The 62,761-nt window shown below is 38.4% G+C and overlaps 2 protein-coding genes across 2 annotated transcripts; one reads left to right on the plus strand and one right to left on the minus strand.

Annotated features, from left to right (window-relative positions):
- Window positions 1–5,696: 5,696 nt before the first annotated feature.
- On the minus strand, window positions 5,697–45,987 carry LOC117290873. Its single transcript, XM_033772430.1, has 8 exons — window positions 45,913–45,987; window positions 43,713–43,931; window positions 42,722–42,813; window positions 41,367–41,431; window positions 38,869–38,983; window positions 31,045–31,106; window positions 29,383–29,510; window positions 5,697–6,124 (listed from the first exon to the last, which is right to left on the minus strand). Exons 2-8 carry the CDS (start codon window positions 43,926–43,928, stop codon window positions 5,831–5,833), a joined length of 972 nt encoding a protein of 323 aa, XP_033628321.1. The 5' UTR covers window positions 43,929–43,931; window positions 45,913–45,987; the 3' UTR covers window positions 5,697–5,830.
- Window positions 45,988–46,467: 480 nt separating this feature from the next.
- Window positions 46,468–58,478, plus strand: LOC117290872 (probable tRNA (uracil-O(2)-)-methyltransferase). The gene is made up of 9 exons (XM_033772429.1): window positions 46,468–47,398; window positions 48,672–48,831; window positions 49,147–49,378; window positions 49,749–49,925; window positions 50,779–50,957; window positions 51,904–52,087; window positions 55,099–55,585; window positions 57,005–57,121; window positions 58,039–58,478. Exons 1-9 carry the CDS (start codon window positions 46,939–46,941, stop codon window positions 58,266–58,268), a joined length of 2,226 nt encoding a protein of 741 aa, XP_033628320.1. The 5' UTR covers window positions 46,468–46,938; the 3' UTR covers window positions 58,269–58,478.
- The last annotated feature ends 4,283 nt before the right edge of the window (window positions 58,479–62,761 follow it).

The following is a 62,761-nucleotide window of genomic DNA, read 5'->3' on the forward strand; positions in this document are numbered from 1 at the left end:
GTGACAGGTCTTTTTCTTCAGCCGCGCCACGCATCTGGAACTCTCTACCACTTAATCTTCGATCTTGTCTTTGTACTGCAAAATTCAAGTCTCTTCTCAAAACTTATCTTATGTCACAGGTTTTCAATGACTAATTTTGTTGTGTCTGTTTTTTCTTTGTGTTGTGTATTGTTTTTGTTTTGTTTTTTGGTTTTACTGCGCCTTGAACACCCAGCAGGGTGGATATGTGCGCATTACAAGTCTTATTATTATTATTATTATTATTATTATCAACAGCTCTCAATTGCTCGTTACCAAGTAAGTTTTGTTCTAATATTTTGGGTAACTGCCAAACGTGTCCAGCGCCTTTAATAGCCCAAGCACCATCTTTAAAATGTATTGCAATGTATCTTGAGAAATCAATTAGTCATGCCAGGTTTCATAATTGTATACCACATTGCTTATAATAACAATAATAATAGGTTCTGTTATATAACACCCAAGCAAATTCTTTACTTTTGATTGGAGGATTGTCCGTCAAGTGTTAGCAAATAAAAGTACTATTGCACGCTACGTCACTCACCGTGCACTTCTCGTTTCATTCAGCGTGCATTTTTCCTTCCATCTGAAAAGTACTATTGCACCCCCTTGTTTTTTGATAAGTGCACTGGGTTCTTTTTTAGTGCAATACAAAACACAAGGGACCAACAGCTAAAGGTCAAAGCGTTGTGGTGAAGTGTCTTGCTAAAGGACACAGGTGTCACGACTGGGACTCGAACCCACACTTTGCTGATCAGAAACACCAGAGTTTAAAATCAAGTATGTGAACTATATTGTTTTATCTCACCAGCAATGCTGTGCAGACCCATTAACTGTGGCAAACCTCCTTTGCTGAATTTGTTTTTCTTAAGCTGACTTTTTTGTCCTTCAAAGAATCATCATTTTTGGCGAATGGTGCTCACTCTGTATCGATAAAGAAATAAAGAGAAATGTGAACATTTTAAGAAAAGTACTAAGGCCTGTTTATAGTCGGTCGCGTGATGGTTGCGCGATGGTCGGGCGTCGAGATTTCCATCGCGCGGCCGACTGTTAACCGGCCTTTATAACATGAAAAACAAATACGCCTCTCTTAATATTTATGCATGACGTCATAACTCTAACTCAAAATGAGGCTATAGGCGCACGCTCCCCATCACTTGTAGTGGCAGTGGCTGCGCCCATCGCCTCGTTTTGAGTTGGCATTGTGACGTACTTCATGCATAAATATTAAGAGAGGCGTATGTGGCTCTTTTGACAACATAAGACAGTTCTAAATTAGTTTAGCCAAGTACACAACATGCATTCATCCAAAGTAAAGAGAAAACCCTCAAGTTCTTGATTGAAAACTCACAAAATATAATTTATTGGTACTATTTTAGTAAAACACAAAGTGGATGATAGTTTATCATAAAATATAGAGTTGGTGGGAAAAAATGTCAATGCTTCAAAATAGTGTTTAACATTAAACTTAAATATTTCTTTTGATCTGGAAAAAATAAATGCAATGATTATAATAATGTCATCTGTATCCACAATCCACATCGTATATAAAGGGGGAAAAGTGTATAAATTTTAAAAAGGAATACAAAATTAAATGAACAAAACATTGATGTGTCTTAAATGTTAAGAAACTTTCACTTGTATAGGAAATATAATGGAGTTGAAATTCTGTACCAATTCATTGTATCTCTTATAGAAAATAAATTGGCAATGAAAAAAACATACAAGTAGCTAACTTGGCATTAAGTTGTATAAATCATTTGAACATCAATGATATGAATTGTAAACACTTTTAGTGTATTTTCCCCCTTAAAGCACAAACAAAACATTATAAATATGATTATCTTTCTTCACATTTTTTCTAAATTTGTTTACTGAACTTTAAGTTCACAATGACTAAAACGAAAAGTGTCTATATGTGAGCTGAATAGCCAATGGAATTTATACAAAATTATGATACACTGAAAACACCGCCACTCGTATAATGTCGTTCTTTTAACAAAGTACCAATTTTTACCCAGCAGTGGCATAACCAAACAATTTTCTCTTGAGGAGGGGGGGGGGGGGGGTCTGGGGCTAGCAGGGGCTAAGACATTTCAGATTTGGATATCTATTTTCAAGCCAAACGAGAAGAGAGTATACAATGACGAAATTTCAGTTTTAGATGTGGGAGGAAAACCCAAGAGAGTTATTCGCGGGAAATCCAAGCAGTCAAGTAGGGACTGAAAACCCAACCTTATAGTGCCCCCGGTGGGATCCGAACTAGGGTCCCAGAGGTGGAAGGCAAGGCAAGACTCCACTACACCAACCTGGCCACCAACCTGGCCACCAACCTGGCCACCAACCTGGCCACCAACCTGGCCACCAACCTGGCCACCAACCTGGCCACCAACCTGGCCACCAACCTGGCCACCAACCTGGCCACCAACCTGGCCACCAACCTGGCCACCAACCTGGCCACCAACCTGGCCACCAACCTGGCCACCAACCTGGCCACCAACCTGGCCACCAACCTGGCCACCAACCTGGCCACCAACCTGGCCACCAACCTGGCCACCAACCTGGCCATCAACCTGGCCACCAACCTAGCCACTAACTGACATAGTTTGTAGTGTTGTATAGAACTAGTCATATGTTCATATTTTTCCGATATCATTGTGTTGGTCTTATTTTTTATGGGGGGGGGGCAGGTAGGGAGAAAACTTTTGGTTACGCCGCTGTTACCCATGATTGCTATCAGGGCCCAATTTCATAGAGCTGCTTAACGGTAAGCAAATTTGCGTGCTTACTGTAGCAGAAAAACTTGCTTAAGCCTAAGCGTATTTCACAGGTTAGCAGAAAAATTGCGCAGCCATATTACGTGTTTACTGTGGATTTGCATTGCGACATCACCGGAAGGTGAGCATGCCTTTTCGTGTGCTTACGGTTAGCAGCGCTATGAAATAGAAATTGCACAGTAAGAACAAAATCGGCCGCTAAGCAGCATATGAAATTGGGCCCTGATTACTGATACTGATCCCATAATCAAATATAATAAATCAACCATAAGATTAAAAAATAATAATATACCACAATCATAGAGGAAAACAAAATTAGAATCCATATTTTTTTAACAAATGACCTTAAAAAAATCACTTAAAAGTTTTTAATATTTAGATTATTCTTATTTTAATAAATCAAAAGCAAACTTCCCTGAAAAAAACCTCATTCTAAAACTACCATTGAAGTTGTGACAAAGTTTGAGTTGTTGATTCTAACCAGTTACAGAAAACAAAACAAAAATAAAACCTAAAAAATAACAACATAAAATCGTATCACACGATCACCAGAGAAGACATGCCTGGTCAACACTGAAGAAAAACTGCCTGTCAAACTATTTTGACATTTTGAAAAGGGGTATTTTTCATCGGAACTTCCAAATCGTAAAAGTTATTCCTATCGCAACATATCAATCTTTCCAGCTGACATACTTTCTGTTATCAACGAATCAAGAACTCAAACTGCGTAACATTGTTACACTTTGAGTACCAAGTGATGGGAATATGAACTCTTGCAGTTTTATTCAAGACGCAGACCTGAAAATGTCTGCGAAATAAGGCTTCTTTGGGCTTGAACTATCTCTTACAAATAATATTGATTTAAAAGAACGTGAAGAGCATTGGATTTTGTGAAAGGAACACGTTGCTTTGGATCGTTCGAGTTGGTTTTTGAAAAACGTTTGTTATGAAATGCATGGTCACACAAATGCAGAGTAATAGATTTTTCATCAGGAATCCAGAATATCATTTGGTTTTTAAACATTGAGTTTTAGTAGACTTTAAAAAAAATAATAACTGTTTTTTACTCATTTCTCAAAAACTGTTGCATTTCAAGCAAAACTACCGTATTTCAAGGGAAGTTTCTCACTGTGACCATCGTTATCATGTGGGGACTAAGTTTAGAACAAAACTAGGAACATTTAGTTTTTTCACTTTCACCAATGTGCATGTGCACAGTCAGAGGTTTCTGATTGTAAAAATAAAGATTAGAATTACTAGCAGCTTTCGCCAGAAGACGGTTAGAGCATACTGATCAAAACGTCGAGTTGAAACCACGTTTTTTTTTTCAGAACCACCCCAACTCATTAAGAGCTTATCAATACATGGTGTAACCGCAAACCTTTTCATTATTGTATTTCCACCAAGCAAAGTTTCAAATCCTACTTAGAATTAGCGATCAACAGTATGAGTAAACTTGCTGGTACAACTGTGATGTTCGCGCGTGTGTAATCTACACCTGTGCGACAGTTCCACGATTGCTTCTTAAAGCGCATGTGTGGAAGATTATCGCATTTGCGACAGGCTACTACGTTTGCATATTTGCCCTGTGTGTGAACACTGGTGCAAGCTGGTAAACAGCAAAAATAACGTTTTGCAAGTGATGGTAAAAGGACCAATGAGAATACGGCTCTCGATCATGAATATGTATGAGGTATAGTAATAACAAATCTAAATACATGCAGAATCTAAATCATATTTTCTTAGAAACGACAGCCTGTCAGAAGGAAATATACATCAGAATAACTTATTTTCAAAACAACATTTTAAACCAACTTAGCTGTCAGAATATTATTATATTTCTCTTATTAATTACCAAACATTTGCATCTTTAAATCAAATCACCAATAGAGATAAACCACTTGTGGTGAACGTCATTGTGAGGTTAAACAAACTTTGCCAAGTCACAAATCAATTAAATCGCACGCCAGAAACAAACTTTGCCAAGTCACAAATCAATTAAATCGCACGCCAGCAAAAACGGAAAAATAACAGCTGGCGTTAAATGAACATAAAGCGATTTGGTCTCATTTACTTAAGGCAGTGACTGGGCCCAATTTCAGAAAGCCTGTAAGCACAAAAATTTGCTTAGCATGAAAATTATTTTTTTAATAAAAACATGATTACCAACCTGATTTTCAGGATGAGCAAACAACAGCTGAATGCCAGTAACAAGCAATATGCAACAATTGGTAATCTTGTTTTTATGAAGGAAAAAATTTGATGCTAAGCAAATTTATGTGCATTCCAGTGGTGTTTTCCACACACCTTTTCCAAAACGATTCTCAGTTGGACAGTTGTCATTTTTTTTTCACTTTTGTTTAGGAAATAAAACATCTTAACATTTACATTGAAGGTCGGGGGTTCAAGTCCAGCCAAATGTAACTTTTAGCACCTGGACCCAATTTCAAAGAGCCAGTAAGCAAAAAAGAAAAAAATTGCTAAGCACAGAAAAGTATTGCTTAACAGAAACAGGTTAGGTGCCCCACTAAATTTTTGCTTCGCAAATTAATTTTTACTTTCTGCATAACAGCTGTATGAAATTTGCAAAGCACAGTAAAGTATTGCTTAACAGAAACAGGTAACCAGCCAAAACTATATAATTTTACGTTATTGTAACTGGTGCCCCACTCAATTTTTGCTTAGCAAAGAAGTTTTTCAAGCAGTACTTTCTGCAAAACAGCTGTATTTCGGAAGGTAGTGCTTTCCGCTCTACCAGTCAGGTTTCTGACCAGCCAGGCTGATGGACGATGGACGATACCTAAGCCTACATCCATATAAACTGTGAAGGGAGTAACCCTGTTTCAGCCCCAGGAGTAGGTGGCAACCGCCCCTGAAAAAAAGTTGATTGTAACCCACACCTTGAAGTGGCCTTCAGGCCTTACGAGTCTGGCGAGAAAAAAAAATGGGGGATAAAAAATGAAATTGGGCCAAGTGCACGAGTGCCTGCTTGGACAAGCACGACCTTTCCTCAGTCAATGCTAAGAACCACATCATCAGTAATCAAACACAAACTCATCGGGGTGGTAAAGCCTATAGATGTAAGTACCGATCAGGACACACAACTGCACCAGCCTGGACACTCCAACTTTCTGGACTAATCCTTTGGTAGCTACTTCCATGATGGGGCCACTGGCAGTGTAGGACAGGGGCTTTGTAGACACCTCGATGTTGTAGACGACTAGTTGTGTGTAGACGAAGATCAGGGCCAGTTTGACCATGAATGGGGAGTGCCAGGCGGAGGGGAACTGCTCATTATGACCATCGCTAGAGTCACTGTATTCATCTGACTGTAAAACAAATTGAAGAGAATTATTTGTTTAATTTTGTTTCATTTTAATAGATGGAAATTTGCATCGGGATAAAGAATATAAATTTTGGGTAGTATATCCAAGCCCCTAGCTACCAGATGGTAAGACAGTGCTCTAAAATTGCAAAGGTCGTGGGTTCGAATTCCATTATGGTTTTGTGTTTTTTTTTGTATCTTGTCCTTTGCTTTCCCCCCCCAATCATTCAACCATAACTGCCAATATTAGTAGTAATATCAAAGTCTTATACAGCGCACGCATCTACCAACAAGGTACTCAAGACACTTACCGATAGTATATATTTATACAGAAAGATAGGTTATTGAAGTTAGGAATTCTGTGACCCAATTATGTAGCACCTTATAAGGCTTTACAAGATGCTACTTCGCATTCAGCAGCCAGGAACACCGGGGCGAACCCCTTCTCTTCCATTACAAAACACATGGGACCAATGGCTTTACGTCCCAGTCGAAGGACGAAGCAATGGTGTTTGCTTGCTTAAAGGAACACGTTGCCTTGGATCGGCCGAGTTGGTCTTTGAAAAGCGTTTGTAACCGTTTTTTTTAATAAAATGCATTATGGGTAGAAAGATGTTGTAAAAGTAAAATATAATGATCCACACAAACATGCCTCGAAATTGCACGGTTTTCCTTTTACCTCGTCGACTAACACGGTCAGCCATTTATGGGAGTCAAAGTTGTGACTCCCATAAATGGCCGACCGTGTTATTTCGCAGAGTAAAAGGAAAACCACGCAATTTCGAGGCAAACTTGTGTGGATCATTGTATTCTACTTTTAAAACATCTTTCCAACCACATGTATTTTTTATAAAAAAAACGGTCACAAACGCTTTAAAGACCAACTCGTCCGATCCAAGGCAAGGTGTTCCTTTAAAATGAAACAAGTGTCCCAACTGGGGGATTCGAACCCACACTCTGCTGATCAGAAACACCAGAGTTCGTTGCTCTTAACTGCTCAGCCACGACACTTCCACTAGTACTAGATAGCTCAGTTGGTAGAGCACCAGCATGTTACAATATTAAAATATTATTTTGTAATATATAACAAAGTTTCCCATAAACTAATTTTCAATAAAACAGTTGAATAGTACCAGAAGTTTGTAAAAAATATATCCCTCTTGGCTATTACTCTGTTACAGACAAAACACTGACATGATAAGATAAGTCTGATGCTTGCTCTATGGTTATACAAATATATTGACATTCAAGGCCAGGTATCAACTCCCTGGAGGGATTCGCTGATATTTGTACTTCAGCTTTTATAATCTATCCTCTGCCCTGAGGTACTTATTGTTTGTTGTCAAACCGTCTTGATCTCTAAAACATGTGAAAGTACCAGTTATGAAAAGGTTGGCTGAATCTTTTTTGATTTCTGCAGGTATTTCTTTTATTATAAACGGAAGAAGATATCTTCATAAGAGCCGCTGGGTTTTTTCTGGTTTTTTATCCATTCTCTTTCATGTGTTGAGGGTCGATGACTGTTTAAGTAAAAAAAAATATCGTGTTGGAGATATTGACTCTTTGTACAATCAGCCTAAGTTTAACTTGATTGGGTTTTTTCTTTCTAAAAGACAAAATTCTCTGATATATTTAAGGCACTAGACACCTTTAGTAATTGTCGAAGACCAGTATTCTCACTTGGTGTATCCCAAAATATGTATCAAATAACGATCTGTGAAAACTTTTACTTAATTGGTCATCAAAGTTGCAAGAGAATAATGAAAGAAAAAACACCCATGTCGCACAAATTTGTGTGCTTTCAGATGCCTAAAAAAGGCTTTTCCTGGCTTAAACCAACAACTTTTACTTTGTAGTTTAATCAGGAATGAAACTGGCGATATTGGCCAGCTGCTGGGTATTTTGTCTTATTCTTTTTCAAATGTTACATAATACATAATTTTGTTTTAAATAAAAATTGAATTTCATATGACCCACCCACAATTTTGAGAAGAGAAACAAATCAAAATGTTTAAACGTTGACAACGCTGAATGGCCCCTAACATTCAGTGATGAAACTCAAAATTTGAAACTCTGCGAACTGCATTCAGATCATAGAGTTATCTCTAGAACTAGAGGGCGCACTGGTGATGCTACTTGCACAAACGCGACGGGACCCGCAAGGAGACACACGCGTTGAATATGAAGTCCACGTTGGAGTTTGTGTTTTATAACGCTACGCGCTGCTGTTTTGTCAACTTACAAAATGGCCGCACAACGGGTCGCGTAAACACACGCTAATCAATGCTGTTTTGTCAACTGTTTTGTCAACTTACAAAATGGCCGCACAACGGGCCGCGTAAACACATGCTTATCAATGCTGTTTTGTCAACTTACAAAATGGCCGCATGCGTACACGCTGGGTCGCGTATATAGGCCAGTGCGCCTTCTAGTTCTTATATATAAATCTATGATTCAGATCCACACTCTTATTAGTACAGGAGTTGTATCTGATACAAACCTACGTACCATGGGAGTACAAACGACTGCAATATTGTGTCAATCAACTTCACTCCATGAGTTATTATGACTAGAAATCTTTCCCAATCTGACAGAATCCCCCTGCATAAGTCAATCCAGCACCCAAAGCTATAATCGAACGTGCTTGCTCTGCCTTTAAGCCATCCAATTCCAAAACCAGAGCAATCATTTTTTTTCATAGAAGTTTGGGTCCAGTTATAGATAAGGGTTAGCACAAAGGACCCTTTGGCAGATGTCCTAGAGCAAGTCTACCTTTTCCAAACTCGCTTTCGGACTGGGCTAGTCTACCTCATCAAGTTTGCTCATCCCAGGCTTAAAGACTTTTAACCACGTTCACAGAAAAAGGCTATTATCAAGTTGTGACAAAGCAGACATTTTAAATGCTGTCTCTCGCGATTCTTTTGCTCTGCGTCACGTAACAGTGTCCCTGGCATACACGGGTCAACCACCGCGCAACGCTTGTGTTGGAATAATCCATAAAGATGGAATAGTCTTTACAGATTCTATACTCGGCAGAGTGTCTCCTGAGTTCACTGAACTGCACTCACTCTACCCCACTGTCAAAAAGGGTAGCTTAAGAGATATCCAAATCACATTATTTGGCCGGAAACTTAATTTTCACTAAACATGACCATTAAAGTTGTTAGCTATGGCAGTGCATTACTATAAGTCTTTGTGCTTCTTAATGGTTCAAAATTCTCTGAGTTTCCTTACATATTTATCTCGTCGTAAACAACCGACTAATGTGGTCACACAATTTTACAAAGAGAAGGGTCAAACTTCCAAGGGCAGATGAAGATCCATAAATGGAGTCAATGTCGACAAATACAATCGAAGGAATCTTGCTCATTGTGTGCATTTACTGTCGATAAAAACTAAAAGTCTCAAGATTCAATTATAGAAAGACTAAAAGGAAATGTTTTAAACAAATCGAAAAGCTGGGTGTGAATGTCTTTGGAGAAAGATGTTGACTCTTCTCTCCATGGTTTCTTTACAAACAGCTTATCAGCGCTGAATTGCACAAACACTGGCATTATCAGGGAATAAAGCAAATCAAATACACTTTCTTCAGATATTGTAGATGTTCGCAAGGCTTAAACCGAATGGTTTTGGGTTTCATGAAGGAAAACGCATCAATATGAGTTATCGATGCAGTTTTATGCAAGGATACAAAATGATTTTTCCTTTTTTTCTTGATATTCTGCCAAGCAACCGAAGCACAGTATATGCCACTACTGTTTTCTTTTAAGAAACTATTTAGTATTGAAGTATAAAGTATTGAAATAACTAAAACAGAAACTGGAGAAAGTTTATGCTAGAAATAATCAATCCACACATTTTTTATCCCAATGATAATAATAAAGTATAGATCTTGCCTACTATTGACTTGTTCACTTTTTGTTTTTGTTATTACGCATAGAGAAAAACACGAGACTTTTTAAAATTATTTTGTTTATGCAAGTCGCCAGACACCCAAGACCTGAAGACCACTTCAAGGTGTGGGCTATAATTATTTTTGCCACATGGCCGTTGCCACCTACTCCTAGGGCTGAAACAGGGTTACCCCCTTTACAGTCCATATGATGGATGTAGGCTTGTGTATCATCAATCCGAAGCCTGGCTGGTAGAGCAGAAAGCACTACCTCCCCAATTTGACATGGCAAGTGTCACGACCGGGACTCGAACCCACACTCTTTTGATCAAACACCAGAGCTTGAAACCGGTGCTCTTAACCGCTCGGCCATGACACGCCAAATTATTAATTTACTGGCCTGACACTAAAACCACTAGCCTCAGGTCTAGTGGTCCACTGTAAAAGAAATTGAGCCCTGTCCAATATTACATACCTGCCAACATAGAAAAAGTCAGAAACAGGGACAAGAGGTCACATCTGTGTCTAGCCACCCACAGTCTATAGATGGGTTGCAATACGCGTCTTCGACCGTCATCTTTAATGTAAGACAATGGAAAAGGGCACGCGTGACTACTCAAAGCCAATGGTAGCTCTTCAAGCAAGCACAATTCATCAAATATGGCGGCCGATGACGCCTATTGCAATCCATCTATTGTATGTGCACAAAGACACAAATTGGGCATGTAACAAAATAATTCACTGGTTTCAGGCATTTGTAAGATCCAGAAAATTGAAGATCACAGTCATAAGTAATTATTAAGGACAGCGTCATTACCAAATTCATATCTTATTTTTCAGTTGAGTTTAGTTATACAAGATTTTCAGAATTAAGGACTTTCTCTACTTTTTTTGACATATATGGATTCTCCAAAAAATAGGGACGGTCCCTAGAAAAAAGGAAAAGTTGCAGACCTGGAATTTTATGTTTGAACATGTTGAAAGGGCAAGGCCATTTTCATTTTGCAAAAGGCACTTCCATTGGAAAATCTTACAGTCAATGGCAAACTTTTGAGGGGTGTCTCAAAGCGCTTCCGACATTATTACCCCTGGGCCGAATTTCATAGCGTTGCTTAACGGTAAGCAAACTTGCGTTCTTACTGTACCTTAAGCCGTTTGCGTATTTCACAAGTTAGCAGAAGAATTGGGCGACCATATTGCGTGTTTACCGTGGATTTGCATTGTGACGTCATTTATTTTCGTGTGTTAAGGTGACATTTGTGAGGCAGGAGGGTGGGGTGATAATTCCCTCCCTTGGGGCAGGGTGATGGCAACAGTTTCAGCTTCCGATAAGGAAACAATCATAATTTCTCCTTTATCAGGATGGATCGGGTCGCAGGAAGCCGCCGCGTTTAAAACAGTTAGTGACTGCAGTTTGTTTTAAGTGAATGACACACAAGTATCATCCGCTGGACTGGAGGGAATGGTGTCAAATATGGAGGGATGGGATGGATTGCTTGGATGGAATGATTGATGGACAGATCGGGATATGTTTTTTCCATAAGCATAACCTTAGTCTATAGGAATGAGTAATTGGTGAAGGTTCGTTTGGCTAATTAATAGATATGGACATTCAATTAGTATTAAATGAGAGTAATTTATAAGATTGATGGGTTCTGAGATGTACTCTATCACCAAAAGATGCCGTGATTGGAGGCTGCTGACATCCCTTATCCTGGGATATAAGTATTGTCTAATAAATGATTTGAGTCACAAGATTAAAGATACTGGACACTATTGGTAATTGTCAAAGACTAGCCTTCACAGTTGGTGTATCTATGCAAAAAATAAAAAAACACCCTTGTCACAAGAAGTTGTGTGCTTTCAGATGCTTGATTTTGAGACCTCAAATTCTAAATCTGAGATCTCGAATTAAAATCTGCGGAAAATTACTTCTTTCTTTGAAAACTACATTACTTCAGAGGGAGCTGTTTCTCACAAAGTTTTATACTATCAACCTCTCCCCATTACTCGTTGCCAGGAAAGGTTTTATGCTAATAATTATTTTAAGTACTTACCAATAGAGTCTACTGCATTTAACTTTAAAACAACTGCCCTATGCAAAAATAACTATATAGCGGGTCATAGCCTAGCGGGATAAGAGCACCGGACTCAAACTCTGGTGTTTCTGATCAGCAGAGTGCGGGTTCGAATCCCAGTCGTGACACCTAGGCCTTAAGCAAGACACTTAACCATAATCCTTCGGATGGGACGTCAAATAACAAATCTGTGATTCAATTGGTCATCGAAGTTGCAAGAAAATATTTGAAAGAGCAAACACCCTTGTTGCACAAATTTGTTTTAGGCTATCAACAGCTCTCTATTGCTTGTTACTACGAAAGATTTGTCGCTTACAATTGTTTTAAGTAATTACCAACAGTGCCTTTAACACTGAGTAATGGTTTCTCTCTAGAATTGTGATGGTCATCAAGGCTTGAAATGTTTGGGGAAAATCCCTCAAAATGTATTTGGGACCAGATTTTGTTTTTACAAAACAGGAAAACCTTCACAGTTTACCACAACAGTTTTAATTGAGCAAGATTTATCACACACTGTATTATTGGGGTAAGTATTCTTCAGTACTCAACAGAAAAGAAATATTTGTATCAGACCAAAAGCCAACATTTGAACATAATATGGATCTTGCCCAATACAAACTAATCAATAGCTGATTAATCAATCAATCAATAGTTCAGAGTGCAAACCTTTCTATTTTCATTGCAAGATCCAAACAAACATGGGAATATTTAGAGCGACAAGCCTACATAATGTTATTCACAAACAGCTTTTATACATGCAACTTTGTGTTATATTTTAGTCACTTGCACAAGCCAATTTACTTTTGAATGTATAAAAACAATTTGTATTTTTAAATGTTTTTTTTCTGTAATTTTTAACAAATTTGTATACAACTCTGTATTTTAAACTCAATTCAGCCTTTGGCTGCAAAGTTTGGATGTTTTTAGTCAACCAATAATAATAATACTGTTTAATGACCCATTGACAGAGGTTGTGAGAAGAATACAGACAAAAGGTGCTAATCCAAGGGATTAAGGGATTCCTACTTCAGTACAAGCCCCCTTGTGATGGCTCTTAACTATTCATTTCCATCAAACCAGCATTTTAATTGGTATTTGGAGGGCTTATAAAAACAGCCAACGCAAATATTTATTTTACAATTGTATTGATTTATATTTAGAATCAGCAGAGCTGCCCACTCGCCCTAATTCTGTGGAATATTTTCTGAAAGTAAACCAATCTGTCCGTTTTCTGGAGAACAAAAATCTCCCTGAACCCTGGGCCTAATTTCACAGAGGTGCTTAAGCACAGAATTCTGCTTAAAGGCAGTGAACACTATTGGTAATTACTAAAAATAATTATTACCATAAAACCTTGCTTGGTGACGAGTAATGGGGAGAGGTTGATGGTATAAAACATTGTGAGAAACGGCTCCCTCTGAAGTGCCATAGTTTTCGAGAAAGAAGTAATTTTCCACGAATTTGATTTTGAGACCTCAGATTTAGAACTTGAGGTCTCAAAATCAACCATCTAAATTTTTCTTTCATTATTATCTCGCAAGTTCTTACCGATTGAGCTCAAATTTTCACAGGTTTGTTATTTTATGCATATGTTGAGATACACCAACTGTGAAGGCTAGTCTTTGACAATTACCAATAGTATCCACTGCCTTTAAAGGGAAGGTACACTATTGGTGTATCTCAACATATGCATAAAATAACAAACCTGTGAAAATTTGAGCTCAATTGGTCATCGGAGTTGGGAGAAAAAGAGGGAAAAAAAACACCCTTGTTGGACGAATCTGTGTGCTTCCAGATAGGAATAAAAGACTAGAAGTCTTTTATTATTTTAGTGAGAAATTACCTCTTTCTCAAAAACTACGTTACTTCAGAGGGAGTCGTTTCCCACAATGTTTTATACCATCAACAGCTCTCCAATGCTAGTTACCAAGTCAGTTTTTAAGTTAATATTTGTTTTGAGTAATTACCAAACATGTACCTTACCTTTAAGCAAAACTCCACTCAATAGTTATGCTTAGTAAACAACAGCTAAATACCAGTCACAAGCACTGCATATGGCATGAAATTTAGGCCAGTAACATGTATAAAATAAGCGAGCTATTTTCGTGCTTAACCAAATTTTTTGCTTAATCAGCTCTATGAAATTGGCCCCTGGTTACAGCATCATTTTCCCTAAAATGCTCTAAATTTTACACAATGCACCATTGTGTGAAAGGAAATCAATGTTTACACTATCCATAAAGGACAGCAAATTTAAGATTTCACAGGGGACTTTGTACGTAGTCAAAACATTGTCGTTCTTTCACACAAAGTGCACTTTGTAAAGTTTTTACAACCATGTTAAAATTAAGCAAGGGACCCCGTGCAAAAATTGATGTCGTGTGAAAAGGGCTAAATGTCTCATCTAGTAACCTCTGGTGAAAAAGTCAGAGGTCTGAGAGTTTTTGAGGAAAGAAACAGGGAGGGAGTTTTCCTTTGCTGCTGTTGGGCTTGAATGCCTTCAAAGAAATCCTACCTAAGGAAACCCATGAAAAACTGCTACAAAAAGAGGCCGAAATTATTGATGAGATTTATGAATGCAGATGTGGCTCAGATTAAAAAGGTTGAGTCACCAATAACACATGATAAAAAGTCTCTTGTTTAGAGGACTTGCGGACCGTCTGGGGCAATTCTTTCTCATGTGTTTGGTTGCTTGCCAGAACATGCACTCATATTTACATATGTGATTTATGGGTTTGTTTAATCTCTAAGTGCAGACATGCACACATGCCTTTATTGCCAAATATGTGTATCGATTCAACGAGGGGTTAAGAGACAGTTTTCCAAGTCAAGCAACTGTTTGGAAATGAGGTATGGAAATGTATTTTGGGGCATGTGTGATGAAATGGACTGGCTAGAGAAACACAAATTGATTTATGGATTGCATACTCAAGAATCTTCAGGAGAGCAAATCGTACTTTCCGCTCGGATTAAAGGCGGACCCTTTTTGGTATCTGGGATTGTTGGGTTCAGAGTTATTTTAAGTTTGGTATGAATAAATCGTGCCAAGATGACTGTAGAATGTCTATGCAGCATTATAGTCACGCCTCATCAGGTATTTTGCCCAATGAACAATTATAACAGAGTTTGAATGTTCTTCAGAGAGCAAATCGTACAATCTACTCGGATTAAAGGCGGACCGTTTTTGGTATCTGGGATCGTCGGGTTCAGAGTTATTTTAAGTTCAGTATGAATAAATCATGCCAAGATGACTGTAGAATGTCTGCATAGATTTAGCTTTATAGAGACACCTTATCAGGTATTATGCCTAATGAAAAATATTCAATTGTTTTCTCAAAGATTTGAAGCAAGCTGTGCTACTCTGTTACTCTCCGTTTGATTTCCGGGTCAACTGGAAGTGGGACCTTATCTAAAAAACAACACAACCGATTTTCAGACTTTTTTTCAGTTATGGACTCCTTTGGCATTGGACATTCACATGGGGTAGGTGTGACCCCATGTTGACCTTTATTTCCGGGTCAACCGGAAGTGGGACCTTATTTCAAGAACTACACAACAGATTTTCAAACTTTTTTAGTTATGGACTCTTTGGGCATTGAAAATCAAGCATGGGTTACCGTGACCCAGTATTGACCTTTACTTCCGGGTTAACCGGAAGTGGGATCATATCTTAAGAACTACACAATCGATTTTTGAACTTGGAATAAATTAATTCACACAATGACCATGGTGCCATGTTGACCTTTATTTTTTGTGTCAGCCTAAAGCTCCTTCAGACTTAGTATCACCCTACCTTATAAAGGTATTCTTAAAGCTTGTAAAATGTGATTTCTATAAACTTTTTTAATCTAATCTTTAAATACTTGTTTTGTTGTTTCATTCTTTAATTGGTTCAACCCAACTGCCTGGGTTTGTTTTAAACTCCGGTTGGCTTAGTTTCTTTCCCTGCCTTTCACCTCTGTGGACCCCTGGTTCGCATCCCACCTCGGACCAGAGTCTTGCATGTGGATTGGGTTTTCAGTCCCTACCTGATTGCGTGGGTTTACTCCCACCCCCCCCCTCCCCCCAATTGGGGTTTTCTTTATTCATCTAAAATTAAACATTTCATCTTGTTTCCTTTCCATCCTGTTATTGGTGATAAAAAGTGAATTCTGAAAAAAAATATTAATTTTCCCATTTTGATCAGTTCACTTGAAATCACCCACTACTTAGTTGTTGGACATAGGGCTGTACACAGTTCAGACCTGGAGACACACGCCGGCCCAAGAGGTTTTGGCCTCCGTTTCCCCTTGTCTTGGCCTTGGTTCCCTTCCAAAAGTTCCCCATTGACTTCAAGATTTTCTAAAGGAAGTGCCCTTTTATGAAAATGGCCTTGCCCTTTTAAAGCTGAAATACCAAGCCTGCAGTGTATCTTGTATTCTCATGAGATGGTAAATGGGTTTCACATCAAGAAGATCCTACCTTTAAAGGAGCACGTTGCCTTGGATCGGACGAGTTGGTCTTTGAAAAGCGTTTGAAATCGTTTGTTATAAACGTGCACGATTAGAAAGATATTTTAAAAGTAGAATATATTGATCCACACAAGTATGCCTCAAAATTGCGTGGTTTCCTTTTCATTGTATCATTTGTGTGGAGTCAAACTTCTGACTCCATAAAATGGCTGACCGTGATAGTTCACGACATGAGAGGAAAACCGTGCAATTTTGAGTGATACTTGTGTGGATCATTATATTCTACTTTTAAAATATCTTTCTAACCATTCGTTTTATAACAAACGGTTTCAAATGCTTTTCAAAGACCAACTCGTCCTATCCAAGGCAACGTGTTCCTTTAATATTAAAAAAACTCTGACTGCTGCAACAAAGTTGTATCCTTGTTGCCCCCACTGCACGGGTGTATGTGGGCCAGCGCTCAGTTCCCAACACTTATCAACCAATCATAGGGATGGGAAATACAGAACAAATCCAGCTGAACGATCAATAGCGCATTCCACAAGGAACTATAAAAAAGGGACCAGAGTATCACTAACGGTTCCTCTTTTATTTTAACTTGATGACTGTACTTCCCTAGGGAGCTGAGATGGTTTCCAAGATAATTGTAAAACACTGCAACATTTGATTAGTCTAAATAGGCTGAAGAAATAGGCCTTCAGTTTGGTTGGTTCTTGATGCTAATAATGCCCAACACTCCTTCAAACACCCTGGAGCTTTTCTTTCATCAAGGGAGGGACCAAACGTTTGCCCATAGGTGCAATCTTTACTCTGCAAAAACAAGATTTCCTCTACAATCTTAACTTTCCCCAAAAGTATAATTTGATCAGTGATTAATTCCAGTTGCTGGGTATAATTGAGGGGGGGTCAGCATCTGTGTTGCGTCAGCTTGAGATGTTGAATCAATGTGCACAATTATGTTATCCCTTAATTCTATTAGCTATGGGGCTTGTCCAGCAGTATTAACAGAGGAAATGTGAACAAGATTAAATTTGGGTAATATGGAGTGTACACAATAGTAATGCTATTAGTTGTTGAACTTTTGGTTTTTTCTTTATATACACACAAGAAATCGGAATTGGATTTGCCCATTGAGGTGTGTGTGTGCTTGCTTATAATAGTGCAGCTATCTCGCAATCATTACGGTAAATATTTGGCGAAATGAAAAGGATTTGTTACAAAGAATCAATTGATGATGTGATTAAGGGATTCTTTTCAGCAGATTAAGGGACGACCGGTACTTCGTGAAGGTAAGTCATAGGCTCGAATGCACCACCTCCCTTTAATAGTAACACTGGCTCAACAAAATGAGTGAAAAAAGACAAACGTATGTGAACCTTATGTGTGTTAAAGGCACTGAACTCTATTGGTAATTACTCAACACAATTGTTAGCATAAAAACTTACTTGGTAACGAACAATGGGGAGCTGTTGATAGTATAAAACATTGTGAGAAACGGCTCCCTCTGAAGTAACGTAGTTTTTGAGAAAGAAGTAATTTCTCAGTAAAATATTTAAATTGGTTTTGAGACCTCATGCGCGTGAGGTCTCGAAATCAAGCATCTGAAAGCACACAACTTCTTGTGATAAGAGTGTTTTTTTCTTTCATTATTATCTCACAACTTCAACAACCATTTGAGTTCAAACTTTTACAGGTTTGTTATTTTATGCATATGTTGAGATACACCAAGTGAGACGACTGGTCTTTGAACAATTACCAAATGTGTCCAGTGCCTTTAACTCCAAAATCAAGCAGTTGCATTTCTTTTGGGAGCTGTTTCATAAGTTGTCTATATTTTGGTTTTACCCACATACACCGATGTGTGTTAGCACTGTATACTGATACTCGATACTTTCCTGAGCACTTTGAAAACAAATCACAGGCATATTACTCGGGTGGGATTCGAACCCACATCGCTTGCAATTCTACAATCCCGGCCATATCTCGTTGGGCCCCCCTGCCCCCTTTTCAATGTTGGTTCCATTTGTCGACTGTCTTCCGAATTACAATCAACATTGAGCGGGGGCGGGGGGGTGCAAATATCTTGAATGTGAATGTGAATGGGAAGTGCACAGGGAACTGTTGTATCAGGAAAGGGTGGCCCAAGCATTTTGGCCGGGATTGTAGAGCAGTGTCTTACATGGTCTTACCAACTAGAGGTTGCTCGGTAGCTAGAGGCAGTTTGAATCCTATATTTTAGCAGCGGGTACCACAACGATTTAGTAACAATATTATATTGTCTATTATTACATGTACGTCTGGAAATGACTATTGGTACAGTGACGCATTTCCCAATTTAAGTCACTCATTCTCTATATTGAGCAAAGCTTTCTTTAAGACAAAATGTGTATGGAACAAATCTGTTCAAGACGTGTTTAGTTTGCATTCAACAGCCTAAAGGTCTTTTGAATGTTTCCCCCTCCATTTGTTTAGATAACGGATCTGCAGATTTGAAATACCACAAAGTTAAAAAACATAAGGCATGATGTTCATTGTCACGGCAGAATTATTTTCCCTGTATGAACCACATCCCTTGCGATTGTAGAGCAGTATCTAAAGTGCTATTCACACAACATCAATTAAACTGGGGTCCATTGCTTAATTTTAGCATGGTTGTAAAATGTAGCAATGTTTGACAAGATTTTGCAAGAGAACTGTAACAGTAGAAGAAATTGTCGTCCTTTCACACAAGGTACATTTTGTAAGACTGTACAACCATGCTACAATTTAGCAAGGGACCCTTGCTAAATATCTCTCATGTGAAAGGGGCTTTACCAACTAGAGATTGCTTGGTAGCTAGAGGTAGTTTGAACCCTATACTTTAGCAGCGGGTACCACAATTCATTGTCATGGCAGAGTAAGGCCGTGTCCGAAACGGCGACTTTGGCTACAGCTACGGCTAGATCGCGCGCGTCTGCCTATTCTTCAACACTGGTAAACGCGCTGATCTAGACGTAGCTGTAGCCGAAGTCGTCGTTTTGGACACGGCCTTATTTTCTCTGTATGCAGCACATTCAGATAATGACTCTCCCGACAGATGATTTGTAAGTAATTACAAATTCTAAACACACCCTTTAGACATAGCAGAAGAGGAAAGATGACTCCCTAGCTTATAATAATTAAGGAACTAACTTGTTAGATTGTTGGTAGAGATTCTACGTTTAATCCGTGGCAAATTGAGAGGTTTTGACGGTTGATGACAATGCAGTTGTCTGGACTAGGGAGTAGGGTGATTACTTCATATTGACAGGGGGTGACTTTTTTAATGGTTTGATGGAATGGTCGGTGTTTAATTTCTCCATCTAGATCAGCTTAACGTCACAGCCCAATTTCGTTTCCAACCAAAAAGCCATAAATGCAAACAGATAATTACCAAAGGAGATAAGTACCAAAGGTATACCCTCCCTTCAACAGAATTTTTTGAAGGCTCAAGAAAATTTTAAGAAAACCCTGAAATAAGGGAAAGAAAAAATCCTGAGAAATCAAATGCCTGGTTCATTTTTTTCAATCCTGTTCCGTCTCACTATGTCCTTTTTTTTCTTTTCTTGGATGTGTGCCCAAGGGCTTAAAGAATTGATATGACATAAAATTGATGTATGCTACACTTCCTTATAAACAATCCATCAGTCAGACTCATAATATTTACACCTCGATGGAGAGCCCTAGAAATTCTCTCTGATAAAGAAAATACACAGCCAGAGACAACGCCAGACAGTGTATATTTTGATACCCTTTTGCTATGGGACTCTTTATGGGGGGGAGAAGACACTCCGAGAAACATACATGCCGTGATTAATAATCTGGGTTGCACTTTGTTTGAAGTTTATTAATGATAGCTTTTTAATAAATGATTTGAAGTTGATCTTCTTTGGAATGGATGATGATGTTTTATTCGTTGTCCGAGTTATGAAAGACGGCTCTGGAAGGTGATGGTTCCCTTTTTGGAATGTTGGACTTCTCTGAATGAGGGCATGATGATCAGGGTCAGTTGTGTTAAGAAGAATGGACGAGAAAGTGTATGAGCTGAAGGTGAGTACATTGTAGTCATTAATCTACACTTTAAAGACCATCCTCTGACTTAAACTATGTCCCCCAATCTTTGTACTTTATCAAACAAAATTTGGTCACATTTATAACTATTTCGAAAAATCTACAAGCATTATTATAAAGTGCTTGCACTGTTATCAATTACAATGTCTTGCTTCAAATTATGTTGTTACTAAATTAAATTGTCTAACTCTGGAAAAAAAAAAGAAAAAAAAATTTAAAATGTTTTCAGCTGAGTTTTTCATATCATAATATTTTTGGAAAGACAGTAATTTTCAAATTAAACTATCACTTTAGTTGGTACACTCAACTTTTTGTAACGAATCAACAGTTGAGTGTAGATTCATAACAAATCTACAGTTAATTGTAGATTCGTAAAAATAATTTCCATCAATAGAGTGACGTCATATAAATATTTTAAACTACTACAGCCCTTTTCACACTAGTTTATTCTCTGGGGGCAACCCAAGGAATAACGGCAGGCCCTTTCACACTTACATCGCTCTACCCCTGACCTACCCCTGACCTACCCCTGCAAATGAGCATAACCCGGGATATAGCCACACCTACTTTGGAGTATACTCAGTTCTTATAGACGATGTGACCTGTGACATCACATGTTTACAAAAGAGCCACCGAGCCTGGACTTTCTGCCGGCACGATTTGTACACAGCTCAATGGAAAAAAAGAAAAGAAATCTTACATTTTATGGAGATTGCAATGTCTAATTCTTACAAACTTTTGATATGATGAAAGGGGGCACATCTCAAAACTTGTCCAGCTTTTACTTTCATAAATCATGGATTTATGTGTAAATTATAACACAAAATGTCAACTTTCCCATATAACCAGTGCAGTATCTTGCCTGCCAGAAAAGCCAAAGAATGTACAAGGTCACACTTATTGTAAACAAAGGTCACATGGTCTATACATGTAGGCTTTATCACACCCCTAGGGGCGTATCAAAACACTCAGAATTATGAGACCTATTCCTTTATAGTACTATGAAATGGTCTACAAGGTGCTGTGGCGCAGTGCTGCCAATCAAGCCAGGAACACTTAGGGTGAGCCCCTTCTCTTTGCAATAAGTGCACTGGGTTCTTTTACATTGCATTACACCACACACAGGATCTACGGGGGAAGCGGTAAAACTTTGGGTCGGTATTCTTGAAAAGGCAGCCGTAACCCCGTGGAATAGGGACCTAGGCTAACCATGGGGTATCAAAATCATGGGGTTAACGGGGATAAGAGATACATGTACAGAGTGAAAAGGGGCTTATTACTTTACTTCCTATGTTTTATGTCCAGGGGCCTGTTTGAAACAAAATGATTTAAAGGCAGTGGACACTATTGGTAATTACTCAAAATAATTATAAGCATAAAACCTTACTTTGGTAACGAGTAATGGGGAGAGGTTGATAGTATAAAACATTGTGAGAAACGGCTCCCGCTGAAGTAATGTAGTTTTTGAGAAAGAAGTAATTTTCACGAATTTGATTTCGAGACCTCAGATTTAGAATTTGAGGTCTCGAAATCAAGCATCTGAAAGCACACAACTTCGTGTGACAAGGGTGTTTTTCCTTTCATTATTAATTCGCAACTTCGATGACCAATTGAGCTCAAATTTTACAGGTTTGTTATATTATGCATATTGTTGAGATACACCAACTGTCAAGACTAGTCTTTGACAATTACCAATTGTGTCCAGTGTCTTTAAACAAGGATGGACAACCCTAAAAAATTAATGTGTACTAATCCTAAAACACCTTTATTCTCACTTTGTGTACTCGATAGTATGCATAAAATAAAAAATCTGTGAAAATTAAGACTCAATTGGTCATCGCAGTTGCAATAAAATAATGAAACAAAAAAAACCTTGTTGCAATTTGTGTGCTTTCAGATGCATAAAAGGCTTCAGGCCTGAAGTCTTTTATTATTTGAGTGAGAAATTACCACTTTTAAAAAACTACTTTACTTCAGAGGGAGGCATTTCTCCGATGTTTTTTTCCATCAACAGCTCTCCATTGCTCGCTTCCAGGTAAGTTTTTATGCTGACAATTATTTTGAGTAATTATTATTAAGTAAGTTTCGGCAAGTTAAGGTATAGCTAACCACAGGAATTATCTCCATGGCAATCTGCTAATCCATTGTTCACAATGGCAAATCTAGTGACAGACACTGACAGAGAGCGTGATTGGCATGTGACATTTGAGTGTGAAATTCATGCATTAACTTCCATGGTTTCTGGGAGTTAGACATTCACAAGTTATGCTATTAAAGAATAGCTTCCTCTATCACTGAGTGGTCATGCCTCTTTACTCTATCACAGTATTCAACAGACCATCCCTAATGAAGACATGTACAATACTTTTATGGCCGGATTTTTGCTGAATTTAAATTTTTTTTTTCACAGCTTTTTGTTCTCCGGACGAATAAATTTTGATAGATGATGCTGTTTAATATATTAGAAAACATTTATTTAACAACAACTTTTGCATACGCCACGGACAATGCAAACAAAATATTATGGGTCCCTTGCTAAATTGTAGCAAGGTTGTCAGGTTTTTGTTGTGTCCAAGATCCCTAGCAAAATCTTTTCCAACAACCAAATATTACTTGATTTGTCCATCTGAAATTATTGTACTTCAATCAAGACTTACAATTTTTCATTTGATGTTTTACAATGACCATTTCCCAAAGAGCTATTCAGAAGAATAGCTCTTTCAAGGGAAGTCTTTCACCATTACCTTCTGTAAACCCTGTAAGTTATTTGTAAATCTGTGACCTTTTAATTGTTGTTCTGTTCAGAAAGTGTCCAATTATGGCTTTAAGGTGCACTAAGTTTGTGAAAGCATAATCAGGTTTATGCCAAGAGGCAAACAATCGTGCACTTAGGAAGTCTGTGAAGCAGGCCCATTCCCTGATAAAAAGTGGCCAGCTAGCTCAATTCATGTATAGCATTTTCTTCTCAGGCCTGATTCTTCACGGAGGCAACAAAGGCGATTGCCTCCATGCCCCCTGGTCAATGTCTTGGTGCCCTTGAAATGCTCCAGTAGAAATTTACAATTTCCTCATCTATAGGGTGCCCTTCACCAAGGAGAAAATGCCTTGGTGCCCTTGCCCCTTTCAAAAACGAAGACACAGTCCTGCATTCCCCAATAAAAGTGGCCAGCAAGCAGAACTCAAGTATAGCATTTTCTTCTCAGGCCTGACTCTTCACAGAGGCAAAGAAGGCTCTTGCCTCCATGCCCCCTGGTCATTGCCTTGGTGCCCATGAAATGCTTAGTAAAAACTTCAAATGTCCTCATAATAGAGTGCCCTTTAGCTTTACTCAGGCCTGATACTTCACAGAGGCAACGAAGGTGATTGCCTCCACGCCCCCTGGTCATTGCCTTGGTGCCCTTGAAATGCTACAGTTTCCTTATCTATGGGTGCTCTTTACCAAGGAGAAAATGCCTTGGTGCCCTTGCCCCTTTCAAAAACGAAGTACACAGTCCTGCATTCCCCAATAAAAGGAGCCAGCAAGCTGAACTCAAGTATAGCATTTTCTTCTAAAGACTTTAAAGTAGATTGATAAGCTGCATGTGAAGAGCCATGGTATATCCACACGAGCACTAATTGGCTATAAAGGGCAATTAATTAATATTTCATGGTGGCTATCCTGCTTCTAGCCATATAATGTTACAACCAGACAGTCACAGTGAGAGAGAATTACGGGTAAATCCCAGCGTGGTAGACTGCAATCCATTATTGATCCCTATTGATCGAACCGATTGAATCTCTCCAATACTTGAAAAGTGCACGCACAAAGGGTTAAGGGTGTTAACTGATAAACTACTGCATTAATTATTAATAAGGGCTGTGACCATTAGGGGTTGGTTGTGGGGCGAGGATCGGTGTTATGGTGCTGTTGTGTAAGCGCTTACAGCACATTCCTAAGAATGGCCTTGGTCACTTAGCCGGTTTCTACTAAGTTGACGTAAACATCTTACTTAGTGAAGTAACTAATAGTAAGCAAACAAACCCGAGACAACATCTTAAGTATGTAGTCACTGATGAAGAATCAAAAGTTGCAAAGGAAATAGGTTTTTATTAACTTGAATGTTTTATAAATGGTCAATGAAAAAAGCTCAGGCCTGTGCGCTTCTGTTTTTAAAAGGGCAAGGGCACCAAGGCATATATTCTTTCCTTGGTAAAGGGCACCCTATGAGGAAATTGTAAATTTCCATTGGAGCATTTCAAGGGCACCAAGGCAATGACCATCAGGGGGGCATTGAGGCCTTTGTTGCCTCCGTGAAGTATCAAGCCTGAAAGCTATAGTATTATATTATTGAGATTTGTTGAATGATTTAAAGGGATGGTACACGTTTGGTAATTACTCAAAACAAATATTAACTTAAAAACTTACTGACTTGGTAACGAGCATTGGAGAGCTGTTGATAGTATAAAACATTGTGGGAAACAACTCCCTCTGAAGTAATGTAGTTTTTGAGAAAGAGGTAATTTCTCACTCAAATAATAAAAGACTTCTAGCTAGAGTAGAAGTCTTTTATTCCTATCTGAAAGCACACAAATTCGTCCAACAAGGGTGTTTTTTCTTTCATCATTTTCTTGCAACTTCGATGACCGACTGAGCCCAAATTTTCACAGGCTTGTTATTTTATGGTTATGATGGGATATACCAAGTGAGAACACTGGTATTTGACAATTACCAAACGTGTACCTTCCCTTTAAATGTACACTGGGTTCTCAGCTCAACAGGATTTTGACCAATCGTGGGGCATTCTAGACCTAAATTGCCAGAGCATGCTGAATTGAAATGACATCCTCAGAATATTTCTTTTTTTTACTAGGTGTTTACCTTTGGTTCTAAAAACCCTGCTGTGTAATCTGGGCATAAACAAAATTAAAAACAAATAGGGCCTGAATAAATAAACAAATAAACATTATATATTTTTTTTTTTAAATAATAAAAAAATAAAAATTGTTATCGAGTAATATACAAATATAACATGGTTTGAGGGTGACTAGTCGATTTTAGCTCCCAAAAGTATTGGAAGTTGACTAACTAGTTTGTAGCAAGGGAAAATTGCGACTGTGAAATAAAATGAACGAAAAATGCACGCTAAGTGACATAGCGTGCAATAGTACTTTTATTTGCTAACACGTGACGGACAATCCTCCAATCAAATGGCAAGGATCTGCTTGGGTGTTATATAATACACACTAACTGGTCCTGCTGGCTAATCGCTGCAAACACTTGCTTATTTAGTTAACCATTAAAATATTCTGTCACACGATGTGGGACACCATGATTTCCACGTACAAATGCAATACACTGACCCTCAGCTCCAGTAGGGCAGAATCACTAAGTATACAGTACACCACCCTGGAGGGCTAACCAAGAGCTGTCAAAGAGGGCACAATCACCAAAGAACAGCAGTTGTCATAAATTGCTGCAGGCTTATATGAGTTAAAAATAAGTGGTTGGTGTGGCTGAGGCTGTGACTTATGGCTACTGCTGTAATACTGAAGTTACAATAAGGGAATCAATGTGTGGTGAAGAGGTTTTCAACTAGTGGTTTAAACCCAACGAGGCCTGGTTCTTGATAGTTTTACCAAGACGAAGCATGACATGGGTTTGAGGAACTAGTTACAAAGAAGTGGAGCCCAAGACGAAGCATGGCATGGGTTTGGCATGGGTTTGGCATGGGTTTGAGGAACTAGTTACAATAAGGGAATCAATGTGTGGTGAAGAGGTTTTCAACTAGTGGTTTAAACCCAACGAGGCCTGGTTCTTGATAGTTTTACCAAGACGAAGCATGGCATGGGTTTGAGGAACTAGTTACAAAGAAGTGGAGCCCAAGACGAAGCATGGCATGGGTTTGAGGAACTAGTTACAAAGAAGTGGAGCCCAAGACATCTTGAAGGATTTTAAAGGCTAATAAATTGAAAGTTATACTGAGGAGCTAAACCATGTAAAAAATGAAAAACAAGCAAAAGTAATTTAGATTGAATGCAATAGTGAACAGGGAGCCAGTGAAGAGCATTAAAAACCGGAGTATTGGCAGATATGTAGTCACTAAGCCAAGAGCAATTTTGACTGCTAACCTTCAGTCGCATTGCAATTTAAATTGCACCATGGGTGGTCTATTTTTAACGCGAACATGTCGAGTTGATAGACTAGTCAAAAAAGTCAATCAATGCATTTTTTTTGAGCAGACGATAATATGAGTAATTAGTGTTTTAAACAAAGCAAATGTTGGCATGTCAATTTCAATTTTTCTTTTCCCCTATTTTCTCTACTTCAGTGCAATAATGAATAAATTCTCTCACTGGGATGATATGTTTCTGTCATATTGAACGTAAACCGGTCTCGTTCAAATATTCATTAAAGGATTTGGGTACTTTTTCAAAATGTCCATAGATTTACATTAAACTTTCTGATGTGCTGTAGTTTTTGAGAAATGAGTAAAAAAATGTCATGAAAATCAGTTTGTAAATGATTAAAATAATTTTCGTCTCATGAGACGAAAATTATTTATCAACACAACACCCCTCCAGCTATGACATGGTAAGGCCTTCGGGTAAACAACTCCTTATAAGGAGATTGCTGTGCGCGTCTCGGTATCGGGTGATGTGGCACAACTGTCCCGGCCGTTGCTCTCGACCAATAGGAATGAAGAAACTGTCTTATAAGCACAGGTGCAAGCTCGCGTGTCACGCCCATGTTTCAACACTTTTTACTGGTCATTATCAAAGATTTAGACACCCCCACGTGACGCGCTCTCCACCAATAGGAATAGCGAAATTGTTTAGGTATTTATGAATATAGGTTAATAAACACATTGGTTTAGTAAAAACAATCTATAGGCCTATTCTTTATCATGATGCAAACATAAATCCTCAAGAAATCTATTTTACCCTGACATAAAGGTCACTACTGTTGCAAAATATGTCAATTTAGAAAAGGTCTGTGCATATATATCTCAAACTGAATTCATAATTATATGGTTTCTGACAATTGCATTCTGATTAAAGCAACCCAGCAATTAATTTGTTGCATGCAGGGGTATCCTGCTTTCAAATGTAATTAAATTAGACATAAATTAATCAACATTTATGGCTGCCATTCACATTCTATTTAAGCAACAGTTTTTATTAATACCAGGCATTCTTGGTGGTGGGTTGGGCATAAAGTGCAGGGTGTTGATTTAATCACTTTTTTGTCTCATTGTATTTACCATGAATAATGCAAGTAATCTGTCAACCTTGATCATTGTCAATGGAGAATAGTTGGCCTTTAAACTACTGCGCTTTGAATTTCATGAATAAACTCTTGTGTCTGAGAAATCACATTCTCTTCAAGCGAACTCGAATTCCCGATTCTGATTGGTCAACCCCATAGCAACTAGTGTGGTATTAACCTATATTGCAGGGCCAATGTCACACCACTTCTACATGTATATCACTGATTTTACTCTACATATAGACCGTGTGACCTTTGTTTATAATAAGTATGTCTTTGTACATTCTTTGAATTTTCTGGCAGGCAAGATACTGCACTGGTCATATGGGAAAGTTGACATTTTGTGTCATAATTGTAAGATTTTTTCCTTTCTTTCATAATGCTGTGTACAAATCGTGCCTGCAGGAAGTCCAGGGTCTGTGGCTCTCTTGTAAACATGTGATATCCATCGTTTATATAACACCCAAGCACATCCTTGCCATTTGATTGGAGAATTGTCCGTCACGTGTTAGCAAATAAAAGTACTATTGCACGCTACGTCACCCAGCGTGCATTTTTCGTTCCATCCGAAAAGTACTATTGCACGCTGAGCAAAAAACATCACTGTGTGCGTGTGTCTTGTCAGTGTTACTGCAAGGCACATACTAGCATTCGGCTTCTGCATGTCTCAAAATAGCTGTACAGAACGCACATTATCAAACAGGCCGACCCAAAAGAAACTATTACAACGTTTTGTTTGTTTTAAAAGTTGTATCCTCCAATCAAAATGACAAAAATCTACTTGGATGTTTTATAAAACGAATAATGAATGTTTTTCATTCGTGCAATAGTGCAAATATGTTCATCCGCCTCGTTGAATAGAACATTCCATCTTTCAACTCGCACCATTGCACTCATAAACATTCATTATTTGTATAATATTAAGCTGTACATGTCACCGGTTCTTCTCAAAACCACCTAAAAAACGATGCTACCACCAAAAAACCTCAACTTATCATACCATGCAAAGTTTTATATGCTATAAAACTCAAGTTAATATAAATTTGTTATCACATGCGGGCTTGTTGTATAGGGAAAAAACAAAATAGCCCGTCTGTAGTCACATTCCCAACTTGGCCTTTGGTGGCACACAGAAGTGCATACTGTTTCTGTATTCCACTCATGTTTGTCTAACAACATACTAATAATTGGTGAGTGAAAAACTGGGCCCAATTCCATAGAGCTGCTAAGCACACAAATTTGCTCAGCATAACATTTTTACCATGATAAAAACAGGATTACCAACCAAATTTTCACAATATTTTCAGGATAAGCAAACAACAGCTGAATACCAGGAACAAGCATAATGCAACAAGTGGAAATTAGGTTGGTAATCCTGTTTTAATCAAGGAAGAAATTTCATGCTCAGCAAATTATTTTTGTGGCAAGCAGCTCTATGAAATTGGGCCCTGGTTCTTGCCTGTAACCAGTTTTGATCATCTCGAGAAATGAAAAAGAAAACCTTACCTGCTCGGTGAGTCTTTTGGCAACCAGAGAGACCACATGGATGACACTCAAGACCCGCACGGCCACAAGAAGTAAGAAAGACGCAGAGAATAAGTTGCGAAGGAATGAAAAGGCCTGAGTCACACGGGCTGAAAGAAATCAATCAAGCAATGATATAAAATAATATACCATAAGGGAAATTGACCGGGTTAACTTTTAAATGATTTGGGGTTGAACAAAGACAAATTTACTAGCGCTAGATAGCTTAGGCCGGATTCGAATTGGCGGCTACGGCCACGGCTACCGCCGGATCGCCGGGTCGTCATGCATTGAAGTATAGGACGCCCTTAGCAACACCCCTGGCAACAGTCGTAGCCGCAGCCGTAGCCACCAATTCGGACACGGCGTTAGTTGGTAAAGTGCCGGCACGTTAATCTGGAGGTCATTGGCTGAAATCGCGCTATTGTCAACCGCAAATCAATAGGAGACTTTCCAACGCTAGGTGGCAGCAGACATACCGGGTAAATTTCAATTGTTTACGTAGTTCTGAACATGCGCATAATTCTGAGAACAATGGATTTACCCGGTAAGTCTGCTGCCCTCTATAGTCCCAGAAAGTCTCCCATTACCTAATGAGTTAAAAAAGTTAATACTGAATTCAAACTTAAGACATTTTGTAGACTCTGAAGAGTGAACGCGAGTCTTAAAAAGGAGACTTAATAACAGTATGACTAAGAATGGGAAATTCCAGAACAGTTAACAACAGCAACAGCACACACAGTATACACAGGATTAAACATGTCCACATTGGTTTCTCTAAACTTTAAAAACAATGTGGACATGTAACTCAAATCAATGTAAAGATGATACAGCATTTTTTTTTAATGTTTTAATAATTATAATAATAATATCGAAGTCTTTTATAACGCACGTATCTCTACCAAGAAAGGTACTCAAGGCGCCGAGTATATACAAACTTTCAGAAAGAAAAGGTTATTGTAGTGATGAACTCTGAGACCCAATTATTTAGGGTTTACATAGTGCTACGGCGCATACAGCAGACACAGCCAGGAACACCGGGGCGAACCCCTTCTCTTTTCTCGATAAGTGCACTGGGTTCTTTTACATGCGTTACACAACACATGGGTTTTCTCACCTTTATTTTGATTTGATTTACATGCTACACTATGTATCTGAAACAAATCTAATCCCTAAATCGTACCAGGATAACTTATACATTCAAGTTGTTCAATTATTTATTTTATGACCGAAAAACAGACGGGCGATTTCCCTTTTGCCAAACAATTCCAATCGGGTCCCTCGCAGACCTAAATTTTCCCAACACACACACACTTTCTCGACTGCGATCATATGTTAAACCCGGCACAGCCCATCCCGTATCGATGAACCTGTGTCCTGTTGTTATCTTTTCTTGACAACCCAGTGGCCACATATTGATCGGGGCAAGATAACAAACACGACGCGGAGTAGTCATTCCTTAATCAAGTTTAATTACGCAGCGTTTCCTGATGGTTTTGGCTGATTGTGTCCCTACCAATCTACCAACAGGATTGATTTTGGTTTCTTTCCCCCCTCGATCTAAACCAAGTACATTCCTTGGGGATGACAAGCACTTGGGAATATTTTCGGTGAAGGAGGGAGAAGAGGGGAGGACGGACTTACCATAACCCATTGTTGCCATCATGAGGAGCAGCTGCAGGAATGACTTCTCGTCAGTGTTGGAACTGAAAATATCAATAAGAAATTTCCTATCAAAACTTCTACTATTTGATTTTGTTTCGGGACAATTTAAAAAAAAATCTATAAACACAGTTAGTTGTTTTTGTTGTTGTACCGGGTCATTGTACAGATGTCGCATGTATTAGGATCTTTATTTTACAAACTGGCATGTGGGCCAACGATTCCATTGAAATAAAACAAATGTTAATGTGTCCAATTGAAAACATAAATACACAAATTAACTGATTTAATTTTTTGTAGTTCCTGACAATTTAGCAATACTGTGATCCCATCCTTTTTCTCTTGTATCTTCAATGACCAATTGAGCCCAAATTTTCACAGGTTTGTTATTTTATGCATATGTTGGGAGACACCAACAGAGAAAACTGGTCTTTGACAGTTACCAAAGGTGTCCAGTTCCTTTATCAAGAAAGAGTCTGCTAGGGTCCAAAACGTCAGGCCTAAAAAAAAATGTTTCTTAATCTGTGACCATGGCCCAATTTCATGGCTCTGCTTACCGCCAAATTCTGCGCTTACGATCACCATTCTCCGCTTATCTGCAAGCGCCGAATTTCTACTCTAGCTGTGTAAGGGTAGAATGCCTAGTAACGTTGAGTACAAGCGAGCTCAATCCAAAATTCCCCGCTAACAAGTGAAATACGCTTGCCGAGAGCAGGAAATTTCTTGCTTACGTAAGCGCCGATTCTTTGCTTACGATAAGAAGAGCCATGAAATTGGGCCCATCTCATGATGATCTCATCGGTGAATCTGCTCACGTCTAGGACTGATTATCCCCACAATGACCACTTATCTTCATGCTGTGGACTTAATCAATTTAGACACTCTTCATTACCCATCTCACTCATGTGTTAGTAATCCCTGCTCTTGGGGGGAAAAGTCATCATCACAAAATGAAAGGAAGTGTAGACAGTTAGAAATCACAATTTAAAGGTATGATCTAGTTTTGGAGCAGGGATTAAAATAGGTGAGGAAAATTTACATCAGGAGGTATAACATAGTTCAAAATTTTTAAAGGGAAGGTACACGATTGGTAATTGACAAAGACCAGTGTTCTCACTTGGTGTATCTCAACGTATGCATAAAATAACAAACCTGTGAACATTCGAGCTCAATTGGTCGTCAGAATTGGGAGAAAATGATGAAAGAAAAAACACCCTTTCTGGACGAATTTGTGTGCTTTCAGATAGGAATAAGACTTCTAGCTAGAAGTCTTTTATTATTTTAGTGAGAATTACCCCTATTTCAAAATCTATGCTACTTCAGAGGGAGCCGTTTCTCACAATGTTTTATACTATCAACAGCTCTCAAATGCTCGTTACCAAGTCAGTTTTTAAGTTAATATTTGTTTTGAGTAATTACCAAACATCTACCTTCCCTTTAATAGCTGTTTGTAAATTAGTTAAGCCATCACAAATGAAGGAAGTGTAGACAGTTGGAAATTATAATTTTTAAAGGTAGGATGATGATCTGGGTTTGGAGCAGCAGCTGATTTCACAAAATTTTAGGCCAAGTCGCAAGTTATGGACTACTTTTGTGAAATCGGCTGTAGGGCTTGAATTTGGTGAGGAAAATGTACCTCAGGGTTATGCATAGTTGAACATTTCATAGATTATTATCTTCCAGTATGCGCTAATCCACCAATCAGAAGCTCGAACTACTAGGGGGATAAAAACATATATGCTACGACCTCTGTTTTATATCCTACTTCCTCACTTTTTATTACACAGTGCGTATTGTGAAATGTCATTTTGTCACGCTCCGTGTACGGACAGTGCAAAAATTACATTCTGAACTTTGTGCGCGTGAACTAACGCTCTGAAGTTTTAAATTTTGCACGTTGCAAGTGAGACTGGAAGATAAATTCGTTTTCGGCCGAGTTGGATATGGGACGCAGAAGCGCTATATTTTTACGTATTCCACTTGCGCTTGTGTGATAACTTATAATATACTATGATAATCGACAGAACAGATTAAAGTCAAATTTGAGAAAATAGTATCGGCTGATGCAAACTGCTTAACAACCAAAAGGACCTATGGTATCAACACAAAAAATTGGTTAGTGGCGTGACGTTTAGATCCTAGCAGAGTCTTTCGTGAAAGCTAAAATTTGTCTTCTTTTTCCCTTTAAAAACAATGGACACGTTTGGTAATTGTCAAATACCAGTCTTCTCACTTGGTGGATCTCAAAATAATATGCACAAAATAACCAACCTGTGAAAATTTGAACTTAATTGGATGTCGAAGTCCGAGATGATAATTGGAAGAAAAAAAACACCCTTGTCACATGGAAGTTGTGTGCCAGATGCTTGATTTCGAGACCTCAAATTCTAAATCTGAGGTCTCGAAATCAAATTCGTGGAAAATTACTTCTTTCTCGAAACTACATTACGAAAATAGCTTGCTTATTTTATGTAACTGGCCCAAATTTCATGCCATATGCAGTGCTTGTGACTGGTATTTAGCTGTTGTTTACTTAGCATAACTATTGAGTGGAGTTTTGTCTAAAGGCAGTGGACACTATTGGCAATTGTCAAATACAAGCCTTCACAGTTGGTGTATCTCAACGTATGCATAAAATAACAAACCTGTGAAAATTTGAGCTCAATCGGTCATCGAAGTTGCGAGATAATAATGAAAGAAAAAAACACCCTTGTCACACAAAGTTGTGTGCATTTAGATGTTCGATTTCGAGACCTAGTTCTAAACTTGAGGTCTCGAAATCAAATTCGTGGAAAATTACTTCTTTCTCGAAAACTATGGCACTTCAGAGGGAGCCGTTTCTCACATTGTTTTATACTATCAACAGCTCTCCATTACTTTAAACCAAGTAAGTTTTTATGCTAAACATTAGTTTGAGTAACTACCAATAGTGTCCACTGTCTTTAAGATATTACACATTGAGGCTGCTAAATTGTAAAACAGCGACTGACGAACAAGTCGGGTTGTGAGTTTACTGGCCGAACATTAAAATCAATGGCCTCAGGGTTGTAGTTGATCCAGTCATTCCAGGGGCCGATTTCACAAAGATCTAAAATTGATCGTAACTGCAAATCAATCGCAGTTGCTTAGTAAAGTGTGATGTCACAATACAAATCACTATGGTGATACTGAAAATTTGTCTTGCGATGAATTGTATTGCTTTGTGAAGTCGGCCCCTGTGTCAATTTCAAGCCTTGCTTAGAATTCAGCATGATTAAACTTGAGATCACAGTTGAACGGAGTTTGAACCTTTTAAACAACCTTCAATGATGAGAAACAACAATCGATGGCATCAATTTAGAATACTTGAGTTAAGCCCGGTTCATACTTCCTGCAAATTTGTTGACGTCACAGCTCTGTTTTCCCTGGAATGTTACTGCTCCTGTTTTCTTTCAGTTTTCCAAGAAATGAAAATATGTCATCCATTCCAAGAAATGAAAACATACCAGATGAACTTACTTTCCAGAATATTTGGCATAATTACCGTATTTCATCCTTGTATTATTTGCAATGGGTCTTTATAACTGCTGTTAAAACACCTTTATATAAAAACCTGGTTCTTAAAGATGCTATGTCAGATTTTTGGCCCCAAACATTAAAAAATAGATTTTTTTGAGTGAATGATATTTAAAAAAAAATTTAACTTTTACTTTTAATGGTCAGGAACCATGACAAAAATTTAAAACGTTTCTTATAAAACACATAAGAATTGGTCACGTGATATATTGTCGGGATCCCGACAAAAACTAATTTTGAGCACTTTATTTCACTACTACTAATAATTGGCGGACTCTTTCGAGCAATGGCTCAAATGAAAGCTTGTAACTTTCTCGACCCCCATCAAAATACCTATTGAATTTTAAATCAAAACTTTTGGGTCAAATTGGCCAAAAATCTGACATAGCATCTTTAACTTACATAAACTGCGAACTGGATTGTTTTAAAATATTTAAAACAAATTCTTATTGTACAGTCAGACACACAAGGGACTATCAGAATGTGTGCTCACAAATACGTGGAGGTCTATAACAGAGGCAACCTGCATTTAATTCAAGTCTCCACGGGTCTTCCACAAACACTTTGTAAAACACGGTGCCCCAAAAAGCTGCTATTAAAGTGAGAAAATCATCCTACAGCATTTTGGCACGAAAATCACATCATGTTTTTTTGTATACCACAACAGAATGAAGACCGAACTTACTTCATCATCCTTATTTTGTTTTGATTCACAGAATTGAACCTGGTATTTGCTGATGGTTAAAAAAAAAAAAAAAAAAAAAAAAAAGATTTGGTTTCGCATTATGCAGCTGGCTGGAGGCGTCAATATAAAGCGCCATAGCAAATTCAGTGGCTTTGATGATGCTATTGTTTATCATATCAGGGGGATATGAGCAGCCGGCTCCAGGGCTGGATTAAGCTTGTCATGATGTCTGACATGACTGGCGTTTCTATGCCCCAATGAAAATACACATGATTATTTACAGTAATAAATAGTTTCTACGAGTTTGAGGCAATTTAAAAAATGATCATCGTTTTCCATGAGAGTATGCAATGAGGCATCGAGATGGAATCATCTTTCCAGCACTTCCTTAAAGTATAATCAAATTAGTTGCAAGTAATACCCATCGTGCCTGCTGGCCATTGCTAGTGATGTATATGATAGATTTGATCTGTGTTTAGATGACATACTATATGGATGGAGTTCACCATGGTCCGATCAGCTAAAAAGACAACAAATGGAGTCGTAGCGTTAATAAGATCACTAATTGAAGAAAGTCGTTAAACAATGTAGTTTTTAATTTGTTGGATTATAATGGCTCATTTAAAAGGCTTATTGTCCGTGATGGATATTATGTCTGTGGTGGTAATGTGTTCCAGTCTTTAACAACTGTTTTGGGTATAAATGAATATATCCTTGGAAGTAATACAAATATGTTTGAGAGCACCCTCATTCGCATTATTAATTTGAATGATGCTTACTTGTAACAAATTCAAATATAGGCTAAACCAGTCTTGTAATGATACTTGGTGCTTGGAAAAGTATTTTGATCGAGTACAAGGGCTGACTCACATTACACATGGAGTTGACTTTAATACACTTTTCAGGTTATTTAATCACAAATTTTCTGATTTTCTGATTTTTCAAAGGGCAAAAAAAAAAATCAGAAATCAGACTTTAAAGGGTCTATGTAACTTTTGTAGGACAAAAAACACAATGTCCACAGATTTACACTAAACTTACACAGTTTGAAGATAATGATAGTAGAAAGCTTCCCTGGAAATACTATGTGCTGAGGTGCTGTAGTTTGGGGGAAATGAGTAAAGCAACGTCATGAAAATAATTTCCGTCTCATGAGATGAAAATTATTTTAATCATTTACAAACGTATTTTCATGACATTATTTTACTCATTTCTCACCAACTACAGCACCTCAGTAAGTAAGATTTGAAGGGAAGCTTTCCACTATCATTATCTTCAAACCCTGTAAGTTTAATGTAAATCTATGGACATTTTGAAAAAGTACCCAAATCCTTTAATTTAAAGTAGGAAGAATATCATTCCTACTATACATGTAGTCAGTTTTTTTATACAAGCTCTGTAATTATATCTGAAATTATGAATGAGTTTGATTAGATTTGAATTGTGTTTCAACACTCATTAATAGTAATAATAATAATAAAGACTTGTTATGCGCAAATATCTACCCTGCTGGGTGTTCAAGGCGCAGTAAAACAAAAACAAAAGAAAAACAGACACTTTAGAAGAGATTTAAATTTTGTGGTACAGAGACAAAATCTAAGATAAAGTGGTAGAGAGTTCCAGATGCCTGGCGCAGTTGAAGACCTGTCACCCCAGGAGCGTCATTGCCTTCATAAGTCTTAAGATTGGCGTGAATGAAGGAGGCACGTATGTGACAGCTATTCAAACAATCAAACTTCTACTAAAGTTTGATTGGCTACATAAATTGCGCCACAGCACCTTGTAAAACATTACATGGTGCTTTGTAAAATGAATAGGTTTCAATTCAAACAGTCCCAAATCGATACAGGAAAATCCTGAATGAGGAACTGCCAGGAGCGTCACTGAAGGACGGATATGACCGCTATAAGAAGTCACTATTATTATTTTTAAAGAAATTTCAAAGCAATTTCAAAGAACCAAGTGCACTTATCGGGGGAAAAAAAGGGGGTTCGCCCCTGTGTTCCTGGTTTGACTGGCTGCATATTGCGCAACACAGCTCCTTGTAAACCATTACATGGTGCTTTAAAGGAATAGGTCTCTTACTTCAAATCGTAACTCCACATACCTTGCAGAAAAAAATACTGTGCGCTTTGATCGCCCCTTTAGGGGTGTGATAAAGCGCTTAATAAGAACCGAGTATTATAAATAATAATAATAATAATAACAACAGCATTTCTATAGTGCCTAACACCTCCAAAAGAAAGTCTCTAAGCGCTCAATAATAATATGAATTACCAGATGATGTCACAATGACGTTGGTTACTAGAAGTCAGTAGTCTGTTGTTTTGATGGGAAAATGTCAATCCAAGATTAAAGCCAGCAAATTGATAATTTGTGTACAAAAAAGTGTTGGAAACAAAATGCATTTTAGCTGTGAGTATAAAAGAAGAAGCTAGTCTATCACCGTGAAAAATATTTTGTCATTATGTCTGGTCCAAGTCCAATGTGGTAATTCAATCAGCTGTTAAACGCACTGGATGTTATTGGTAATTGCTCTAATTAATTGTTAGCATAAAATCTCACTTGTTAGTGATCAATGAAGAGATGCTGATAGTATACAACATTGTGAGAAACGGCTCCCTCTGAAGTAATGTCGTTTTCAAGAAAGAAGTTATTTCTCACTAAAATATTTGAATTCGATTTTGATAACTTAGAATTTGATTTTGAGGTTTCAAATTCAAGTATTTGAAAGCACATAACTTCCATGTGACAAGGGTGTTTTTTCTTCCATTATTATCTCGCAACTTAGACACCCAATTGAGTTCAAATTTTCACAGGTTTGTTATTTTGTGCATATGTTGAGATACACTAAGTGAAAAGACTGGTCTTTGACATTTACCAAAGGTGTCCAGTGACTTTAAAAGTAAATTGTTATACCTCGGTATTAACAAACTGTGAATTTTGATTGGTCGAGAACACCCAGCAGGGTGGATACGTGCGCATTACAAGTCTTATTATTATTATATTATATTATAATCACGCCACGTACCCTGGCTGCACAGCGTGGCGGGTGACGCAAGTTAACCGCTGTACATCACCTTGATCGTTCACACTGTTGGTCGAATCCCAGCGCTTAGTGCAAATTGGCCGCGGGTTCAAGGGAAGTAAAGAACTGTTTCTTATTAGGCGTCTGCTTATGCATACTCGTCAAAAATAATATTTGAAGACGACAACAAAACTTTGAGAAGAGGAATAATCAAGTTATCAAGGTATAACAAAACACTTGTTGCATGCTGTGATATGGGTCCATGGGTTTTGTACACCCTCGGGGGAAAATGGCACCCTTGTCTTCGCCTCGGTGCAATTTTCCCCCTCAGATGTACAAAATGCCATGGACCCTGTCACAACCTGCAACAATGGGAGACTTTCTGGGACGATAGAGGGCAGCAGACTTACCGGGTAAATCCATTGTTCTCAGAATTATGCGCATGTTCAGAACTACGTAAACAATGGAAATTTACCCGGTATGTCTGCTGCCACCTAGCGTTGGAAAGTCTCCTATTGTAAAACACAGTATTGCTTACTTGATCCAGTCTTCTGGTACCTTCATAGGATGAGTCATCGTGTTGGATTCTTGTTGCATTGCCCACAGTATGGACACCATCGCTAGCGTCACAATCCCACAGTCAGAAATAATACCTGCACAAATTATACAAAAATAACAATCAATAATAATAATAACAACAAGTTCTTATTTAGCACATTTCACAATAAAGTCTCAGTGCACTTGACATTAGTGCCCTGGTTATTGGGCCAATAACTTTCACTTAATCTTTCTTAGCTCCCTGGGGAGTATACAACACTGAGCTGCCGTATGGCGCTAGTCGGCTTTTTCATACACAATATCAACTTGCACCCTCACATGTACCCATTTATACCCCTGGGTGAAGAGAAACAATTAAAGTAAAACATCTTGCTCAAGGACACAAGTGCCGGTAACAGGATTCGAACCCACAAACCGACATGACTTAACCACCAGAATTTTAAATCAATGCTCTTAACCACTCGGCCATGACGACCTACAAAACCACAAAAACAGGGATGAGAAACATAACCATGCAATTTTAACAAAGTTTAGGTTGTACAATGCAAGGAAATTATTCAAATCAATCAGAAAGCATGTAAATTTGCCTTGTGGTTTTAATCTTGATATTTAAAATAAAAAAGTTGCATCCCCATAAAGTAATCCTCTTATGAATTAAAACTGAACTTACATTCTAGTTGGTAAGACACTGCTCTAGAATTGCGAAGGTTGTGGGTTTGAATCCCACCCGAGTAATATGCATTTAAATTTTGTTTCACAGAACTCAGGAAAGTACTGAGTATACAGTGCTTACATCGGAGTATATGGGTAAAAACCAAAATGAATATTCTTTATCCCCGAAGCAAATTTAACAATTATTGAACTTACATTTGGTTTTTTTGTTACAAAGAGTTTTTTTCATGTTCAATTTTTTTACCCATATTTGAAAGTTTAGAGTCTTATTACTAGAGATGATCAGTTTCTTTGGGCTACCCTGAATGTATGTGGGAAAAATCATCCAGTGGTAGGCCTAAACATTGGCAATAAAATCCATGACAAATAGGATATGAAATTTGCATGGTGGAAATACGATATATAGAAAGGTTTGCGGTACACCATGTAATGATAGTCTCTAAAATCCATGACATCCAACCTGGGGGTCTGTGTCTACTAGGCCTACATACCTGTTGGTGTGTATTTAATAGATCGTAACAAGTAGTGAATAAATTAGGCTTTGCGTGTTCCAACACATGGTGGCAGCAGAGCATACGTGGGGTAATATGTATAAGTATAACAAGGGTGCAAATTAACTCCCATAGCATAAAGTGCATATTCATAAATACACAACAAATACTTAGAAGTCTCACTGCTTTTTACAGTAAAAGGAAAGTTATTCATTGACTCTTGAACTAGTCCTCTGCTCCATTTAATATGGAGAGTCCCAGTGCCAGTGCCCATCAAGTTATTCAGACCTAAAAATAAACCACCCCATAAACCAGTGTAAATTTTGAAACATCCGAGCAGCAATCTTGAAAGATGTCTCTACACCTTCGAGCAAATACAACCATTTATTTCTAGGGCCCAATGTCATACAAAATACCTCAAGTTGGAAGTCAACAACCCCCAGGTAATCATCTGTCATTTTTTCTTTGACATTGTATCCATTTTTTTGAGTCTCAAATCTGTCTAGAAAAGAATATTTTGAGGACCTACACAAAATTAATGAGGCCAACGTTCTGTTTACTCCCTATTTAGTGGGGTTCACCCGCATTAAACTATTTCTGTGACGCCACTCTATTGTTGAAAGTGTAGATTATTTTTACGAGTCAACACTTTCGTTACGATTCTCCACTCAAGTGTAGATTCGTAACATAATCTACAGTCGGGTGTAGATTCATTTTAAGTAAATAGTTTGACTTGAAAATTACTGTCTTTCCAAACTGAAAGAAAGCATGAAGTGCAACAAAACACTTAGCTGAACACATGTTATCTTTCAATTCACAATAAAATTTTCCAGCTAAGAAAAAAATCACTTTATTATCAAAATTTATTGTTAGCTGAGCAAACTGACGTTGTACTCGATAATGTTGCAAGCACTAAAGTATAATGCCGATATATTTTGTAAAGTAATAATAAAATGTGACCAACCGTCGTTTGACAACGTATACAAAATTAGATAGACTAACTAGTGTTGTTACTATTGAGAAATCCATTTCATTAAAACTGTGTTACATAACCAATGGGGAAAATAGTTTAAGTCAGAGAATAGACTCTAAAGAGTGTAGTAACATGAATACAATGTACTTGCCTTCGGCTCGTACATTCTATTCACGAATCTACACATCTTAACAGAATTCAAAGGTCGTTTCTCAAAGTCTCCTTCCAGGTAATACATGTAAGCACATATTTCAACAATTGGATTTTTTTTCAGAAGAACAAATTGTACATACACAGCTTTATGAATGTTTTTCAAATTAAACAAAATCAAATACAGGTTACCTTCTTCCTTCATTAAGGTCAGCACCAACAACAGCACTGCAACAATAATCAGTGCACCAAGTACCCTGTAGGGATCAAAATAACACAGAAACATAAAGCAAAAAAAATAATCATAAAGGCAGTGGACACTATTGGTTATTACTCAAAAAAATTGTTAGCATAAAAACTCATTGGTGATGAGTAGTGTAGAGCTGTTGATAGTATAAAACATTGTGGGAAACGGCTCCCTCTAACAACAAAGTTTTCAAAAAAAGAGGTAATTTCTAAAAATTTATAAAAAATAAAAGACTGTTATTGTGCAACTGAAAGCACACAAAGTTGTGCAACAAGGGTGTTTTTCTTTCAATAATCTTTTGCAACTTCGATGACCAATTGAGTCAAAATTTTCACTGATGTGTTATTTTATGTTGGGTTACACCAAGTGAGAGTTCTGGTCTTTGATAAGTACCAAACATGTCCAGTGCTTTTAACATAAGAATAACAACCAGGTAGGGGCAGACATTAGTTTCAAAAGAGACGTTGACAAAAGGAAATCATTTTGACCCTAACCAACAAAATTACAGGTTCCAACACATTGTTCTTTTTATCCCCAAAATGTGATGCGAAGGTATTACGTTCTTATCAGATGTTTTGTGAACGATCCTCTGCACTTTTCTTTTCGAGAGCAAATTAAACTTGATCGTTCACCCTCTCCCCAATTGTTTTCATGTACGTTTTTTCTCCCTCCAGTTTTGATGTTTTACTATCTGTGGGACAACATGCTTCCGAGCAACAGTGATTGGTTTACTTTTGCTGTCCCTGGAGTAAAAAAAAATTAAAAAAATTAAAGGGGTGGGGGTCTGAACAATCTTACGCCCAGCTGGTCTCTGAATTTGGCATCTCTGACCTTGCCTTTAACCGATACAATTGATCTGCAAGGTTTAACACAATTTCAGTACAATGTTGTACAAATTTATAAAAATAATGAATGTTTATGAGTGCAATGGTGCAAAAATTCAGTTGGAAGATGGAATGTTCTATTCAATGAGGGGGAGCCCAGTTGAATGGAACGCTCCATATTTCAATGAATGAAAAAAATTGCACTACTGCATGAATGAAAAACATTCATTATTTGTTTTCTATAACATCCAAGTAGATCAGTACACTGCCACATTACCAAAGACACATGCGCGCAGTGATGTTTTACGCATCGTGCAATGGTACTTATCGGATAGAACGAACAATGCAAAGTGAATGGAACGAAAAAATGCACGGTGAGTGACCTAGCGTGCAATAGAACTTTTCTTTGTTATCACGTGATGGACAATCCTCCAATCAAATGGCAAGGATCTGCTTGGGTGTTATATAAAACTTACCATTTAACAGCTGGGGATCCAATATTAAGAAGGATGTAACCTAGGATGAGTGTCAGCGTGTAGCAAATTCCAGCAGCACCAATGATTAAAGACTAAACCAACAAATGAGAAATAAAACTAAAATAAACTCCAGACACTATTGGTTATTACTCTAAATAATTGTTAGCATAAAAACTTACTTGGTAACAAGCAATGGAGAACTGTTGATAGTAGAAAACATTGTGAGAAACGGCTCCCTCTGAAGTAACTTAGTTTTGGAGAAAGAGGTAATTTCTCACTCTAAATAAGAAAAAACCTCAGCTGAAGCACTTTATTATGCATCTGAAAGCATAAAGTAATGCATGTACATGTAGGGTAGGTCGTCTTTCATTATTCTCTTGCAACTTCAAAGAACAATCGAGTTAAAGTACTCACAGATTTGTTATTTTTTGCATAGTGGAGTACGCCAAATGAAAATACTGGTCATTGACAAATTACCAACTGTGTCCAGTGCCTTTAATGTCACTGCCCACTTTCTTTACTGCGAAAATATAGGATTCAAAATGTCTCAAGCTACCGGGCAATCTCGGTAAGTTGGTAAGACACCACACTAGAATTAAAAGGTTGAGGGTTCGAATACCACCCAAGTAATAATATTCCTGTGATTTTGTTTTCACAGAGCTTGGCAAAGTACCACAGTGTACAATGTACAGTGTACAGTAAACAGTAAACAAAGCTAACACACAACAGTGTATTTATGGGTAAAACCAAAAAGTAATATTCTTTATCCCCGATGCCAAATTCCACCTATTAACTTAATAAATATTTGTTGGAATATAGACCCCTTGCACGACGCGAAACGCTACACTGACGCGCATGCTTTCACAAACAAAGAACAGCTATCGTCCAATCATTTGCCTCCTTTGACCCGTGGGTGCTTCTTGACCCCAGTGTGGGTGCTTTTTGAGAGCGTGATGCCACATGCAAGGGGTCTATTGATTTAAGTCAGCACCTTCATGAGGATTGGTTGTTCTTCGATCTGCTCCGCTATTCGACTACTTGTCCTGACTGACACTCTGACAACCTCCACTGCCTCTATGGTCAGGAAGACAGGCTCAGACAGCCAAATGAATTTATCATAGACCCAGAGGAAGAAGTATGGCACCACGGTGATGGGTAAGGCTAAGAGGACTCCGAATAACGCTGTCTGAAAGAAGGGTATCACCATCACCTGTATGGGAAAATTTAAACACAAGAGTAAAGGCCCGGTCCCACTGCAGCGATAACGAGAACGATAACGATAAAGACGCAAAGAGAACGCATTCCATCGGTTGAATGAGCGTGTGCGTATTCTGCATGGAGCCATTCAACCAATACAATGCGCTCTCTGTGCGTCGTGATCGTTATCGTTCTTGTCATCGCTGCAGTGTGACTCGGCCTTAAGACAGTCATTTATTTACAGGGCTAAGTTTTTGTATTTATTTATATTTTACACAAGACCACAGGGCGTGTTGCTAAAAACGTTAACTGGACCAGAACTGTTTTTACAAGATTATGAGAAAAAACTTCTTGACACAGTTGAGGAGAGGTTGGTAGTATAAAACATTGTGAGAAACAGCTTCCTCTGAAGTGACATACTTTTTGAGAAAGAAGTAATTTTCCTCGAATTTGATTTTGAGACCTCAGAATCAGACTTTGAGGTCCCGAAATCAAGCATCTGAAAGCACACAACTTCGACGACCAATTGACTTCAAATTTACACAGGTTTACATTTTGTGCATACATTGAGATACACCAAGTGAGAAGACTGGTCTTTGTTTGACAATTACCAAAGGTGCCCATCAGTGTCTTTAACGTGCATTTTATTTATAACAGGCCTTCGTTCATTGATTACAGTGATTGCCATGAACTAACGCAAGACAGTCATTTACACAGGGCTTTAAGAAAAAATCCACTTCTTCACCACAGGACTTTGATGCTCAAAAGTTTACTAGATCAGAATTGTTTTAAAAAGACCAGAATACAAATGAGAGACAACCTCCCTGACAAAGTTAAACTTGCATTTTAAAGAGTTCCCGATCTACTATAGCCACCTAAATCAGTATGCAGATAATCCCTTCAAATCCACTGGCCTTCAACTTCGCTCTTGAAAAGGGCACGGCGATTTCCCTATGGATACGGGGCACCTCTATAAAGGAAAATGTAAATTTGTACAGGCACCTTGCTCAACCACCACGGATATAGCTGAGGGTGCCATAGGGTATGAGGCCTGGAGTGCGTTTTTGGGGACCCCAACCAAAGCTCAACCGAGTCAACAAGTCGATAGCATGTCCTACTTATTTTTCTTGGACGCATGCGCAAAAACATGCAGTGCATTTATCCTCGCATATATGAGGCTGTACTTCACAGGAAGGAAGGTTACCGGTTGGTCTGAACAGCATCGTCACTGCGCCTCAACCGATCACGCGAAAACGCTCAACCGATGACCAATGTTTCTGGTTGGGGTTGCCAAAACGCACTCCTGCTGTGATAGAAGCAGAAATCTAAGTTTACATTTTCTTCCATTCTTTATTATACTTTACTTCAATTTTTTCCATATATTTATATGTCAGATTTAAAACGCCAATAATTACAAAAGACCTGTTCTGTGATTAGGCTGGTGCAACCGTGTATCCTACTAAGCTTCACCGTGTAACATGTGTAACCTTCTTCATCTTCCTTTCTAGTGCAGCCTTTATAATTGAAGATAGTCACACTGCCAGACACACCGGAGAGAGCCCCTTCTCTTTGCGAGTAAAAGTTTCCGTATGGCGCCACCACTTTTTCATTCGAAATAAAAATAATATAGTATCTAATTTACCTGATTGATATATCTCTTTTTGTAAAAATTAGTGAAAAAGTGGTGGCGCCATACGGAAAGTTATCCCTTTGCGATAAGTGGGTACTGGGGTCTTTTACGTGCATTGATAGTTGTTACAACTACACACAGGACCTACAGCTTAACGTCCAATCCGAAAGAAGGTTAATTGGGAAAAGTTTCCGTATGGCGCCACCACTTTTTCATCCGATATGAATTAATATAGTATCTAATTTACCCGATTGATATATAATCCCTTTTTGTAAAAATGAGTGAAAAAGTGGTGGCGCCATACGGAAAGTTATCCGTTAATTGTCTTGCTTCAGGACACAAGTGTTACGACTCCCGAACCCACACTTCCTTGACAGGTCAGAACTTTGAGTTCGGTGGCGGTACTCTTTACCACTCTTGGCCATGACACCTCTGCTGGTCTCAGACCATTGGGAGGATGGAGGGTTACAATTATCATAACAAAGTAATAGGACATAGTTCTAGACTCCAACTAAAATTAAAAATGTCACGGTAGTAAACAAAGTTTAACTTTATAAGTAAAACTTAAAAAGCAGTCAAATATATATAAAAACATATAACAAATACAATATTTTTTAGGCCCATTATTAATTAAAGGCTATTTATTGTAATTTTACAATTTTTAATTTTTTAACCGGATAACTTTCCGTATGGCACCACCACTTTTTCACTCATTTTTACAAAAAGGGATATATCTATCAGGTAAATTAGATACTATATTATTTTATTTCGAATGAAAAAGTGGTGGCGCCATACGGAAACTTTTCCCAAACATGAAAACGGGATTTTTGTGGAAGTTTGTGAAACCATACCCACCAATACGGTTGGTACAGCAGCTCCAACCATCGTGTGTAAAACCATCATCAACGACAGGCGAAGCACAACTTCGGGTCCGCAAAACGATCCAAAAAGAGGCATTGTTATCAGCCATGTCATTGGCAACACTGAAAAACAATCTGTCCAGCACATAGTGACTAAAAATATGCTTAGTTTGTTCAAAGAATGTGTGTGTTTTTCCTCAAACTGGTTGAAATTAGTACTGTAGCAATGGCAGACGACATTTTTAGTTGCGCTACATGTTTTCCTTCCCAGCATGCAGTTCAAAAAACAAAGATGGCTGCGCTCATAAGTCACCGACAAGCGTTCGTAGCGTTAACTTTTTTTCACTGAAAACTCGGTATAAAAGCGTTTTCTTTTACTCGATTAGTGACAAATTTTTATGCAGTTTGATGCGATGTGACGAGTGGGAAATATTGCCAAGTATCCAGCATCAATACGAGTGCTTCCATTAATAATAATAGAGGGCTATGCCGAAATGTGGCCCTGTATTCTATAGTTACTCCGAAATAAGATGGAGTCTACCAAATGGCTGGAGCTTAAGGAAATAAAAGCTTCGTGTGAAGAGAAAACGTTTTTGAAAGCAGTCGAAATTTGGCTGCAGAAACCGCAAGTTGTGAATCGTCGGCTTGCTGGTGCAGTCTTCCTGCAAAGGCAGCGAGTGTTGAACGCATGCAGTTTGCAACAGAGCATTATTGAACTAGTATCAAGATCAGAAGGGAGTGAAGACTCAATTGAATTTCTACCAAAAGTGATACAGAAAGACTGTTCCAGTATTTTAAGCGGTGGATCACTTTGTTTATCTGAATTGGAGGAGACAAAACAAGAAGAAGAGCGAGGAATTGGTGAAGAAATTGGGGCGGATGAAAACAATGATGGAGTTTCACGATTTGAGTTGTGCTTGAGAAAACTTGTCCCTAGACAACTTGGACAAGGCACTACAACAGTGGCTTTGAAAGAAATTATAATAATTGGTAAGTCCCTTTAAAAGCATAGGTATTTTGTCATTTGTAAAAACCAATAGTTGCGATGATCGTAACCCTCCATACTCCCGACGGATGGAGGGTTACGATCAGCGCAAGTGTTGTGTAGACTAGTACTACTAGTAGAATATAACTTGGGATTGTCTTGTAGGTATTTAATAACTCATTTTTGAAAACAAAACAAACAAGCTAAAAACAACAACCACCCAAAAAAACTTCATCAAAAACAAAATAAAGTAGGCTATAACTGGTAAAGTTTTACTGGGAGCTTTTGTGTTGGAGAGGTATTGTTATGAATAAACAGTACTTCGTCTCTAAAATGATTATATTATTAATAACAAATTCTGGGACTAATTAAATAGCGAGAACAAGTAGTAAAAAAAATGCTGGTACAGAATGTTGACGTGTTGCTCGTTGGTCGTTGTAACCCGCTATACTTTTGGTAGGATTGCAGGTTACATTAATCCCACATTATCATAAATTTTTTTTAACATTCACTGGTGATGTTTCACACAAATTATTCCTGTGCCATTTCTGCTGAATCCGATAAAGGACAAGGATAAGGATCATTTTATTAGCAATCATCAACATAATCGGATTCGATTCTTTATAAACTACATCAACAAATAGAAAATACATTTACATCAACAAAAAGAAAATACATCAAATTATTATGAACTTTAAAACCAACAATCCAATTTTTTAAACAATTTATAAGGATAGTTTTCTAGATAATAATAATAATAATAACTTTCGATTTATATAGCGCCTAATAACTAACACTTAATTCTCTAAGCGCTAAAACAAATTCTTATATAGCGCATTTCACAATAACCGTACCCATGCGCTTAACATTAGTGCCCTGGTCATAGGGCCAATAACATCCCTTTTTAATGTTTCTCAGCTCCCTTGGGAGTATACAACCTGGGCAACAGTTTATATCGCTCCAAAGGCTTTTTCATTCACAATATAAACCTCTACCCTCGCAGGTACCCATTTATTCCCCTGGGTGAAGAGAAGCAATTATAGAAAGATGTCTTCTTTCTTTTGGTTCATTTATTTTAAAATCTATATAAAAGTGCTTTGATAGTTACGATAATTCTTCAAATCAGAATTCTCCATCCTCCCGACGCGGGAGGATGGAGGGTTCTGATTGTGGGAGGATGGAGGGTTACGATTATCGCAACTAGTGCTTTGAGAGAATACATTGATGGAAATGTGCACTTTACGTCAATTGTCTTTTTTTAATGCAATCATTGTATAGATCATGAGGACTGCTCTGCAACATTTGTGGCTCTACTAAATAACACATTAGATACAGAGAGAAGAGAAATCCACGACCACACTCCATCAACAGTTAGTTGCTATGGAAGTTCCAGGTTTCAGACGGCGTACAAGATCAGTTTTTCCTCAAAGACACAAAGGTGAGAATGACAGATAAATCATTGGTCAAAAGGATCATGCCTTTTTATCAAAAAAAAGTTTTAAAGACACTGGATAAAGACTTTAGAATAATCTTCCTGATCAAATATGTCATGTTTTTCACCAACTGAATTCAAAACATCACTTAAAAGTCACCTTTTCCAGGCTTATGTAGCTTACTTAAAGGCTATTTCCTTTGTATTGTTTTTTTTTATTGTTTTATATTATTGTTGTAAAGCCTTGTGGTACCTTTTATGTGTAAGAATGCAATATGAATGCTTAGATTATTATTATTACTAATATTGTTAAAACTCCAGGATAAGCCTGCACGTATCAGTGGAATACCACGAGCCCCAGTCTACGTCACAGGCAATAACTTGTCCAACAAAAGCCTGGTTACAAGACTGTCTCTTACCCAAGATCGTCAAGTGGGCCTCGGAAGTTAGTCCAGACACAGTTGTGAGGAGTTCACAGACTTTGGTAGCCGTGGAGAGATATAGCTCCCTCTATGCGGAGTTGAAGAAGAAATATGGAATCAAGTTTGTCAAGGTAGTGAACAAGTCCAGGGGTGGATTTCACAAAGAGTTAGGACTAGTCCACCCCCAACTCTTGTAATAATAATAATAATATTGAAGTGTTATATAGCGCACGTATCTACCAAACAAGGTACTCAAGGCGCTGAGTATAATACAAACTTTCAGAAAGATAGGTAATTGCAGTGATGAATTTTGAGACCCAATTATTTAGCACCTTGTAATGGTTTACAAGGTGCTACGGCATACAGCAGCCACAGCCAGGAACACCGGGGCGAACCCCTTCTCTGTAGAGGTTATCATTACATTGTGTAACCACAAACATCGTATTTCCACCATGCAGAGTTTCAAATCCTACTTATTTGAATGTGCTTAACTTTTTATAGATATGGCCAGAAACAACAGACCCCTTGAAATTTGTGTATGAAGATGTTGCCATAGCAACCTACCTCCTGGTGCTATGGGAGCAGGAACGAGAGGAGAAGAATTTGAAGAGTCTTCAATCTTTTGTGGACCTTGGCTGCGGTAATGGACTGCTGGTACACATTCTCAATAGTGAAGGAGTAAGTAATAATAATAATAGTGGCTTCTTATATGCATTTAGCGTGCATTTCCGTCACTCAGTGTTGCTCAAGGCGCTTGAACAACCCTGTCAAACAGGCTTATTGACCCGATTCATCTGGGCCCACTTTCATGGCTCTGCTTACGATAAGCAAATAATCGGCACTTACTGAAGAAGGGAATTCTGCGCTTACGCCCAACGTATTTCATGAGTTAGCAGGGAATTATTGCTTGTGCACTTGAATACTCCATGTTACTAAGCGTTTTTCCCCTACACAGCTAGTTTAGAAATTGATTGTAAGTGCAGAATTCGGCAGTGAGCAGAGTCTTGAAATTAGATCTAGATGTCATCATCACAATAATCTTGGTTGTGCCATTTTTTTGAATCAATGTCCCTGTGTGGTATACAGTGTAATGTGCATTTTAGCCGACGCAGCGTTTACCACACTTACCAAATTTGGATGTGGAACTTGCTTCTCTAAATGGCAGGGAGCATATGTAGCAGTCAGTAGCTGCATGTGAAGTTGGAACAATGGATAACAAGTCTTTGATCTTGCAATGGACTGATCCAGTAGGTTCCCCCACGACGCACGTGTGAGCAAGAACACGTGGGGCTCTCCAATGCCTTTCTGCACAACTCTGCTACACGCGCCAAGATACGCGCACGCATGTCGGACCTTATTTGTCGGACCTTCGTTGCGTTGTTATTGGTCAATACGCAATGGGGTGGAGCTTAGTGGATCGGTCTATTGTTTTTTCATAGATTATTGCAAGACTATCTTTTGATTGGTTTTGTTTTTATCCCAAGAGGATTTTACTATCTTTTGTGTATGTTCACAATCTTTGATTTCTCAGCATCCTGGAAAGGGCATTGACCTCCGCAGAAGAAAAATCTGGGACTTGTACGGGCCAGGAACCAATCTAGAAGAGTGTTCTATAACTCCCTCTGATGAATTCCTGTTCGCTGATTATGATTGGCTGATTGGTAACCATTCGGATGAGCTAACACCATGGATACCTGTCATGGCTGCAAGGTAGTCTTCTTGAACAACAACCCTTTTCAAAATCATGGCCAAATTTCATAGAGCTGCTTGTAAGCAGAAAATATTGCTTAAACTTTTTCAGGACTAAGCAGGATTCCAGTTACATGTATATAATGGTATTTTAGCTGGTAACCTTAATCTGGTAATAAGTTTGCTTAGCATTTTTTGTATGCTTAGGCAACTCTATGAAATTGAGCCTATGGTCCAATTTCATAGTGCTGCTCAGGCAGATATTGTTGCGTAACAAGTTTGTGCTTAGCAGAAATGAGCAGGATGACCAGGCACAATTGTACATGGGATATGATATTTTGACGTTTAAGCTGCTTTTTGGTGCTAAGCAGCTCTATGAAATTGTCCCCAGGGCTTGGGCTCTTGCTTAGCCTCTGTCTGCCTGGTTGAGCTCTGTAACAAAAGCACACAATTTCAAAAAAACTGTACAGAGCCTAAGTTGGAGCCCAAGTCAAAGTCGTGGTTTTTAAAAAGAGCCTGTGATCAGAGCCCAATTTCATAGAGTTGCTCAAATAAAATAAAAACTAGCTAAGCACAACAAAATTGGGCTCACCAGAAAAAAGGTTACCAGCTGAAATTTAATTGTAGCATATGTAACTGGTATCCTGCCTATTGTTGCTTGCGGACATATTTTATGCAATATTTTCTGCTTAAGCAGCCCTATGATATTGGTATTTGACACAAGATACCCCCAAAAGGGTACCAGGCCATACTAGCTACTGTTGTAGCTATTACCACTAAACTTCCTGGTACAACCGTTTTCAAATGTTTTTATTGGGGGGGGGGGGGCTGTTGGCTTTGAAAACATCCATCAAAATGAACATGTAGACAGATGCATTGTAAAAATTGAGAAACATGGTTTGCAAGTGCTTTAAAAGAACTTTGTTAAATAGAGCAATACCAATATTCATTGTGTCCTGTCTGACAGATCTTGCTATACTACCAGATACTTTGTGCTTCCATGCTGTTTCCATGACTTTGATGCAAAGTTCATCAGAAGTGAGCAGTCAAAGACGCAATACCGGGCCTATCTTGACTTTGTTCAAGAGGTTGGCAAAGTGAGTGGCTTCAGAGTGCAAGAGGATATTCTCAGAATACCGTCAACAAAAAGAGTATGTAGTCACTTTTTTTCTCTCACAGACATTCATTCATTGTAGGGTTTTCATGGCTGAGTGTTTTAGAACACCCAATTCAATTAAATGCACTGGACTCCTTTGGTAATTATCAAGGACCAGTACTCTCACTTGGTGAACACCAACATATGCTTAAAATAACAAATCTGTAAAAAAAAATTGGTCATCGAAGTTGCAAGAGAATAATGCAAGAAAAACACCATTGTTGCACCAGTTTATGTGCTTGCAGATGCCTAAAACAGGCATCAGGCCGAAAGTCTTTTGTGAGAAATTACCTTCAACTCAAAAACTGCAGTACTTCAGAGGGATGCAGTTTCTCACAATGTTTTGTACTATCAACAGCTCTCCATTGTTCATTAGCAAGTAAGCTTGGGCGGTTCCTTCGGTTACCCGGTTCTACCCGGTTCCAAATTGAAAACCGAACCGGCGGTTCCACTCTTCTGTGGAACCGGGTACCCGCTTTTGTTGGTTCCGATTTTAAAAGACCGAGTCCCAACTATAAAAGGCTCTGTGGAGCCGATCCTGCGACGAACCGGCTCTAGAAATTGAGGCTTGATGTTGAAAGCGGTGACCGCAGATACAGTGTGCAAAGGCTTCAAGCCGACATGAGTATCAACTATCACGTGTGGCTGCATACACAGTGCACAGCCCCCTCCAATGCATAGGCATCTATACATGTATATCTCATGCATATACATGTACATGTACAGAGTCCAAAGTCCAAATAGACAGCACGTTGTGATTGGCTGCCGATATATCCATATTCATAAAAGCTTGCCCCATCCATGCACAAAACACACAGTACTGTATGCATGTACAGGCATGTACACTTGTATGTACAGAGACGACACACTGCATGCACTACGGACGTACTGCACTACGGATGTACTGCACTATGGACTTACTGCTACACAACGGACGTACTGCCGGCTAAATCAAAGACTTGTTTAAATGCAGGGAGAATAGGTGCTCGGTGGCACGATGTACTATATCTGATTGACTTGGGGTGGGTATTCTGGTATTTTCGTTAAAAATAGCTCGGGACCGATGTCTGATTAACTTGGTTATTTTCAGTTAAAATAGATCGGCTCAATTGTGTGTGTGTGAGCTCGGGACGGGCGGCTTATGTTTTATATTGAATTGGAACCGGGTATGTCTCAGAACCAAGCTTTTTTTCAGAACCGGAACCGAGGCCCAAATTTCTGGAACCGCCCAAGCTTATTAGCAAGTAAGTTTTTATGCCAACAATTGTTTAGAGTAATTTCCAATAGTGTCCAGTGCCTTTAAAGTGTCGTGGCCGAGCGGTTAAGAGCACCGAATTCAAACTCTGGTGTTTCTGATCAGCAGAGTGTGGGTTCGAATCCCCAGCCCTGACACATGTGTCCTTAAGCAAGACACATAACCATTGCTTCGTCCTTAGGATGGGACGTAAAGCTTAGGTTGGTCCCATGTGTTGTTTAAACGCATGTAAAAGAACCCAGTGCACTTATCGAAAAGAGAAGGGGTTCGCCTCGGTGTTCCTGGCTGGATTGGCAGCATATTGCGCCACAGTCTTCGTAAACCATTACATGGTGCTAAGGATTAGGTCTTATATCTCAAAATTTGCCCCACTCCTTGCAGTAATAATACCTGGCGCTTTGTATCCTTTGGCAAAAGGCGCGTTATAAATACGGTTATTATTATTAAAGGTATCATATTGGAATGGTTATCACTGAGGACAGAATTCAATTCATTAGAGTGTGGGTGTAGATCCTGGTCACGACACTTGAGCAAGATGCTTTACTATAATTGCTTCCCTTTCACCCAGGGATATAAATGGGTACCTGTGAGGGTAGAGGTTTATATTCTGTACGAAAAAAAGCCTTTCCTTGTTCTGATGAACAGAGTTGAAAATCTTCCAGTGTGGCCACCCCCCCACTTTGCATTTATTGTAATTCTAAGTATCTCTCCGATTAATAAGAAGAAACTATAAATAAATATTCATAAATACCTCAGACAGTTTCGCTATTCCTATTAGTGGAGAGCGCGTCACGTGTGTGTATAAACCTTTGTTTATGACCGGTAAAAAGTGTTAATTCATGGGCGTGACACGCGACCTTGCACCTGTTCTTATAAGACAGTTTCTTCATTCCTATTGGTCGAGAGCAACGGCTAAAACACTGGTGCCACATCACGCGATACGCGCGACGCGCACAGCATTCCCTTATAAGGAGTTGTTTACCCGAAGGCGGCGGAGGGCTTTACCATTTCATAGCTGGAGGGGTGTTGTGTTGAAAGAAATCATTTAACAATTATAAATTTTGCATTTATTTTACTTTTTTGACCAAAAAGTGATGATGTTTTTGACCGAAAAGGTATTTATGAATGGGAGTCAAAGTGTGTGAATCGGTTTTCAACTAGTGGTTTAAACCCGCCGAGGCCTGGTTCTTTATAATTTACCTCGACTTTGTCTCGGTAAAATTATCAAGAACCAGGCCTCGTTGGGATTAAAACACTAGTTAAAAACCTCTTCAGCACACATTGATTCCCTTAGTAAACTTGCGGGAACAACCATGTGTAAATCTCTTAGGGTGAGTGAGTGTTGTTTGTGAAAAGGAGCCGGTTGGGTCTCGACGTTTCGAACAGTATAGCCTCGATCCTTCCCGCCCAAATGCTCATCCATTCAGCGCTACTTAAGCTCCACCACCGCCAGCAGTCCAGCATTCTCCTGAAGACGAGCAGAGTATACTGTACAAAACGTCGAGACCCAACCGGCTCTTTTCAGAGCCAACACTCACTCACCCTAAGAAATTTACACACGGTTGTACCTGCAAGTTTACTATTTATTTATAGTTTCTTATTTCTCCACACCATGCAAAGTTTCAAACAATACTTATCTCTCCGATTGTTGTACAAATGTTCCCAGATCGCAAAATGTTAATGTCGGCAGCTCTGCATATGTCATAAATTTAAAACTTGACTGAATTCCATGAACCCAAACTTCTTTACAGATTTGCCAAATAGGAAGTCAAAGGATATACCAACGGGAGCAGACTGAAGAAGTTTCTACACGGATTAAAAATTTCATCTCGCGACGCCGCCAATGTAGGAAACAATTGGCCCAAAAGAAGGACACTGAAAGAACTCACAAACAGCGAACAGTGTCTTGCGCCGAGAACTGTACTGATCATTCTGATGATGCAACTCGGTTATTCGAATCAAAGACCTCTTCTGACAGAGACACTTTTAACCACCCTTCAGGACCAGCAGTTCATCACTCTAGTGATGATGACTCCAGTAACACTGCGTCAGCGAGATGGGCTCCTGAATTTCAGCCTCGTGAGAAGATAGAGCCAGTCCGCAACTGTGCAAATGTGGACAGTGACTTGAAGAAAAGGATTACTTGTGAGGTTGCACATGCCATCTTGGGCGTGGGTGGAGAGGATTCTTCAGACGCCTTGAGAGGAGCAAAGGATATGAAAGTCTGGAGGAGAGGAGGTAAATGGATTGTCTGTTCAGGGATCGATTTTGGAGGGAAAGTCCAAAAGACTGCAGGGCTCAATTTCTTGGCTTTGCTTACCACTGAATTCTGCGCTTACGATCACCATTCGCCGCCTGCACGACAAGCACTTAATTTAGGCTCTAGCTGTGTTAGCATAGAATGCCTAGCAACGTGGAGTACGCGCACGCACAAGCGAAAGTTCCCCACTCACCCACAAGATTCTCTTGACTTAAGCGCAGATTTCCCTGCTTCCGCAAGCGCCCATTATTTGCTTACGGTAACTTAACAATCTAACTGGACCCAAGATTCAAAATTCAAGGCCAGATTCAAAATGAGTTAAACAAGCACTGGTAGAAGATCTATCTTCATGATCTCAAATGTCATGCTACTTTAATACTCAACAGAATTGAAAGATATCAGATTACACAAAGATATTATACACATAATGAATGTTTATGAGTGCAATGGTGCGAATATGTTCATGAGTTGAAAGATGGAATGTTCTATTCAACGAGGCGGAGCCGAGTTGAATGGAACATTCCAGCTTTCAACGAATGAACATATTCGCACCATTGCACGAATGAAAAACATTCATTATTTGTTTTATATAACATCCAAGTAGAACTTTGTCATTTTGATTGAAAGAAACAACTTTCAAAACAAACAATTTCAACTGTAGAAGCCGAATGCTAGTAATTTTACTATGCCTTCCTTGCAGTAACACCTGCTGCGTTACCAAAGACACGCGCACGCAGTGATGTTTTTACTCAGCTTTTTCGTTCCATCCGAAAAGTACCATTGCACGCTGGCAGCGTGCCAGCGTGCAATGGTACTTTTCGGATGGAACGAAAAAGCACGGCGAGTGACTCAGCGTGCAATGGTACTTTTATTTGCTATCACGTGACGGACAATCTTCCAATCAAATGGCAAGGATCTGCTTGGGTGTTATATAATACACAATAAGGTACATGTATAACCATTATTAGGGTGTTGTGGCCGAGCGGATAAGAACACCGAACTCAAGCTCTGGTGTTTCTGTTCAGTAGAGTGTGGGTTCGAATCCCGGTCCCGACACTTGTGTCCTTGACACTTAACTAAACAAGACACTTAACTAAAATTGCTTCTCTCCACCCAGGGGTAAATGGGTACCTGTGAGGGCAGTGATGGTTCTTGTGATTGATAAGCTTAGGGAGGTACATATTTGTTGCACAGGCTGTATACTCCCCAGGGAGCTGAGATTGTTTAAGAATGAATTACGTGGCCCAGTGACCAGGGGTACAACAGAGCCCTGTCTGGTCATGATTTTAATGGCCCAACGCTTCAAGTAGTGGCCATGGGCCAGGGGTCCAGTGTTAATTTTTGAAGGTGCAATGGTTTTTTAAAAATCTTTGTTTGATAATTGTTTTTTCTCAAAGGGTCATTGACGTTACCTGAGATTGCAAAACTTTTCAACAGTGACGTCTTAAAACAATTGAAGAAAGAATGTGGCGGCTTGAAGACTCTTCTTAAAAACTCCCATCAAGTTTTTCAAGGTATTTTGCGAAAGATGAAATAAGATGATTAATAGATGTGAGGAATGATCAATGGATCCCAAGTTTCAAAGAATAAAGTTCAAGTCATAATGGGTGAGTTCGATTAGCTTCCCTGTGTCAACCCCGCGGTGCTCATTTGGGTGAGCTCCTGACAAGAGCTAATCGAACGATCACTCGACCTCTCTTGGTGACGCCATGCACCTCGGGCCAGCCCCAAGTGACTCGTCCAACAAGCAGGGCACTTTGGGCTGACCCAGGTGAGCCCCTGGAATGACGTCAAAGCTATTGGAACACACCGGGGGCAGAGCTAATCGAACGCACCTATTAATTCCTGAATCAGATTGTTTAATTTTGATGTCATGGCCGCATGGTTTAGAGCATGGAATTCAAGTTCTGGGGGTTAAAGGCCGGTTCATACTTCCTGTGAATGCAAATACGAATTTTGACGCCACAGGGCTGTTTTTGCAGCAGTTGTTTTCACAGGAGTTCAGCACATTTTAACTGTTGCAGATTTGTGTTGCCAAAATTAGTATCGCATTCGCAGGAAGTATGAACTGGGCTTAAGTCATCAGAGTGTGTTCTTTGAGCAAGATGCTTCACTATAATTGGTTCTCTTCAACCAGGAGTATAAATGGGTACCTGTGAGGGTAGAGGTTGATATTGTGTATGAAAAAGCCTTTGTGGCGCTATGGTTGCCCGGGGCTGTATACTCCCCAGGGAGCTGAGAAAGATTAAAGGAATGTTATTGGCTCAATGACCAGGGCACTTATGTGAAGTGCATTGATATGGTTATTTTAAAATACAATATATTAGAACTATTTACTTTTATTGTTATTATTAGTATTAATATTATTGTTGTTACATTTCTACAAAAGTCATTGTCTTCTGGATTAATAGTTTTCTTAATTTTATTCCAGTGGTCGGCGATAAAGTGGTCATAAGGGACTGGTCAACAAGCAATCAAGACAACAAACCAACCCTCTCAAAGAAACGCAAGTATAAAGCTTCCGATAAGATGCACTTCTTCAAGACAAGCTTGTGTTGGTTTAACGCACATCATCCTGATGGATGCCCTCTCTTGGCGAGCGACTGCCAGTTTGCTCATGGAGAAGGCGAGCTTAAGAACCCGTCACTTCCTTCAAGGTAGCAGTCACTCCTCAAGTAGTACAGGTCGTCACTTGTCACATCGTCATCAACACTATGAACTGACATACTTGTAGATATCAGTCAAAAGTAGCAATCAAAGAAAACACGTATGTTTGTGATCCTCGCTGTTTGAGCGTGAGACCAGGCTATCTGCTTGTTCTCATCCTTCTACTGTGGCTGTGCCGAGATGTAGAACAAAGAGCTACTCCAGTAGCTTTTTCTACCTAGTACTGCATCTCTTTGGAACTCCTTGCGTGGTGCATGTTTCCCTTCATCCTACATCATTCATCCTATGATCTGCCGTCTTTGAAGAGGAATATCAATTCCTACCTTCAGCTCCACTGAGTTTCTGCATGTCTATGTTTGCTTCTTTGTAGCCCTTTACCTAGAGTGGCTTTTAGCCTTGTTTTGGGTGAATTTGCATAAATAAATAAAAATTAAAAAGGTTTTGTACACGAAAGCGCAGCAAGAATGTCCATGGTTTCAACGGGTAGACACGCCATTTATTAAACGAAGCTTTCAGAAAAAATTCTGAGGTGTTTTCAACTACTTTTCTGACAGTTGGGACTTCATGCGTTGAACTTAATGTATGCAATGAAGAGCTTGTATTGGAGAGATGTAAGACATCTTTAAAGTAACACGTTGCCTTGGATCGGTCGAGTTGGTCTTTGAAAAGCGTTTGTAACCATTTGTTATATAATGAATATGGGTAGAAAGATCTTGTAAAAGTAGAATACAATGATCCACACAAACATGCCTCTAAATTGCAAGGTTTATCTTTTACCTCGTTGACTAACACGGTCGGCCATGGTAACATTAAGATAAATGGGAGAGTTTCAAGATGGCTGCAACATGATAAAGATGACAAAGTCTGACATTAGATAAAAAATTAATGACTGTCACATATCTGGGAGAGGCAAACAGATAACCATAGAGGGGAAATATGAAAATTCCTCTCCAGCCTTCTTTAAGATCAATTGAGCACTTACTCCAGATTACTAAATTATGTCTTGTAAAGGTACTGGACACTATTGGTAATTACTCAAAATAATTGTTAGCATAAAAAATTTACTTGGTATTGAGCAATGGAGAGCTGTTGATAGTATAAAACATTACGAGAAACGGCTCCCTCTGAAGTAACATAGTTTTTGAGAAAGAGGTAGTTTCTCACTAAAATATTTTAACTGAATAAGAGACCTCAATTGAGGTCTTGAATTCAAGGCACCTCCAAGCACACAACTTGTGAGACAAGGGTGTTTTTTCTTTCATTATTCTCTCGCAACTTTGACGACCAATTGAGTTCAAATTTTCATAGGTTTGTTATTTTATGCATTATGTTGAGAACACTGGTCTTTGACAATTATCAAAGGTGTCCACGTCTTTATTTACTTTGATCACCTGAAAATCTTGACAGTTGGATATTTCTCAAATATTAAATATATATTAATTATTTTAAAGCATGAAACTTGTCTCTTTTGCTTCCTTTATTTATTTACATTGTCGTTATCAGTGTATATACAAATCTGCATGTAGAGAACCAACCGAATGTAATCGGGTACAAAAACTCGAAACTCTGGTGGGAAAATGAGAATGTATGTTAACCCTAGGCTTGCCAACCTAATGATTGGATGCACTGCAAGCACATACAAAAATGATGTTGTTCTTGATGTACCATGGTGAAAACAAATGACCACAAGTTATTCAAAAAGAAGTTGACCAGGATTGGTGATTTTTTTTCAAAACAAACAAATGGCACTCAAAAGTTCAGTATAGCAAATATTATTAGTAACAAGCACTCTCTCCTGCTTATTAGAAAGAAAACAAATAATGAAAGAAATTGGTCATTCCTAAGAGAAGTTATATATATTTTTATAAAGGTACTCATTTTGCAAGCTGTCCACGGAATACTTGACAAAACAAATTCTAGCTCTACAGGGCAAGTCAAAATGAAGTTGACCGAAATTTATGATTAAAAATACAACAAAAACTGACATTCAAAACCCTAGTGAAGCACATATTAAACAAGCATTCTTTCATGCTTATCTGAAGGGGAAAAAAAAGATGAAACAATTTATAATAATTTCTTAGAGAAGTTATGCCTGTTTTACTGAAAGCACTCATGTTTGTATGTGTCCATAAAATGTCAATGCTTGACCGAATCTAAACATCCGAGTAATAAGTAGTAAAGGGTATGAAAAGTCATTCGGTGGACAGCTTGCAAAATGAGTACCTATTAAAATAGACATAATTATCTCCTTTGAGGAATGATCCATTTCTTTTGATTGTTAACAATTTTGGCCCAGATTTGACAAAAATGTTGGACTAACCCCTTGTGTTTTTCTTAAATTAACCCAAAATTGTGTAATTATGCTGGACTTGGGGCCCTACCTCTTGTGATTTTTTCAATTATGGGTTTAAAATGTTGGACTTAACCCCCCCCCCCCCTTGTGGTTTATTTTAATATTTGGAAAGCAAATTATTAAAATCTGAACTTGATTTTTCAATAATTAGCTCAAAATTATTAAAAATGCTAGACTTGCCCCTTTTAGGTTTTCAACCATTGGCCAACATTTATACTTCTTGTGACTCTTTAATTTTGTTATATTAATTTGAGAAAAGGCTGGACTTGCCCCTTGTATTTTTCTTTCTTCCACGTTTAACTTGGTTTGCTAACTTAATTATACTATTATGTCAGGCCATGGCGCTGTGTAGCTACACAAAGTGCAAATTAGCTGAGAGCCACGAAACTCTGTTTCTTTATCTTTTTCTTATTCTTTATTTGGCCCCTAAACAATTACAAATACAAGCAGACGGTGTAAAATGAATAGTATACAAAAGTAAATACAAAGCAAGAAAAAACAGTAAGGGCACATGAAGTTACAAAACAATCCTAATGTGATGGCCAGGATCAACAAAAGTATAAATAAACACTGTAGCTCGAAACTGTTAATCCAGTCACATAGGGAGTCAAACACACCATATAAAATACTCTCCTTGAAAAATATTAATAATTTGAAATAAATAAAAATAATCTGTGTACACAAAGCACAACTTCAAATAACAAAACCAAAAACAAATTCCTGAAATTAGACAAGCAAATAAATAAATTACAAATAAATTGTTATTTAAAAATATAAATAAAAAGTATTAACAAATAAATGAATAAATAATTAGAAAAGTACATGTAAAAAGAAATAAAGTAACAAATAATTAAATACGTGGTTGTGTTTCTTTTTTATTTTGCTTATAGACGCCAGTGAATTATATAAGTAGTATAAAAACCAGCTTCAAACACCAACAGGCACTGTGGCGACATATAGTTCCATTGCGTGCTTTTCAGAGCTGGGACACCCGGTTCGAATCCTACCCCGTACCAAAAGGGACATGACTTGTACTGCTGGCACCAGTAAGTGATTGGGGTCCGTCATGTCTCTCCCCAAATTAGGTAGGGTGATTATTCCGGGTGGGAAAGTAAATCGGAAATAGCCACCCCGAAGTTTCTAATGGGTGATCACCACGCTGGTTTCGACCAGACTTTGAGTCCCTGAATTATACCTGGTATTCACTCCGACTAACAACTTTTTGCACAAATTTACTCTAATTTTTTATAAACTTTACGATCTGTATATATACTAAACTATTGAGACCGGACACTTTAAAATACAATTTAAGGGGGTAAGTACATCATTTTATCCAATTTGAGCCCCAAAATTAAAACAAAACGCAAGGGGTATGCCTAAGTGCAGCATTTTTATTTTTGCCATTATTTAAGAAAAGCATACGACGAAAGTATAAGGGCAATCAGAATTCATGAAAGTGAAAGCAAGAGCCATTTTTCAACACTCAGTGATGTTTCGTGGTGGTTTAATTTCGAACGAAAACCGTTTATATAAATTATTCGTCTTTTGCGGAGGAGCGGCAAGTCACAGAGAGAAATAGCGGCAAAGTGCAATGTATCATGTAGTTCTGTTCAGCGGATTTGTAAATGAAGGGCTAGTTCACGTCTCACAATGGCATAGGTGCGCCAGGGGCGTCTTCTGGTGAGAAATGTACAGAAACTTAGGAAAACAGAGGGGCCATTCACCCCCTTGTGTTGTCTTAATTTGTTTGTCAAAATTTAATCAAAATACTGAACTAACCACTTTTAATTGTTAAAAAATGTTCCCGAAATTGGACAAAAGTGTTGGACTAAAACCCCAAATTTGGCTGGACTTAACCTTACCTCTTGTTTTTTCCCTTTCAAATTATGGGTTAAAAGTTTATAAAATTGCCTTCTACTGAAGAATTTTAAAATTTTCGGCCAACATTGGATAAAAACCCTGGGCTTAACCTTCTTTTCATTGTTGCACGGTCTTCTGCATTGCACGGTCTTCCCTTTCAAATTGTACAATTTTACAATTTTCTTAGTTTTGCTTGTTTGTTTGTTTGTACGTTTGTTTGTTTGTTTGTTTGTTTGTTTGTTTGATGTTTGTTTTGTTTGTTTAGATGATCTTC

The sequence above is a fragment of the Asterias rubens genome, chromosome 5 (assembly GCF_902459465.1).
Source record: "Asterias rubens chromosome 5, eAstRub1.3, whole genome shotgun sequence".
NCBI lineage: Eukaryota > Metazoa > Echinodermata > Asteroidea > Forcipulatida > Asteriidae > Asterias > Asterias rubens.

Coding starts and splice junctions, on each gene's coding strand:
- LOC117290873 (XM_033772430.1), bottom strand. CDS start 43,928: ATGGTGATACCCTTCTTTCAGACAGCGTTATTCGGAGTCCTCTTAGCC. Junction 41,432..42,721: donor GGATCCCCAGCTGTTAAATG/GTAAGTTTTATA, acceptor TGATCCCTACAG/GGTACTTGGTGCACTGATTA. Junction 29,511..31,044: donor GATGGCAACAATGGGTTATG/GTAAGTCCGTCC, acceptor GATTTCTTTCAG/CCCGTGTGACTCAGGCCTTT.
- LOC117290872 (XM_033772429.1), top strand. CDS start 46,939: ATGGAGTCTACCAAATGGCTGGAGCTTAAGGAAATAAAAGCTTCGTGT. Junction 52,088..55,098: donor GAATACCGTCAACAAAAAGA/GTATGTAGTCAC, acceptor ACTTCTTTACAG/ATTTGCCAAATAGGAAGTCA. Junction 55,586..57,004: donor GAAAGTCTGGAGGAGAGGAG/GTAAATGGATTG, acceptor TTTTTCTCAAAG/GGTCATTGACGTTACCTGAG.